General features: G+C 42.1%; 2 protein-coding genes across 2 annotated transcripts; one reads left to right on the plus strand and one right to left on the minus strand.

The window, feature by feature from the left end:
• Positions 1-672: 672 nt before the first annotated feature.
• TMEM186 (transmembrane protein 186) lies at positions 673-1,377 on the plus strand. The gene has a single exon (XM_010288545.1). The coding sequence runs from the start codon at positions 673-675 to the stop codon at positions 1,375-1,377; it is 705 nt and encodes a 234-aa protein (XP_010286847.1).
• A 3,609-nt stretch (positions 1,378-4,986) lies between these two features.
• Positions 4,987-39,170, minus strand: ABAT (4-aminobutyrate aminotransferase). The gene is made up of 15 exons (XM_010288544.1): positions 39,071-39,170; positions 28,157-28,254; positions 27,319-27,348; positions 26,635-26,752; positions 19,849-19,898; positions 15,432-15,512; positions 14,841-14,933; positions 14,395-14,457; positions 12,776-12,839; positions 11,935-12,083; positions 10,311-10,448; positions 8,779-8,946; positions 7,920-8,066; positions 6,694-6,805; positions 4,987-5,407 (listed from the first exon to the last, which is right to left on the minus strand). The coding sequence occupies exons 1-15, from the start codon at positions 39,138-39,140 to the stop codon at positions 5,286-5,288; spliced, it is 1,503 nt and encodes a 500-aa protein (XP_010286846.1). The 5' UTR covers positions 39,141-39,170; the 3' UTR covers positions 4,987-5,285.
• Between the last annotated feature and the right edge of the window lie 11,654 nt (positions 39,171-50,824).

A 50,824-nucleotide genomic window follows, 5' to 3' on the forward strand; every position in this document is an offset into this window, starting at 1 on the left:
GCCTCTGGAGGGATGGCGTCCCCGGCGTGCGTCTGTGCCCCTTGCTGTCCGCTCGTTACGCGTTCCGGTCCAGGCAGGAACGCCATCCTGTGTTTTACAGCGTGAGGGCGGCACGGTAGTTCCCTTTATCTTCTACTGTCCTGTACGCTTCTAAGAGGTAGCCCCTCGAAAGAGAGAGATACTCCTGCTCTCTCCCCTTTATGCTGCTTAACCTGCTTTTTTCCGTTTCCCTAATATTGCTATTTTAAGTGATTGTTTAACGTTTTGCCGATTTCACTGGCTAGCAGCCCCAGGCTCTCTTACCCTCTCTGCTTAGAAGCAACCCGTAGTGCTGGTGTTTTCACTTTGATGTTGCTCAAAAAAAGAGAGAGGTGGGGAATGCCATAAGGTTACGTTCAGTAAGCTAACTTTGATATCAGCTACACTACCACAAGTATTTTTCCTCTTCATCTGCAGGGAGGGATGCAAGCACCAGTGTTCCTAACGTAACGCTAGTTTTAAGTGTAAGGTGACAGAGAGCTGGGGTGGCGTGGCTTATGCTTACTGTCTTTGGGTGCCTAAGGAACAGATGCTGAGCTGAATGTGATAAGGTTATAAAAGAAGACACAAATTATGACCTGTGGGAATATTTCCTCGTAGGCTAGGCTCTGCAGAATTAGGACTAAAGTCTACATGGCACCATCTTTTGGGAGATGTCTACGAAATGAGCTCTGGACAAGGTCATGGAAAAAGGAAGATGCTCGCCCACCCTGGTTTTCTGATACATGGGAGTGTTTGCGGTCACAAAGCTGGCGAGTTAATGGTGTTAGTAATTACCTTGGAAGACAGCGAGAGCCATCTATGTGTCTGTGCCATTCGGGCCCTGCTGCTGTGGTCCGACAAAAGGCTGTGGATGAGGAAACAGGAGAGTTCAAACTCGTCTACAGGTTTCCGTGGATTAAGTACTGCAGGGTGCTGTCCAGACTGAAGCTGTTACAGACTGTCACCACCATGGTCGTGCTGCCTCCCATCTGCTACCTCTATCTGCAAGACCAGGTTTCTCACGGTATCCTCTTGTATACAACTGGCATTGCATTCTTTGCTGGTGCAATGCTGTGTGGTATGAGCTACTTTTTCAGACGAATTATCGGATTAATCTACTTAAATGAAACTGGCCGTACCGTCAAAGTGGCCCACTTGACGTTTTGGGGAAGACGGAATGACATTTACTGTCCCATAGAGACAGTGATGACTTTGGATGAAGTTGGAGATAGGAGGGGGGAGCTACTTCTCCAGTTCAAACGGTATAACAGTACAGATATTTTATATTTTACGATTAAGTTTGGCCAGATAGTAGACAAACAGAAGTTTATGCAAATATTTGGAGAATTTGAGTGATAACAGCAGCTAATTTCCAGTGATTTTCCTCATTGCATGTTTGTTCTGCTTATTCTTCTGTGAAGTTTAATTAGTTTACCAAACTGACCTACTTCTGTCATTTTCCTGTGCAAAGCCTGCTGATAAGCGCACTTGGTGTAGAAAGTAGAAATGGTAAAGAACAGCCCAAAGACTAAATCTCTTTGCAGCTTGTTTAAGGTGTGAGCAGCGTCTCTTCCGTGTGGGATGCGGTGATGTGCACGGTGTGCTGCCACCAGTTCTGTGTTTAGCCTGTCCTACTTGGAACCTGCAATAGGAGGCTGAATGACTGATGCTGATCCTGACTGTTGCACCTGGCCTCTTAAGATTGTTTTTAAACAGGGAAAACTCTTGAAGTGAAATGCAGTAACTCTGCCAGAGCATCCTCACTTTAAATTCATTGTTTCTTTTAGTGGATTTTAGGCTGACTGGGAAGCCTCTTGATATTAAACCTTGTTTCATACATACATATGATAAATAATGCTGGATGAGCATTAATGAAATTGAGATCACTGGAAGGGGTGGTATAGAATGCTCTATAGGATGCGTGGAGTCTCTTGGCATGGTCTTCCGGGATGTGACTGTAACTGGGCAGAACAAGGGTGCATGTTGCAAGATGCATTGACAATTCAGCTGTAAGGGTAAGTTAAAGACTGGGACAGTGTCTCAGGAGCCTCTCGTAGAAAATGCCTTCCAATTGGTGCAAAGGATAAACGTATGTAAAGTATGATGCTGTGGATGACAGGGACGGTCCATGATCCTGTGTTCAGTTTTGATCCCAGTGATCGTCTGAAAATTTGGAACTGCTTGTCCTTCTTTGTATATGTTCATATTTATGTTTGTTTTGTATGTATCAATGACATTTAACCAATGCTGTAACACTTGAGTTGCAAAAACTTCAGTAAATGTTACTACAAATTATCTTGGACTCTGTGAATTAAGCAGTCTTCTGTGAGTATTACCATATAGCCTAGCAAACAAGTCAGATGCACCCTTGATGTGTTTACTGATTTGGGCATATTTTAAAGTTAACAGTTCTGTTGCCGAATACCCTTTCCACTCCCTACTCCCCCAGTCTGGGCTTACTTTTCTTATTTTCATTTTAGGTAAGACACTTAAAAGCTGTGTTGAATTAAGGCTGAAAATATGTGTACTTTGTGTTCTGTTGAACTTGCAGGGTTGATCACCTCAGCACCTGTGTCTGTGAAGGATAGTGGTCTTATTCTGTGGCATTAGTGGGATCCTTCCTTTTCCAAACCTAAAACCTCAGTAGGAATGAAGAGCAGGATTTAAACCCAATAAAGAATCAAACCTGATGACTTGTAACATGTAGAACTTTTTTTTTTTAATTGTCAGAAGCAAGTTAACTCCTTGCACTGCTCTTCTAGCTGTTACTTCATTTGAAACCATGGCAAATAAATGGACCCTCGCCAGTAGAGAAGTTTGGAGCATTCTTTGCCCTGTTTCCTCCTCATGCATATGGAAACCTCTGTCTCTTAGTGGATCGGCAGATGCAGGTAAATAAAATTGCCATTGAAGTGCAGGGGCTGACCCTGATTTACTATTTATTCATGTTGAACTTTTCCTAAGGAGGGGCTCCATTATGTTATATTTTGGCTGATACTGTGTGGTAAAGCACAGGAACATCAAAAGAAAAAGAGAAATGTTCCTTGGCTTAAACACCATGGCAGCAAGATACAGCTGACTGTATGCATACAGCATGTTTTTGGGGGGGTTAACTTCATAAGCATGTATTTAATGTGCACTAATGATTTGGTTTAGGCATGTACTAGGTGCAAAATAAAACCCCCTGGAGAAGTTCAATTATAAATATTTTATTTAAGAATATTAATTACACATGAGATAATGTAATTTTTTACGAATCTGTGTACAGTTACTAGTTACACCATGAAGTGTAGTTAAGTATTTATTTAAACATTTATTTGGCACTGTCCACAGTATGCTGTAAACAATATTAACTTTATATGCTTCAGCTGCAGTGCTTTCTATGTATTCTCTAACATTTCATCAACATGTTGTACACAGTTATACAGTTACTGAGTGTCAGTAAAAATTATAAAAACACCTAGAGTATTCATAATAAAAGTGAAGATGTGGCAAGACTTCAAATTACTAGACCTTTGCTTCTGTAAAAGTACAAGACTTGCTAGAGACATTTATTAAAACTACTGCACTGATATGTTGAACAAACTAATTCCCAAAATGCTGTCAAAGACAGTTCTTGGTTTGACTTTCCTCTTGCTGTTAATATGCTTACAAGGACAGTGATGACAGTGAGGGGTTGTTGAACACCGGTTCACCAGTCCTTCCCCCAGACTTCTACAACATCTCTTCAAAAACCCGTGCAGGTTCTGACCAGCTGGTACCAGAATTCTGGTTTCTGCAGAGAGGTTTACAGAAATCCCATTATTTCTAAGCTAGCAGAAGTGAGTGTACTTGAGTTTCCCAATACCAGCACTCAAAAAATAAAATGGGAAAACCACAATTAATGCTTCTCTAAGCAGGTAAGAAACCGTTCACATTTTGGTAGCTGTGCTAAACATGTAAATCTGTAGCTGCTCTGTCTCTTAATTATGAACTTAGAAAGTGTGGTCAAGTCCTAATAGGGTAACTCTGAAGTCTGCTGTGGTCCCTGTTTTTTGGTGCACAACAAAGTTAAACTTAGTAAGCAAAATCCAGATGCCTGCTAGCCAAGAAAAAGAAAAAAAAGGCACCGGACCTAGTTCATGTCAGTGTTTAGCAGACGGCAAAGTGTACATAGTAAAGAAACATCTGAAACAGTTCTCTGAAGAGAAACAAATTAATGAACTGTTGACACTTTTTGATCCTGTGGCTTTCTAGAAGATCTCTGAAGTATCAATGACTTGTAATTCTATTTTGTTCTAATAGTTAATTCTTTTGCATTAGAAATGTGCAATTAGGACTAAGCCTTCACTGCAGTGGCTCTGATGTCACGTAATGGCTAAGGTCAAGCAATTCTGCTGTAGCTGTACAAAATACCTCAAGTATTATTAATGGCTATTGTGTGTAAGGGATTATCTCATATCATTCTAGATGGCTGACAGAGGTGGAAATAATGTGCTTACACAATTCTCTAAACTTTGTCAAATTCCATACTTCAGGGTATAGTTTTCTCTGTACAAGTCTGATTGTAAGAGAAGTCAGAAGTTTTAAAATCCAGGATGAGGAAAAAGGTACAAGTACTTCAGTTTGGCTTAAGAGCACTGCGCACATGGCCGAGTGCACTAGTGCCTCTGAAGCAGAATGTGTAGGCTGGCAGCCGGGCATGGAGTAGCTGATGGCATCCTGATCCTGTTGGTGTGGCAGACAGCTGTATTCAAGGGAATAAAGCTGGAAATTACTCTGTAAAATACTGTACTTGGCAGTGGTGGAAAGCAGAGCGTTCCTTGAAACACCCATTTTTATCCCAGCTACCACTAGAGAATGGCACTTTCCATATGGCAGGCATGTGGCTTTAAGTACTATTAGGCCATACTTGTTGCTGCTTCTGGGCACTAGAGGAAATCTGCTGGGATGACCTGTACAAACAGACTGTACCAGGTCATATTTAGACAATCAAATAGTCAGGGCCATGAATGTAGAGAGGACTCTGCAATTCATATGACCCAAGCCAGAAGATGGAGGGCCATAGCTTTCACAAACACGTAGTGTGGGACAGCCGCGTGTACCTGCTGGTGACCAGTACCCTGCCTGGGTGGAGTTTGCATGGAGCAGCTTGCCTTGGGCAGGATTACAGACAGAACACAAACCTTAGTTTATGACTTGACACTTATCTTTGTAAGTAGAGAAGACATGAATTAATGCAAACTAATTTAATAATCGTCTGTTCAGTGCAAGGGAACTGCTTTTTACTTGAAGTTTGCTAAAATGTCGCTGAAAATGTTCAGAAAGAGGTGTGCATGATGATCCTTGAAGATCAGCGTTGGACGAAAACGGATCGATCTGTCGCCACAGCCTCCCAGCACAACACCTAAAACAAGAACAGAATAGGTCCTCTGGTCACTGCCATCTTTGCCAAATCTCCCGAAAATGCAGGCCTCCAAATGAGGTTCACCTCACTGGGGGGGCCCACAGAAGCTCCTCAAATCACTGCTACCACACGACAATACAGCATGTGTTCAGTGGTGCAAAGGGGCCTCAAGGTCCACAGCAACTTGGAAGAACACTGTGGATACCTGTACTGTTCTGTGGAACACTTGGAATGCTGGGACTAATCCCAACGTCGATGGAAAGACTCCATCCACTGCAGAGCTCAAAGAACAGCTGAGACTTCAAAGCTGCAATACTCCAGTGGTCAAGTACCTCAATGCCAGAACAAGACACGGTGGGTTCCTTTGCAATTCTGTTTTTAAACTACTTTGGTTTTAATTCCAAAAACTTAAAATAGCTCAGTGATGGCAAACTTATTCCTGCAGTACTTTAAGTGCATAGCTTTTTTTTTTACCTCAACATCAATTCTTTGAAATGTTTGTGGCCAATGAAAATCTGTACCATTGAGCTGAAGCTTACCTTGCCTCTAAGCATAGCCTTGGCTTACCATGAAGCAAACCACTTGCCTTCTCTCCCTGCTGGCTTAGTTTCCAAGGAAAAAAAAAAAAAATCTTTTACACTCTAAAATTTGGGTTTCACAATAGTTCAGATGTGTCCTGCCTGCTGCTTTCAAGAGCTAGGAGTAACAGCAGAAACTGACCGCAGCAACCCCAGGGCCCCACACAGTTAAATTCCAAGAGAATGTTGGGCTTCAGATCACAAGGTTCCCCTCCTGAGACCTGGGCTTGCCTCTACAGCTGGGTAAGAGTTCTGTAGTAAAAGAGGGATGTGGTTGTAGGTCTGTGCCCATTTTAGGCACCTCATTATATTTTCATTATTAGACTTGCCATAAAATTCACAGTTTTTCTCCCTGTGTTCTCCTGAGTGACAGTTACATTAACTTTCTTCTCATTTTCCTGATCTGCTTCTAGAAGTTAAGCCATGCCTAGGTGCACCAAAGGGCACTGCGGAGGAATACGAAAGTGATGTCACAAAAACTCTTGCCCTACATAGATTTCTTCCAGCAACACTGCACCTATAGAAAAAGGCAGACATACATACCCTGCAATAGACTGACGTCTCTGAAAATACAAGTATTTCTAGAAAAGTCTAAATACAGCTTCATTCATAATTAGTACAAATACACCATGCAAAAAAGGAAAATTTAAAGCATTATATATGCTACTGCTTGTCAGTTGAAGCTAATCCACACACAAACCTTCTTACCTTTGTTTCTGGCTATGGTAATTAACTTGTTTCTAGTTGCATCATTTGGAGTGTCAAATGAACAGAATGTTCCTCTTCCTCTCACTCTGCTGATGAGATGAGGGTAACGAGCCTGCAAAAAGAGGTGAGGAAGCGTGCATGGCAGCTGCTGCAACAGAGGGCACCTGGTGGCCAGCTCTGCCCTGCCAGGCCTTCTGCTGCCTCCCTCCTCCCTTCTGGGGGAGTGGAGCTACCGCACTTCTCACATAGCCTTGTCTCCTGTTCACCCCTTTCTGACAGGGGACTGCAGAGCCCAGCAGCAGGCAGATAAACATCTGAGCAGGAAGGAAGAATGAATTTGCAGCCCTGGGCTGGGCCAAGTACAATCTTACGTGGAGCCTCCTGAAGCAAGTATAAAACGCCTTTCATCCAAAATGCACTCCAGGAAAACCTGAGCACCAGTAATGTGGAAGGGGGCTAGAAACCAGCCCCTTCTTGCACTGCACTAAGACACTTGCTAGTATTACCTGCTTCACTCCCCATCAGTTACAAACCTCATCTTTTATGAGAGCAACCTTTTTTGGATAGTACCAGTTGTATTCTGGCTCTCCAAAGTAGGAAGATTGTAATTTGTGTTCTCCTGCCTGCTATGCCTTGAAGTTGTGGAGAGAGCAGAGACTGTATTTGTCCTTACCCTGCACTGCTGGTGCACAAAGTGCCTTTGAGAGGTGAGCATCTGCAAGCTTGCCCTTAAATGCTTGGCTCATTTTCCTTCTCATGTGGGGCGCTGTAGCTGAAGCTGTGAATGATTTTCTCTTGGTCAAAAGGGGGAAAGACACAATTTTCTTGTTTCAACAGCCCAGCAGAATTGTAACAAAATACAAAGGCACTTTCCTTTAAAAAGAACTTCTGGGACAATAAAATGCTAGCTGGTTGTGGTAACAGAAGCTTCTAGCAAAATAATTTAACTAGCTGCAGTTCATACCTTCAGATATTTTGGGGGGGGGTCACCCTTTATTTTGGATTAAGCTATATAAACACAGCATTCTTAAGTCAGGAAAAGAAAGTTTACTTCAAAGTGGGACACAGTTATTCAGGCTTATATTGAAGTACCTAAACCAGGAAGTTATGACTATGGTCTAGTCCTCAACTGGAGTTCCTCAATCTAAGTGTTTGAACAGATTAGGTCACATTCTACCAGGTCAGCAAATTTCTCCTCCTTATCTGTAATCCTTCTAGATGTTTACCTGTAAATCCAGCAGCCCAGTCAGCAGTGCTTTCCCGGCATGCGTCGCGTTGTTTAGAAGGTCTTCTGTTTTAATAACCTTAATGACTTCAGCAAGCATAAGGTTCTTGGATGGATCTCCAAGCCAGGTATTAAAAATGCGATAGGGCTTGGGAAAGGGTGGAAAGAGAATTGTGGAACATGTTAACAGGCAAATCACTACAATACAGAACAGCAAGCCATCAAACTGATAATGCAAACATCTGGTGCATGAAAAATCATGCACTAATGCATGCACTAATCTCACCAACCCCCTTTTTTTGTTACAAGAGCAAAATACAGCTGCCTTGCTCAGCAGAAACAAAAAGAGCAACTACTTCATGCTACAAATTTAGTGCCTTCTGTCTTGCTGTGCTGACATCTCATTGAAACATGGCTATAGATGACACTGAAATCAGCATCATCTATATGTGTTTACATTCAAGTTTTATGTTATCCCCCTTAATTTTTTTTTAATTTATTACATCTAAAATGTCATCAATGCAAAGAAGAAATCTTACTGACAGAAGCTGTAACAGACAGAATCTGTAATGCTGACATACAAGCTCTGAAGACACCAACTTGCCCTGCGGAACAATGTGTCAGTTTGTGGTTGATTTTGTATTGAAGGTTAGTTCATTAGGCTAAAGCCAGTTCTCCGTTCCCTCCCACCACCATTATGACCTTTGTGACTGACAGCAACTGGAATAAGAGTGAAGAAGTGACAACAACTTTTGCATCAGCACAAAGCAAGTGTCTATGAAATAGCACCTCCATTCAGGTGAGCCTGCATTACTGAAGGAAAGCTTTTGTCTTCCATGCGTTCCATTGAAAAATCTTACAGCATTTGGCCTGAACTCCTCTTTGTGGAAGAATCCTCCTGTCATCATCTTCTTACTGAATGTTACCACATCAGCTGGGTCATCCAGGCCCCAGTGTTCATGTGCCCAGAATTTTCCTGTGCAGCCACCTCCTGTCTGCACCTCGTCCACCAAGAACGCACAGCCATGCTGTGGAGATGGATGTAAAAGAGCAGGGAATGTGAGTCCACATTTCCGACACTCCGTTACTGAATAGAGAAATACTAGCCAATTACATGCAACATCCCCCCATGCCACTGTCACCCACTGTGCATTAGATTTTACAATTAGAGATTCAGCTATTTTTCAGAAAGGCACTAGAAACATATTTTCTACCGGATTTCACAAACAAAGTACATGTTTTTATATAGTCTTGAACATTCCTAGAGGACACCTGAAAACATCTGGGAGGAGGCTGGGCGGCACTTTCAAAGCCTCTGAGGGAAGCAGAACATAATTTCTACTTTTGTTTAAGTAAGAAGTCTCTGCCTGGGCGGCACTTTGAAAGCCTCTGAGGGAAGCAGAACATCATTTCTACTTTTGTTTAAGTAAGAAGTCTCTGCCTCCAGTCTGAGTCAGGCATTTGTGGCACAAAGGCAATATGAGCAGCACATTCCGCTCAGCTAGGGACCTAAATGATCCTGGAAGAGCTGCCTTTTCAGATGAATGCTTACAGCACTACTCGTTTTAGGTGGCAACATGGTGATGGTGGGGGTATACAAAGGACTAGTTTGTTGAAACTTTGGGACAGGGAGATCAAGCTATGTCATGATGTTGTAATTAAAAACGATCAGCAAGTACTTTTGGCAGCATCTCATTTTAGCCAAGGCAAATGTTTTCATTTCACCTTATTTACTACATCACCCATGCAGGAGCAGCTGTTAACAGCAATGGGAAAAGCTGCTTTTTCTCATGTCGGAACAGAATTTTCGATGTCACCTATGCTCTTCTCTGTAAACACAAATGTTTTGAGGGTGAAAAAAGCATGGAGTAGGTTTTGTTGAGGGACGTCACTTCAAAACAGGTAACTGCACATTCCAAGTGTCAAGACATATGTCCTTTTCATTGTTTTACTGGAACATCAGCACTTACGCTTGGACTCCATTTGTGTTTCAGGTTCTTTTTCAATTAAAAGTAAGTATGTCAACAAAAAACTACCCTTTTCCAAACCCTCCTCTTCTGAAATGGTTTGAACCCTCTCAACAAATGGGCATTATCATTTAAAGAACACTACTGCAAAATCCATAGTTAATGAATCAGAGTAATTTCTCTCTCACTTAGTAGAAAATTTATTTGGCTGAGGAAACCTCTAGGTGTGCATCAAATGGAAGAGAAAACACTGTGCTGACAAGGGGTTGCTTGTATCCGAATGCATGTACGTAACGACTCCAGCTGCTACGCAGGAGGTCTGGGAAGCTCTTCAGGTGCCTGGGGCAGGGGGGAAGGCCTTTGGCCACCCTGACCAGTAGCTGTATGTTTAGCTACTACTGAGGGAACAGTGAATACTTGATTACCTTTCTGGCAATATCTCGTAGCTTTCTGAAGAAGTCATCTGAAGCATGATTGTCCCCACCCTCTGACTGTATCGGCTCTACAATGATTCCAGCCACAATCTTCTTCTTTTTCCTGTACTTTACAATCAGGTCTTCCACCTGTAAATCACACATTTATGATACATTCTCCTTTCAGCACAATCACACATTTCCTCCCAGAAAGATTAAATCTCAGCAACTGAACTTCAACCTTGCATAGACATTCCTGGCTATAAAGGTGTCAGGAAGCATAAGGAATTAACAAGTAGTTCCTCCAGGATTTAACACTGCCCTCTTGTTCCTGAATAATGCTTAAGTTTAAATCCTGTCCTAAACACATTGTAACTAGTTGCACATTTATCTACAAATGTGTGAAAGCTTTAGCAAATTTCAGCTGAAAGTATGGTGGAAACCACTGTAGCTCGCTACGCCATTGCTATCATTCCACCTAAGCAATACAGAAGGAAACAGATTTTGTATCAGAAAACAAAACTCGGGTAATGTATCAGAGAAGGTAATCTGGTAAATGTGCTGCTTCTTGTCTTGCACTTCAGATACTTTAAAATTAATCAGATGAAATAGTGCAGAAGTCCTGTTGCTGATAAGAGGCTTACAGAGAAGCTTGAATTAACCTTGTAATGCTAGCTGCTGCAATTAGTAGTGTCACTTGTACATGAAATACCACTTACGGCTGTCAGGGCCCACAGCCTCTGTAGGCTGCATAAAGCAATGGTTTCCAAAGGGTGCCAGTAAGCCAACTCACAGACTTTCAAAGAAAGCGTTTGGCTTGCCTTTTTTTTTCCCCAAAGTAACAGCTACAAGTCTATGGATCAATTTTTTGCATCACAATCCTCCCCCCAGCTCTTCTGGAGCAAAGACTGGGAAGCAATATGCTGTGCTTTCTGTTCTCTCTGAAGTTAGGTGGGTTTGAATAAGACATCTCTTTGATCCAGCACGGCACAGTGCTGCTCTGCTCCTTCCTCTGTCAGCTGTGATTGTACACTGTTTCAGTTCCAGTCACAGGGCATGCTACGCCTTGCTCCCCACCACTGGCTCTCAAGAGCGAGCCTTCGCGTGTGACACATCCCAGATACCGGTGAGCCCAACAGGGAATCCCATGGAGATGGTTTGCCTCCCTCAAGACTCTGCTCTGCCCACCTTCCCTTTCTCCCGGGCTAGGGAAGGCAGAGTGCCCCTGCAGCCATAGGCAGGATCAGAGCTTTATGCCAGAAGGCTACCACAGAAAAGCTGAAAAACATTAAATACTGCTACAGTTTCTCTTTGCAGAGGATTATACACACTGTGCTCTCTCTTAGTCCATGTCCCTTTGCAGGATCTGGCAGACACGTTCACTGTGATGTAACAAACTTCTGCGTGTGAAATTTCACCTTGGTATGACTCATGTAGACCTCTAATTCACAGTAAACTGGTTGTTCTTCTGAAAGGCAGGGACAAACTTTTGCCCGTAAACAACAGTGAATACTGTTTTAATCACATGCTGTTCCAATCCCTGAAAACATTCTTTTCATGAAAGGCAGCTAATCCTACTAACACTATTTGTTACTTCAAAACAAAACCAACAGAAAGCTGCCAGTGAATTTTTTACCTCCTCTAAACAACGAGCTTCTTCCTGTTGATTCTCTTTCACAAAGTCTTCCAGAGGATACTTTAGCCTTGGAAATGGAGCAATAGGCCAGTCCAGTGATGGAATGTCCAATTTGTGAATTGCTTTAGAGTGAGTGGTAGCCAAGCAACCTAAACCCAGAAAAGCAAAAATTAAAATAATACCTGTTGAGGAACAATACAGGAAAAAAGCTACCAAGAGGTGAAAAATTGCCTAACACCAAGACTCTAGAATTGTCTTCATGGCTCTCTGTTTCTACTTTATTTTCTGAAATACTGGGTTATTGGACTTAGTCAAGCTTAAGTAGATTGCTCTTGCTTTTAAGCACCAGTTTCCACATGCACTGCTCCAGGGAACCTCTGTCAGTTTGAACAGGTGGTTCAGACAAGATGGGTTTCACCTGTCCAAAGCCAACTGCTTGCCAAGCTCAGAATTGCAGCACTCCTGGGTAACGTGTTTAGAACAGGGATTGAGCTGATATTAAACGGTAAAAATGAGTGACGTCCCATTTGTATATTGTGGTGATTTTACCCAGGAGTTACATTTTTACTAGTATAGACAGGAAACCTTGGATTCAGAATGAAAATAAGAAACCGCCTGAAAATACATTTTCAAAAAATATAAAATTAATTCCTGCTGTTACTCAAATATTCTGTTTCAGTACTGGTGGGGCTTCCAAGGCAAACCTTCAATAACCCTACAGCTTCCCCACTGGTACTATTTGGCTAAGGAAAAAAACAACCCACTTTTCAGAAACTACAGTGAGATAGCGGCTGAGAGGAGGAAAAGGAAAGGGAGGTGCTGCTGGCAGTGTTTTGCTTACCCAGGGTCCTTCCGTGGAAGCCGCCCATGAAGGAGAGCATGGCGTAGTCGGGGCAGCCGGGGGGCTGCAAGCAGAGCAGACAGGTGGGCCGTCAGCGTGCGGTGCCGCGGGCAGGTGGCCCTGCCGCCCGTGCAGCTGTGGGCGCCTGACGCAACCCAGACGCAGCCCCTCAGCCAGAGCACAGCGGGATGGCTGGATCCAAGCTGCTGCCTCTCACAGCACGCTGATCGGTCTCCTCTTCAACCATCAGGCACCGCAAATTGTTATATTTACCCATTTAAGCAAATACATTTGTCGTCCCCTAAAACTGCCTGAACTCCTAAAATACATCATTAATACTAACGAATACTTGGCAATTTGTACTGTATCACATCACTTCACAGATGAGCTCACACAAGGGCCAAACAGTCAACCCCGTTCTGCACAAGCTACGAGCACATGCATACAGGGTGGCTTTAATAGAAGGGCTAATACTTGGGCTAACCCCCCCCAGACCCCTCTGAAAACACAAATTCTCTTTCTTTATGCCTCTCTTATCCTGCAAGTGATTGTCACTGCTTACACACTCCATTTACACGTGCAGTCTTGTATCCCACACTCAGCTACATGGTCAAGGCTCCAAATATTTGTAACTGGATTCTGGAGGATCCCACCCCAAAAGGGGGATGGAGTTGCCCTCTCAAATCTGTCCCCTCCCTCAACTGTAAAGAGAACTCAGATAGTTAGCTCAAAGTGGAATCCTAATGTTTAGATAGCTAAACGTGGACAAAAAGTGACCATCAGTTTTACAAGTCTTTGGTCATCTTATAAAATTCCTGCTCCTTCAGGTCACGATGTGCCATCCTCTTACTTGTATCGGCACAGCCATCTGTCTGACTGTCCTGGAAGCAACATCACAGAACTTAAAAAAAAATTCTGAAGACAAACAAAACAACAACAAACCCCTATAAGAACCCCGCTCCTTTTTAAAACCAAATGAGTTCCCTAGTCCCATGTGAATGAACTGAATGCTTGTCCCTATAGAAGTGCTAAAGATCAGGCTGGGACCAGCAGGTTATGCATTTCTAACATATTTATCTTGAAGGAGAGATTAAATACTGTTTTTTGCTATTGATGCAAGTTAAGATTTGTGACTGGCAAAAGCAAGTCCACCTCAGTTAAAGGTGAATAGAATTTCAGAGGTTTATCAGCTGCATCTCAGTTTCCCCATCCTGCCTGTTAACATTTAGTCAGTCAACTTTTAACCAACACCTTGATCAGTTCTAAGCTATAAAATCACAACTTCTGAAAAACAAATAGAAGCTTTGTTGTTGTCATTTGTAAACTCTTCCATGCATTAATGATCTCCATGGACCCATCCATCACGTGGGCCTCTCTCTAGCAAATGATATGTCATAAAAAAGGGAGATCTTCCCAAGATTCACAACTGGAAAGGCTGCAACAGAATACAAGCAGTGGGTCTTGATATTTGTTGGGAGACGTTTGTATTTCACTGTTTCCTAGATTTACAAAAACAAGATTCCACTTCAGCAATAGTAAAGCAAATTTTTGCTCCCAGTCTTCCCATAAAAACCCAAGCCAATGGTACATCTGTAGGTGTGGTAAAGAACAACTGTTACCTGGTTAATCATGCACGATTCCAGTTCCTCTTTGGTGACATTATTGTGGCCCCTCTCCTTGTTCTGGAAGAAAAACACCACAGAACAAAACAAACAACAAATAGTTTTCCTGTAGTTTTAACCAATGCATTTAGGGCTGAACCACAGATTAGTAATGATGGCATTCCAAACTAGAGCCATTGAAGTCACTGACTGTGGCTCTTACATACTGACTGCAATCTGCATTGTCTTTATAATTTCTAAAGACAAGGAAATAAAGTTGTGTCAAAATGAAGTGAAAGCTTAGATGAAGACTTTTTAGTAAAGACTTTATGCTAGGTTGAATGTATGTAACATCATGAACAAGACAACATCCAAGTCTTTGTTTTACTGTAACAGTTCTAATGATGAATAAAGACTCACTTCTACATCTAAACCCACAAAGAACATTTTAATATTTTACTCACTCTGTACCACATAAATATTGCTTTAAAGGCATTTTCATTAGAGCAGGATCCACAAGACATGGTGATCACCTGTGGCAGGCCCTTAGGAGCCACCTGTCAATGAAGACAGAAAGTTACTCCAAAATATTAAGCACAAGTGTAGTGCAAAGTGATGGTAATACTGATCAGTCCTTAACATCGTGAGCTTCAGTATAAGGGGAGACCAACTGTGCCTACGATAAGGAAGGCCAGTATCAACTGCAGCTGAGAGGGCCTGACTCCATTTCAGTCCCAAGGATCTTCAAATTTAAATCAAGACAAACAGAAGGCACTGATTCCACTATCTCTTATGAAAGGAAGTGAAAATGTGTTTTCTCATCAGTTCCTGAATCCAGAATGGAAGAGGCAGTACCTGTGCAGGGCAGGCACGTCACTCTCTCACATTCAGCTGTCAAGTTGAAGAAAAAGGTTCAATGGGTTACTTGCAGTGAGAAGGCAGGTGGACAAACAGATAATCTGTAATGTTCCCTATTAAAATCCCTAACGTCCCTTGATATGCCCATGTCCTTGAACACAGAACACAGTAACTCATCACTGCTGTCTCCAACTTACTGATAACAAAGATTCCTTCAGTCTTTCTGCAAAGTTCTCTGGAGGTAAAATCCCTAGGGCAGGTCTGTTGATAAAAGTGCTCTACGAAGAGGAAGAAAAATTGTTAGGTTTTACCATTGCATGAAAATATCATGTTGATATCAAGGCAGTTATATTTTATTCTAAATACAAATACTGGCCAGAAATTTGTAGTCATGGCACAAGGAGTTTTAAAACCAGGGAGTAATATTAATGTCTTAGAATATGTTTTTCTGTCTAATATTTTATTCTTGCAGGACACTTTAGAAAAAGTGCATCCTAACTGATACTGACATTTCCTCTTCAATATTGCCATTTTAGTTGTTCAATCTCAATTTTCCTTATATACAGGAAATACACTTTAAAATCTTAATTATTTGCCTTCAGTTTGAGTAGCGAAATCTAAATTCAGTGAGGATAGCAGCACTTTCTTCCTTACTGAGATTCAAGATAGACCATTTCAGAATGCTGCATGAGGATAAACATCCTCCGGATACTATTACAATGGGATTTGGGGGAACAAGACAATGGTAAACTTAAAAGGATTGGGGCTGTATCTGATAAAGATAACACACATGTAAGGATCAGCAACACAATACTATAGTAAAACAGATTCCTGCCAAAAAACTCGTGCACACGGGCATGCTGCCTCCCTTCTAGACTGCTCTGGCATGTATGGTAATGGGCAGTGCAGCGAGGAAATCGGCGAGAAGCTACCCTCCATGTTGTTACCTCACTACTCAGCAACACATGTTTAATCAAGCTCAAGAACACTGGCCATGATCTATCCAGACATGTTGGTGAAATTCCTTTTCAACCATGTACTGTTTTCATGAAGCTGGCTGATCTGCAGGTAAATATTTCCTGTTCTAGGCCTTCAGTTTGCACAGTCACCCCTTGGTGCCTCAGCCTGAATTGCAGGTACGTTCTTTATTGTGCATTACAACGGCAGATTTCTAGCTTCCCCGTTTTCTCCTTTCCATTTCCTGATTGAGGTCTGACAGGGACCAGGAGCCACTCATGCTGAAATAGTCTTCATGGATACAATGCAATCTCTCCTGACAGTGGAATTCCATAGCCTACTGGGAAACTATCTGGTTGAACTCACGTCTGCTTCCCAGAATTCTTTTCTCCAACCATTCCCTTTCCCTGTCTGTCAGCAGAACTGAATCTGTGTTGCTGCAAGAGCCTTGGTAATCCCAGGAGTGACTACAGGAACGCAACTGTCCCATACCTACATGGAGGTTACTGAGAAGGTGGAGGCAGGCTCCACGCTGCTCAATGGGAAGACAAGAAGCAACGGGCATAAATCAAAACACGAGAGGTACTGATTTGCGTATAAGGAAAAGCTTTTTCACCGAGAGAACAGTGAAGCAGTGGAATAGGTTGCCCAAAGAGGCTGTGCAGTCTCCCTCCTTGGAGCTTTCCAAGACCCCAGATAAAACCTGGTCTGATCTCACCGCCAATGCTCTTTGAGCAGGAGGCTGGGCAAATGCCACCTGAAGTCCCTTCCAACTTGAATTGTCCCACTGGGCCTATGAACTGGCCACATCAGGACTCACACCTTTGAGAAAGGTAACTTTGGTGTCAGTGAACAGCAGCTGGTGGGAAAGCTGAGCCTGCTGCCCACACAGGTGTTTCTAAAGAGCTGCTCTGGAAAAACACCCTCAGTCTCCCCAGTCCACTAATAGAGGTAAATTTCCCATATTTATGCAGTTAATTTAAATTAGGTGTCATGGATTAAAATTGATTCATCATTGCTCTTAGTCTTTGGAGGTAATCTTATTTGATTCACAATGTGCTACCTTTTTAAAAAATTAAATTTGCTCAGGAAAGGGCAAGCTCCATAAATTTGCCAACTGCAAAGGAGCATTATTTGCCCTTTTTTGTTTATCGTTTTTCTTGTTGACATTAAAGGCTGAGATTCATTTGGTGACTTAAGTCTTTATGGGTCTCCAGAGAGGGCAGACGGCCTCCGCCAAAACATTCCTGTTTTCAGTGAAACTCAAGCTTGTACATTTATCAGCATCCTTCATTCTTTTTCCTCAGTACAAGTACTCATTTATTCAGACATGTGGACAACAGCAAGAGATATAAGTGGCCACACTGTCCCTCTAAGAACACTTCATCAGAATTCTTAGGGAAAACCAAGTATCACACAAGATATAACAGAGTACGAGCTAGGACTTTGTAACTTGTACAAGTGTGTTATTTCCAAAACAATGTTTGTTTCAACAGACTCAAGCTTAAAAAAAACCTAAGCAAGGATGTTAGTGACAGATTAACACGAAGTTTTTGTTGAGTACGTATGAGAAATCTTACTTGACTTTTTATCTCAGTTTAGAAGTAAATTTTCGCATAAAATTAGAGGTAGGAGACCATAAATTTGTTGTGAATTTGATTATGGGCTGTCACAGTCAACTGACAACATCAAGCAGAAAAGTGTATTTTTCTTTTGTTGCTAATGAGGTACTCAGTACTGAGAAAAACAGAACATCAACATCAAGCTGCTGTGGTCTCAAATGAACAGATGCATATTCTGTTCTTTGTAGCTGGCTATAAAGAGGGGACATGGAGCATTACAAACAAACCAAACAAAAAATCCCTACAAGAAAACACCGATCCTATCGTTAACATTAAACACGGGCCCTATCTCAGTGCGTATTACTCGAAAGAAGCACTTTCACAGGAAAGCTGGCGCTTTATCTGCAGTCAGACCCCAGCACGCACGCCTGTCTGCAGCGAGGTTTGCACAAGTTCTGGCTCATCACAGCTCTCTGGCCTTGGCACTGCAAAGCTCCACTGCACAACTGACATGCTGCACACACTGTGCCCAGGCTCAAGCCTGCCAGAAATCCTAGGTGTGCAGTTGGGCGCAGACTAATAGCTTTAGTGCTGCCCCCTCCACTGAATTAGCGCAGATGTCAGAAATCGGAACAGGTATCAACAGCATCTTCGATGCTCCTATGTGGGAGAGGGGGGTCCTGGTTGCACCACTCATTTTGGACTTCGGAGACAGTTGCTTTTACTGCAGGCTTCTAGCTGGCAGCCCGTTAACTTCCCTGTTCCAGTGGACAAACTAGCAACTGCCACCAGACAAGTTTTTTTTGTTGTTGTTTTTTTTGTTGGTGGTGGTTTTGGTTTTTTGGGGTTTTTTTTAAATCTGACTTTTCCTAGTGCTGCATTATAATCAAGGTATTCTTATCTCCTCAGAAATAATTTTTACAAGTTAATGTAAGGATTTAGAAATACTAGTGCTCTGCCTTTGATTACTCCAGCATTTCTTGCCCTGGTGGTTTTTTTTTTTTAAAACTTGACTTATTTTAGTTCTGGGGAAGGCAGAATTTCTCATCCTGAAGAAATGAGAACTCCATAAAGCAAATTAGCTCAGGGAACTCAAGCGTCTGCACTTCTTTGACACGCTGCCGCAGGATTTACTGCAGTGAGCCAGCAGGCTCTTTAGGAAGGGAAATGCAGGTATGAGAGGGAACTGGCCCACACTTGAGCAGGCAGCCTGGACACCCGTCACCAGTTTGCAGAACCGGGGGCTCAATCACTAAAGTCAGTACAACCAACAAGGATCTACCGACATGCAGTCAACAGCTGGTGAGATCAGTTTATCCAAGTACTATATACATAAGCTATTGTGCCAAAAAAAGTTGCAATTTAAAAACCTGCACAAAATCATTATGAAATCAAAAACTTCTGTCCAAACAGTGAAAAATGAAGCTTGAAATAGAATGCAACTTCATTTCAACAACTTCCATCATTTAATCCAGGTCATTCCCAATCACTATCAGTATACTGTTAGGGAAATCAGGAAGATACTTTATTTAAGAAGCAGTTACTCTGTTTTGAAATAATCCTCTTGCTCTAGTCTAATAGTTTTAATTTTCCAAGAACATGTCAGTGGTTTAGTCAACTTAGTACTCAGGAGATGGGAAGCAGCCACTACCTGCCCCCCTTCCCCACTCCCTCCAACCCAACCAACCAACCACTCACAGCATTCCAGATTTAGGGCACCATTTTCATATTCAAAATACTATATTCTCTCTCAAGGACTTGTGCTTGCTTTCAGGCTCAAAAATCTTCACTCAAGAACATTGCTAAAACGATTAATTGGAAACACTATGCTTGAACTATGGTGTAAAACTGGCTGCAGACATATCAAGTGCTTGCATCACCCAAATGTTTACTTCCTGTAAAGCTTCACAGGAGTTTTGGGGTCGTCTTAAACACTACCAAGCTCTTTTCATCTAGTGAGAAATAAAGCAAGCAGATCCTACCATACTTTAAATTGAGTCATTAAGCATTCATTATCCATTCAATAAAAAATAAGAAAGACCGCCACAAGGAGGGAGAAGACTCTTTAAAGTACTTAATGTTTTAATTCACTTACCAAGTTCTGTGGCTGCTGTAGAAGCTTTATCAGAGACGGATGGCTGTAACCTTATTAAAAAGAACAAAAGAAAGGGAACAGTTGTTTCTATCTGGTTTCAATAAACTAATGTAAAGCGTAACCTAGAGAAAAACCTTAACTTAATGCCTAATTGTTTCTGTGTAACTTGTGTATGTTTTAACTATTATTAATAGAATTTCTTTTGAAATAGGACAAACCTCTCTTCTTTTACAAAATACATTATCTGGAACTTTGGTGCCAATTTTGTGTCAGACAATAGCAAACGTATTTTAGTACTGAAAGTTAAAAATTCAAAATGAAAATAAATGAATGTGACATCGATCTTTTGCCTGACACGGCCTGATTGAAACATCACAGTTTTTACCAAGTACCGTGGGACCAACATTATTAAATGCTTGCTCGCTCTCCTTTCTAGGTTTCCCATGTATATTTGGTTTCTCTACAGTACAACACTTGAACCTCTCCCTCAGTTCAGAGCAGAAATCACTTTCTGCCAATGCAGCCCACGAGCTGTTGTTCATGTTAGTCACCATTCAGCTGTGGTATAGAAGCGTCTCTGGTTTCTCCTGCCCGAGCAGGCTGCTTGCCGTTCTCACCCACCATAACCCCCATCTGCTTGACTCGCGTGGCTCTCGCCGAGCTCCGACCACCCCACACGCATTTCAGAAACGGCTTCTGACACTGAACCACAGAGGGAAGCTCCCCGTCCAGCTGTGTCCATTTAGAGTAGCTGGTGCTACACTTCCAGTCTCATGGCAATTTCTACCCTCCTTGAATATCAGACTGATTATTCCTAGCACAGTAACACAGCTTTTCTCCCCACACTGTGCTTTTTAACTGATTGGATCTTTCCTCATTGTAAAATCAACTTAGAAAGATGTATTCCCCCCTTTATCTTTTCCTTCCATGCAGTCCCCCAGTCTTTGGCAGCTGACAGTAAGAAATAGACAAGCAAAAATCCACATATTTACCAGTTTCCCAAAGAAAGCTCATTTAGCAATTGCAATCTCAGTGCATTATAACATACTAACAAAATATCTGCAAGGGCTTTTTGTCCCTCAGCAGATGCAGCCGGATGGCGCAGGGTAATCTTACTAGCAGAGCAGTGCTGTTCTCGGAGATGGTTTTGCACTGCTGATGCGTGCAATGAGCACACGTTACAGCAGACCCCGCAGGGATAAGCCCCGGGACTCCAGCAGAATTTTGCCAAGGGCTTGACAGCGTTCCTCGACCTCTGTTGCAGTTGGATGGCACTCATCACCACTGTCCTCTACAATGCTATCTAAACACTCTCTCTGTGCAAGACTCTGCCAAACTTGTTTTGAGAGGTGCACGTACTGGCCTCCACATTGTCTAAGCTTTCGCTTATAACACACACTCACGTTTATTTGCATGCACGAAGATGCATCACTAACACTCCTACCAGAAGGAAGAGGCTGGCTATTCAGACAGCCATACACTTGAAACTCACGGACTAATAAGCACCCAAATCTCTAACCCGCCACAACCCATTAGCTATTGCAAGACATCTGTCTGGAAATCTTTCCTTCTCAGTCATAGATTTACATACCTCAGCTGTGCATCACCATAAAAAAACCCTGTTTGATAAATTGCTGTGTCTGTTAACAGAAATCTGTTTTCCTTACTTTGACAAACTTTTAGTTGGAAAAAGATGCAACAATTTGTCCTTTTTACTCAGAAACATCAAGATATGAAGGACGCTTCAGGTTTAACACAACAAAGGTGCTTTATACCCATTGACGTTCTATGGGATAATTTGCTTCCTTATAGGTAAACCAATGTATCTGACGTTTAAAAAAAAAAAAAAAAAAAAGGGAAAAATCTTCACCAAAGGAGCCCAGAAAACTTCATTTTAAGCCTGATCTCTAATGTATGAAATGCCAAAGCCAGAGATTAACATCATCTTTTATACTGCCTTGTAGAAACAGTTGGAAACCTCATCTTCCCTACTGCTCAGTAAGTCAGACCGCTTTAATTTTATTACAAAAGCTTATCATGTCTCTGAACTCCTCATTCTAGTTGAATGACAATAGCCCTGATTATCCTGTCTGAGCAATGGAGCATTAGGCTACTGTGTTAACAAATAAATTATAAATTCCATTATGAATATTTTAGTTCAAAACAAGGAAACATCCAGATTGTTTTCACAGAATCACTAGGTTGGAAAGGACCTTCAAGATCATCAAGTCCAACCATTAATCCAGCGCCACTGTGCCCCCTAAGCCATGTCCTGAAGCGCCACATCCACACGTTTTTTGAACACTTCCAGAGATCCCACCACCTCCCTGGGCAGCCTGTTCCAATGCCTGACCACTCTCTCAGTGAAGAAATTTTTCCTAATATCCAATCTAAACCTCCCCTGGCGCAACTTGAGGCCATTTCCTCTCGTCCTATTGCTGGTTACTTGGGAGAAGAGACCAACACCCTCGTCGCCACAACCCCCTTTCAGGTAGTTGTAGAGAGCGATAAGGTCTCCCCTCAGACTCCTCTTCTCCAGACTAAACAACCCCAGTTCCCTCAGCCGCTCCTCATAAGACTTGTGCTCCAGACCCCTCACCAGCTTTGTTGCCCTTCTCTGGACAAGCTCCAGCACCTCAACGTCCTTCTTGTAGTGAGGGGCCCAACACTGAACACAGGATTCGAGGTGCGGCCTCACCAGTGCCGAGTACAGGGGCACAATCACTTCCCTACTCCTGCTGGCCACACTATTCCTGATACAGGCCAGGACACTGTTGGCCTTCTTGGCCACCTGAACTGCATGTCATGCTGCAAAGAATCTGTTAAAATTATTATGAAGATAATACAAGTGGTTATTTGAGGCACAGACAACTAAATCTGCATTGCACCTGCTGTCATGGGAAGAATTGTTGTTAGGCTCGAGGGAATGACACAGCTGAAAGCTATGTCACTGAGAGCTGTAGCTGTAGCTACCGCTGAGAGCACCTTTGAGAGTTTATGTTGCTTTTAGAAGTCTCCAAACTAAACCTTACAGAAGTTTTTTTTTTAAATAGTTTAAGGAAGCATAACCATTAACTCTGGTATTGCTCATAAAAACATGTAATTCTGTTGCTGATATTACAATGCCTGAAGAATGCAGAGATCTTTGCAGTTTCTCTTATGTAACACAAATTCCAGGCTTTTATCACCCATAAAACTTATCCTTTCCCACCCACATAAGATGTCTCTCATTTCAGCCCAAGTGGCCTGGTCTTCCTCCTGACATCCCCTGTTCTGCTGGTGCATCCTCAAACAGACTTAAGTCCTTAAAGCCTGTCTGTTTCTGAGAGAGCAGGTCTGTGTGTGGAAAGATGCTGAACTGGTACGTGGGTTCATAGTCATAAAACTAACACCAGGAAAAACTAAATGGTTAAATAACTATGGCAGACAAAGTCAAAAAGCTCTAGGCCGAGAAGGCAACCAGACTTGTTTCATTGCCATGACCAATGCAAGGGTTTGTAGCTTTGCGAATCCACTCTCAAATACATTCATCTAAGAAATGACGGAGCTGGCTCTTTAACAGAAGGGCACCTGCTTCATCACTCTTGCTGTGTGTCCAGATCAGTGCGACAGGAAAGTACATGTCCTCCAGGCTCACAAATGTGCTTGTCTGCAAAAGGAGAAAAAACCTGGAGGCTGCTAAAATGATGAGATGGAGAGAGCCCAAAGAATCCATTTGGACTGAGCGGCAGCCTGCTGTCAATAATACCAAGCTACACCTCTCCGCATCTCCCCAAAGGAAAACAGACCTTCCCAGTGCTGAAAAACAGATTGTTCCATTCGCTGTTCCAGGATGTTTGCTAGTAAACATGTCGATAGAGTGCTCCCTTGCATTTGGCTCCACGGGGTTTCTAACTCCATTAGATTAAAGGAGTATGTCATGCTACGACTTCCCAAAAACCATGTGGTAAAAAACTGTTTTAATTTTTATTTTTCAGCAAGAAACAGCCCAAAACGTCTTTGCCTAGAGGGTTTTTTATACTTTTAATTCTTATCTCTCCACACAGGCACTTCCCATCTCTCAGCCTCTGCTGATAAATATATTCTCGTGTAGTCGATCATTATTAAATCTCGGGGAGTCCTGACAGATTCATAAAAGGTTTTATTAGATTTACTTGCAGAGAGATAAGCACAGATGACTAGCAAGCACCTTGTGATCTTGTTTTGGTGTCCCAGTCTAGAACCTAACTCTGTCACCAAGAGGGACATTATTAGCAACGTCTGCAGCTTCAGATAGTCTTGTCATTCAGTACAACTTAAAAAATAAATTAGTACTGTGTGTTCAGTTAGATTTAGGTCAGCCTGTAAGTATTAAACTTCCATTTCTTCTTGTTGCTACACATCACAGAGCCATTATCTGAGAAACTGTATGAAGCACTGCCCTACAGTTCCTTCGTGACTGAGGAACACGTCCTCTAGGACAAAAAAAACCCATCTTATCCTCAAGAAAGCATTGCCATGCACGAAGGAGAAACTAGATGGCTTAGCTGAGGACCGGTTATAGGTACTGGAGTCTTATAACTATCTCACCAGTTTCAATCAACCAGATAGAGTAAACTGCAGAAGCCCCTACTACTATATCCCATGACTAGTATATAGGCATATAGATACATCTCAAGAGAGTTAATAGCTCTTGGTTCAGTTACGGTCATGTATGACATTATGAGCATATCTAATAGTGCTACAGATATGAACAGTCAGGTTTTTAGACAGTTTTAACCTAATCAGGCATTATTACAGATGGTTCCAAGAAACTAAGTGATCTCTTAGACCAATTGGAATTGATTGCAGGTTCAATTTAAATATGTAAGGGTTGGGTTACCTATCTTTCAGGCAATATATTCATATGCTTTTGAAACTCACTCCCCCTGAATTCAGGATTATAAGCTAAGAGCTGCATTCTCATTTCCGTGGCTTGGGAAGAGCTGTCTGGGAATCAATGTATGCAGACAGTCCAAATTCAGACCCTCTGATTCACAGCTGAAGCAAATGTTATCAGGAATTGCAATTTTGCTGCCTATGCTGCACTTATGCTGTAAGCAGAGGTTGCAAGTCTCCCAACAACTAGCATAAAGCAGCATAAAGCATCTTTTTACCAGAGGTGTCTGTGAAAGAGTCAGTCCTTACTCCGATTCTGGTCATAACAGAGATCCTGTTAACAGAAAACTGCAGTATATGTGAACTGTTGTTTAGACAACAGGAGAAAAATGGGGAAAAAAACCCACAAGGTTAGCCTAGCTCCTTTAACTTACCATTATGGCTAAAAAAAGGTCAGAAAAAGCTATATGGCATTTCAGATGCATAAACACTGATGTTGTTCAGCTGTTGATAAATAGCTGACCATATATTTTAAGAATTTCTCCCCATTAAGAAACTATTTCCCCCCAATACTTAGATATTTTATACCCAAAAGACATTTTAAAAGAGGTATGCTTGCACCATCAAGCACTAGGAGGTCAGAATGTCTCAGTGCACTGTCTGTACAATCTTAATTTCATTCTTTTGGAGTATGCACTGACTTTCCCTTGACTACGTGATCACACACTAGTTTCTCCAAATCAGCATTTATTGTGTGAAGAATGAATGAACACTGAATGCATTTCCTTTCCTAGAAAACTAAAATCCAATCCCATTTAAGTTAGATGAACACTGGCATACAAGCATTGCGCTCCTTTGTCTCACCCCTATTTCCACATTAGCGGTGACAAAGTTATCTCAGTGCAGCCTCTGAAAGATAAAAGCTATCTAGAGCTTGTGTTGATGAAAATAAGCCACAAACATCGAAGAGTTCTGGAATGCTTACACATTTATTGAGGCTACATGAGAGCAAAAATATTAACTGTCTGCAAAGAAGACTGGGATAACTGAAAATCCATTGCAGTCACAAGATCTTAGATGCCAAAAATTTGGTTATGACCCTGAACATCACTAAATTCTGTTTCCCAATAAAGGAGGCCTGTAGGGATTATTTTGAGTCATCACTGTTTCTATACATAGCACAACATCTACCTTTTAAATTACCCCAGGACTTCTGTTCATTTTGCTTCTGCAGAAATGTATTTTTAAGCAACTGTAACAAAAAACAAACTAAACACCTACTGAAACCTATATTCCTTGCAGTTGGGGCCTACATCTCTGCCTTGCTGTTTTTCCTTCTTGAAATGCTGCACAGAAAGATCAGCTCACTTTCCCAAGCACTTGGCAAGTCCATTGTTTGGTCCCTCAGCCTAACTGACCTGACACCTTTGCTTTCACTAAGCACCACCGTTGAGCGTTTGGTCTTGTTTCACCCTGCTGGAATCCACACAACCAACTGCTTTTTTCAGTTCTTTCGAGACAGAAATGTTAACTAAAGCACGTAATGTAATGTTAAAATGTTTAACTTATGCTTGTTAATGGTTACAACAGTAACATACCGTTACAGAATCACAAAGTACACAAATCCAAGCAAGCAAAGACAACCTAAATTGTGGAATTTGCATATTCAAATTAAGATTAATACCAGAGCTGCTTCCAGGTACCACTATGTGCTTCAAGTGAGCTCTAAGTATTGAATGTGTAGTTTCTTCAGGTATTAAAACACACCAGTACATAATACACAGCAGTGAGGTGTACCCTGAACACAACAAGGCATACGTTATGCCAGCTTCGGTTTTTTTAGTTAATCAACTTCTCTGGTGGTGGCAGAGATAAAAAAACATGACAGCTTGAGGACAAAGCAAAAAATGTGGTACAACTGTCTCCTACCTATTGGGATGGATGAAATCTGAGAGTAGAGATCCAGCATGCGATTGCCATCTACATCTACTAGGTAGTTCCCTCGGCTCTCTTCATAATTGCAAAAAAAGTGTACAGCTTCTGCATTCTTAAAAGAAAAAACAATTAATGCTTTAAAAAGTAGCAGCGTGTAGGGAGATGCAACTACTGGTTATACAGCAAAATCTGATAAAAATATCTAATGATAAGCTACAAAAACACATTTTATTCATTCTATGGGAAATAACTGTAGAGCTATTTTTATAAAAAGGGACTGTTAAAAGGGCAAGCATGCACTTTTTCTACAGAAATGAAGCACAGTCTTTGAGGAATTGCTCATCTTGGGAAGGCAAAATGTACTTGGGTTTACATACTTTTAAGCTCAAATATACCTGTGTTTTCACCAGCCACTTCATAACAACTTGAAGGGCATATAAAGTGTTTGAAGAAAAATCACTGATCCTAGCAAAAGAATACTACAGTATTCAAAAATACTAAAAAATATTTTATTCAAATGCACATATATGCCATACATAATACACTCAACATGCAAACCCAGAGTCAGTGTTTCACCTTTTTTTTGGTATGGAAATAAACACACAGAACAGGATTTTAGAACAAGTTCTGAAATCACAGCATTAATACACCCCAAACTCAGAGAACTTGACAAATTACCTGAATTCCATTCAGCTGCTTCATTAATTCCTGTAGAAAAACAAACATCAAAGAATCTCAGGTATGTAATTACCGAATACTGAAGAATGTATGTTTCTTTTTTATGATCACATAAATTGTATGCAAAAGATGCAGTCCTATGTGCTCACCAGGCCATCCCACTTGCCACACAAACTATCATAGTGCATCTTGAAACCGCAACAGTCAAAACTGCTAACTGTGGCATGCAAAGCTACATGGGCTGCATATGCAGTTTAACTGTAAATCTCCAAAAAGGGAAAGCTGCCTCTTCTGTATTGATCAACTGAACTGAGAAAACAAGACAGAAGTCAGAAAAAAAGGGAAGCCAGGGACTGACAGAAGGGATACTGGCACATCGGTTCTAGAAAGACAGCTCCTTTAAAAAAAAAAACAAAAAAAACCCAGAAACAGCCACAAAACACTACACATACAAATACTGACTCTGCTGCCAGGGTAAAACAATGTCCAGCAAATTGAAACTCTTGTTTATTTAAAAAACAAGGCATTATTTCACATCATAAAAAGCCAACTAAGTTTCTGTTTCAGCAGAAGCACAAGTAACCAAGCCCAATGAGATGTTTCATCAAACTGATGCTCTTTTGCTTTCTATTACTTCATAGAGGAAGTTGGTAGTTGAGATTCAGATCTCTCAAAGAGGGGCATTTCATTCACTCACGCCTCTTGATAAAAGTGGGCCTAGACTGTTGTGAAATTATGTTTATTCATATCAGATTTAAGGTTTGGAATGGAATTTGCTTTCTAGCAAGTTAAACACAACTAAAGAAAAAAAAACCAACATTGTACTTTGGGAACTTACTCTAGATCGTGGTCCAGGAACTTCTGTCTTCATTAGAGGTCCGTCATAATCAAAATCCACATCAATTTTAGCTGCAGCTTGACTGATATATCTGTGTCCTGTAAAAAATAATGAAAACCTGAGTACAGACCATATTTTTTGTGCTCTTCTCTCAGAATAAATATCCATACCTTTCCTGAGAACACTTGACAGATGAGACCAATTACACTGTACTGTCTGAAGTTAACGAAATATCTCATCTTTGACAAGTGTTAAAATAAAACTAATACCAGTGAGGTGGCTTTAGGAAAAATTCAAGTGAAATGACAAGGCAGCCCCAGAAAAACAGGCAAATCCTGCTGTAAAGGACAGGAGGACTAAGAGCACATCCATTTCTCCCTCTGTTGTTGAGTCTGCCCATTACGCCTTGAGCAAGCCTTTGCCATGAATTCCCCACTTCTATGCAGAGGTGGTTTTGTTTGCTATCAGTAATAACTGAAAAACCTGATGGAGACCACAGGTAAAAAACATTGCCATGTTCTGCAATAGTTCAAAGAACACTGTTTGGGAAAGATTTGTGTCTCAATGGTAAATGGCTGTGTTTAAAATAAATTCAGAATCTCACATGAATCCAGCATCTTGCACCGCAGCTCTGAAATCTGGGTCAAAAATAGCGACAGTTTTTCCTCTGGTCTTGCCTCTGACCTTCCTTATCAATGTGTGTAATTGAGGATGCATAATAAATTCGACACCTTAATGAAACCAAAAGGCAAAAATTTCCTGTGTTTCATCGGTAATAGGCTCTACTCCCATTTCTAAAGTGACTGTTTCAGAGTATAGGGTTTAGGCATAGCTGATACAACAGAAACAGTTCTGGTAAGCATATATTCCAAATAAGTATATATTCCATTAAGGGAATTACAGGACAATATGGGAATTGTACATTTGCAACAAAGTAAGCACATACTCAAGAGCTACATTAAGGTGAACAGTACGAGCTTGCTCTGTACACTGTGGTTAAGTGTTGACCTAAACTAATGTTCTCAACCATTACATTTTTGTCATGAAGCACCTGCAAGCCTTTACCCAGTATGATATCATCAACAAATTAGTCTTAATAAGCTTAACTTAGGGGTATCACACTTGTACAAGATCAACATCCAAAAGACAAGGGCATAACTTCTTTTAGTCTGTGATAGGCATTTTAAGTTGGTGCAATTTGGAACACCCAAAATGAAGAGTGCCTTGCGCACCACTGGAAGGCAGGTGCTATCAGCTCTTGCCCGGGGCGATTTGGAGCAGCACAGCCTGAAGTTACTGTTCACCAGCATCGCACTGCACGGGGCGGCACTGCCAAACATTAATAGGATACAACACCCTCCAATCTGTCAGAGGTGCAGAAAGGGAGACGCATGGGGAGGCCCACCGGAAGCACCGGCTGCAGCGCTGCTGCCGGGAACGCTGGGCAGCACCGGCCCCTCCGCGCTTCCATCCATAGCCACCTCTCTCTGCCAGAGCTTTGTTTCAGAAACGTACTAAAAACAGTTTTTGTTTGGAAACAACATTTGTCAAATAAAACAAATATTTATCAAGGAAAATAGAAGGTATACTATGATACTGCTCAGATACTACAGTAGTAGCAGATACTACACAGCCACTTGGCCAAAATGTCCAACGGAGATTAGAGATTTTTACCTCAGTTTGTGTCAGACTTGCTTGAGATGCCTCAAGCAAGCCTGATTTTGAGAAATTTTACTGAAAAATCACACCCCTTTGAAAATATCTCTGAGCACTTAAATTCACTGCTCATTTTGGGAAAACTTAGTCTGCAAAGATGATCATTCTCCTCAGCCTTAATTCCAAGCGTTATATCTGGGATGCGTCAGTGCCTCTCCGCAAAGCTATTAATAGGTTTCGCTACGGCAACACCACTTCATTTTTGTGTCATTCTGTTTAGCGTTCATGTAAATTGGGGACCGCATGGTAACTGCTTCACTGAGGAAAAGCTACTGCATATAAAAGATCAAAAGCAACACAATTCATAGCCAATGAAGCTGCAGATTTAAAAGACATGCTATGAAGTCTCGAAGGGGGAAAGAGACCAAACTAACGCTTCCGTACCCCTGCTCCTTCCCCGATGGAGATCACAGCAAAGCAGTGGCAGACAGCAAACAGCACCTGCCTGGTGCTCTGCTGCCAGAAACCCTGTGCTGCCGCGTCCCCTCCGTCCATCTCCCAGGGTCCTCCCGTCCGGAGCAGCAGCTTACGCCAGCACACTGCCTTCTTTAGTCAAATTTAACTGAGTTCTCATAAAAATGCACTTGTTTGGACAGTGATTAAAGATTTCTTCTTCTGTTCACAACCAAGCCAGTCCTGCAAACATGCAAGATGCCTGATCTCCAGCCTCTAAAGCTGAGACCAAGAGTCAAAGATTTCCTGGCCATCACCTGTGAGGCATGGGTAACATTTTCTCTCTTCCACTTCCCTAAAGGACAATCTAAGGAGTATTTTAACAGATGAGGATTCTAAATTAAACACAAACTTAATTATTTCTCTAAGAAAGTTCTGTTGTGGATATTGCAAAGGGCATAGTCTCCTCTATGAAAACACAGGTATTTAGAGAGCTGTACAACAGGGAATTCACTTGGAGAATATTTTACTGTTGTCCTAACTTATTTAACACCACAAGTCAAGAGGGGGTTGCTTTCATCAGCCAGGCTGTGTAACAAAGACCAAAACCGGTCAGCCTGCTTCGTAGATCATCATCAGCTTTTTGCTTCTGATTATGCCACAGCCTCTTCTGCACAGGTATGCTGAACTAGCTATCTGCTAAGGGCACATATAAGCGATTAAAAAGGAACAGTACTTTGCTGTGCAGTGCTGCACTCATTCATAGTGGCACAGCTCGTGTGTGTCGACAGGTTTTCATATACAGCAAAAATTGGTCAACTGAAACTAAAACATACAGCTCTTCCCAGAAGAACAGCTGCTTTAAAGATAATTTTTATCAAACTATGTTGTTGACCAAGTTATGTTGTCAATTTGTGAGACTTTTTTTTTTTAAACAGCTTCAGAAGCAGCTTATCCAAACCACAATCATTTCCAGTAAGTCAGTGAATCAGACCCATCTAAAAACATAAAGTGAGAGGTCTCCCTTCATGTGCTTGTTATCTCCTAAAGCACGCTACATGCCATCATGCGCTAAAAGCAAGTGGTTTCTAGGCTGATTCACTGATACAAAGTTAATTTTATATACTTGTTTTCAGGAGCCCAGAGAGTATCTCATTTTATTAACACCAGTATAATGGCAGCTGTATCGATTTACTGGTCCTTACACTTGCCGAAGAGTTGTTCCACCCCCTCGCTCAGGCAAATGCTATGGTTTGAATTTGAAGGAACAGCTTGCCATAAATAAAATGAAAATGCCCTATGTTACCAGATCAAAGGATGTTGAAAAGTGGTTTTCTTCTTCCCTTTAAGTAGAGGATGAAGAATACTGCCTAGAACAAAACCCTCAAAAAACCAAAACCTCAACATACTAACAAAGCCTTTGATAGCAAAAGCTAAAACCAAAGTGGACTTAATCCTCAAACTTTCTATTTTTTAATGAAGCTCTTCTCTCTTTTAGACTATAACATAAATGACTGGCACAAAGCCACACAATTTCTAGCAAGGTCAACCGATTTATTCTAAATAGCCCACTTCACTACTCATCATATATGCATACTTGTTCACAGGGTTGGTTAAAAATAAACAAAACAACACATTTTAAGAACACAAAAACATGGTTCCCCTGCTTCCTCTCTTTTAACTCTTTTTTTCTTCCCCTACTCTTATTAAAGTACACTGTGACTCCGATCAGGAATTTTTCTGATAGTCTGAATGGCCAGCTCCTGCAGAGCATAAGTCTCCGTGTGACTTGTACTGGCCCACACAGGTTGTGCAAGTCACTGGCACTCACATGTAAAGCGCTCCCCTCATCTAAAAGCATCTTAAGAGCAAGAAAACAAACTTATTGCCACATGGCTGAAGACTTTTGAAGCCTAATGCTCCCTCAGCGCTCAGGGACCTGCCCAAATGCTCATGAAAATGAAATGAAAGGAAGCACTGCAGTTTTCAGTAGCGGATTCCCGCTCAGCTTAACGCTGCAGAGTTTAACGATCAGAGGGATATTGCCACAGCACTGCTCCCCTTCATCACAGCCTCGCAGGCTGCCCTTGTTGTACAGGCAAAACTTGGAGCTCAGACTGCTCTCAAAGGCACAGATGTCAGAGCCCTGGTTAAAGATGGTCTGGCATCAACCCCTGCATGAAGACTCATCAGCTTTTTGGCATCCCTCTCTCTGGGCACTCTGCAACACTTTGTCCTCCAGGCCCCAAATCACTGCAGGGCATGGGTGCTGCCTCTTCTTTCCAGGCGCCCGAGGCCCTGCACACAGACCACAGCTCCGGGAGGCAGCTCGCTCTTCTGCAAAGGCTTTTTCCGAGCGCTTGGACACCATGTGACAAACAGCCTCATCAATACTTGCTTGGTTTTGCCTCGAGGAGGATTTCAGCCCAGAGGCCATGCTCTGCCTCTCTTCTTTCCCCCACCCCAAGTATCAGTATCACATTCTCCTAGTGAAGCAAGTAAATCAGATCACTCACTCACTGTAGTGTTTCATCCCTTAGTAAACTGCAGTGTGCTCTGCTTAGCTGGCATCTCTGTCTTGAAGGTACACAATGTACTTTACAACTTCTCCCAAATTATTCCCGTTTCACTTTTTAATATCAACTTACTCTGCAACAGAAACCCTGAAGTCACCCTGTGACTCAGGCTACTCCAATTTGATACTGATGAGTTTAGGCATGTGCACTTCAGATCTTGGTTTTGAACACTGCGGCCTCTCCAAAAGACAGTAGAGATGGGACAGATAAAAACTGACATTGTTATTATGTCCAAGAAAGGTATTTTCAAGAATTAAGAATCCCTGGTGGCCGGTCCTTCAGTGAACTAATAGCATTACCTTTGTAATAAAAGATCTAGAATACAGAAAATGCCACAAGGGTCAAGTGAGACCTGTGTTTCTCCAAACGGGGAGCTGAAACTCTCCAACAAATCTCCACAGTGTCTATGTTTACTTTGACTTTGTCACTGATGGACTGACTATGCACACAATAACCTGTCACTGTTGATACTGATGTACCCGTACTGCTTGAACTCCTCCGTGCAGACAGCCTGATGGCTGTGTGGCTTATTTTAAACTTTCTTCAAAAGAAAAGGTGGAAGCTCAGCAAAAATATATTGTTGGCCTAAACATCCTCACAGATTTCTTTTAAATACAATTTTATGTTAATATTCTTAAATTCATATTACACTATTCATGTAAATCAGCACCTAGACGGTTAATTAAAGTTATGCTCCTGAGTCAATGGACAAAGTCAATCCACTGACTTTCTGTTGAGGTCTATGATCAAACTGCAACAGAAAAAAGATTTCTTGTTTTATATTATCTTATCTTAAGAACAGGACCATATGACAAGACCTCAGCTCTCATCTTAGAAGTGTGTAGAGGTAATGGGCTACAGCAGAGTGTCCATCTCTGAAGAAGCATTAGGAAAGCTCTTAAATTACATTTAGCTAGTATGACTGCAAACAGCACCCTCTTTTCCCTGGTAAACAAAGCTATCTCATCACATCATAGCAAAAATATAAAAAAACCAAATGTATGTACTATTAATGAGCCTAATTATCAGAGAGCACATCAGTTGAACTATTTGCAGAGAATTTTCTACCTATGCCTTTTAAAGAGGGTGGGTACAGTAAGTTCAATTCTACTTGTCTTGCTTCTTGCAGACTTCTCAAAGGTCTATGCAACACATATCATCTTTCTAAACACTTGAGTAACATCAGCAAATTATCGCATCTTTCCTTTTCATCTCACGGGATGTCGTCATTTGCTAGCAGACAGAAAAGCTCATTTTCCAACTTCTCTTTTGTATGCTACCCTCATCACTCACCAGGTGTCTCAGCAATTTTTAACAAAGTACCACATTGCTATAGCAACATAATTAATGTAAGTACACTCTTCTGACATTTTGTGATGTTGGTAGTTGCAAAGAGCACTACTGTTAGCAGGTCTCTGGGCTAAGTAGTGATCTCTGCTAGGTTCAGCACAGGCCTAGAAAGTGCTTAAACCTCTGATACGTTTGACCACAAATAATGCGCATATAATCACACTTCCTGAGTGTACAACAGCTGGATATTACCTGGGAGAAACTCCAGTGGAGGCACCGAAATTACATCAGTGTAATTAAGAGAAGGAACTACCCCAAGGAAAAAAAAAAAAAAAAGAAAAGAAGATAGGTGAAAATAAATGCTGGCATACCAGATCTCTCAAATGCAAGTGTTTTATCACTCTGTGAGAGTGTAAAGTGACAGCTCCCCAGTCCCCAAGGAGGCACATCACATGTGCCATAGGACTTCTGGCCTTTGGAAGTGCAGAAGGGCAATCTCCCATGCATGTCTGCAACTTCCACTCCACAGTGTCTATCAAACCACCTTCAAGACAGAATTTTTAGAGCATGGAGGCCCTGACAGCCAAAAGTAGGAGGACTGAGATTTCCCAAGTCCTCTTTTAGGTGTTGCAAGTAGAATCTGTTACTAACAGATCTTGAAACGGAATGGCAAAAGGCCAGACTAGCTAGAGATGTTTGGAAAACGAACGTCGCTACTGCATAATGTTGTGAAAACTGAGACTGCTATTTACAGAGTGCTTACACCGTAAGATCAGAAGCTGTTCCACATACACACTGGAGATTTTATTGGAACAGGATTCTCCAAAGACAAAGGAAAAATCCTATACCAAACAGGCCATACAGAAGTGAAAACTCCCATAAGCGAGTAAGAACAGTTCCCCCGCCGCATCATAGCATAATCCAAAATCAACTGTTCAGCAGAGTTACAGGGGCATTCAACTTGTGATCTGAGTCAGTCAACATCCTTCCGTATTTACAGCACAACGGGCCAGAGTAACAGCTATGAGAGCTCTTCAGGACACGTCTACAGACAAACAGCCACAAGGAATGCCCAGGGAAAACACAGACAACATTGCCACAGTCACCCTTTGTGGCACAGAAAGAACAAGAAAATTAGATACAAACATCAAAGGCCTTAGTTCCTTGAGTGAATGTGAGAACTGAAGTCCAAACTTAGCCTTGTAGCAGAGCCTCCTTCTAACAACAGGTTTTTATATGAACATTTTTATACATCTCAGCTTTTTGTGGGAACATTTGATCAGGCAGAAGAGTAAAGGTTCCTCAGTCCAGTGGGAGAGGTCACGCTCCAGAGTCATCAACAGCCAGTTCCCAGGGCATCAGCTGAAGCTGACCTCAAGTCCATGTTCTCTACAGTCCCATGAAGGGAACTGATCCTTGCTTCTCCCACGCATCCCTCACACAGGCCGTTCTCTGTGATTTCCTAGAGAAGCTCCTAATGTACAAACTGAATTAAAAAAGTAGAAAGTCTTAGCAAGGATTAATACCAGAAACAAAAGTAGGACTGAGAGGATATCTTTCTCATGGCTTTCCAACCTCTTGCTGGAAACTCTGATGGGGACAAGTCAATAATTAATATGTAAAAGGCTGCTGCAAAGAAAAACCAAACATTCCAGTTTCCAAGCCCTTTGAGGGCAGGACAAATAGTAAGGATTTGAATTTTTTTCCTGTTTGGAAACGTCAGCTAAATATTAGAAAATTTTTTTTAAAGGCAAAGTCAGTTCAGCAATACTGCAGATTGCCTGGGGAGGCTGCAGAAGCTGCACTGCTGGGGGCCTTTAAGAACAGGTCAGTATCCTAGAAGGGTGTGGGCATGCACTAATTAATGCAAATTGATGTTACCTTAAGGCAGAAGACTGACCTTTTGGCATGCTTTCCAGTTCAAGATTCAAGGACAAATTCAACCCCTTGGGGTATTCAGTAGGAAACGGAACCTACATCTCTGGAGTCCCAGCCTGCCCTAATTATGGTACTACCCTACCAGCGAACAACCGACTGCATCTTCATCTGCCTCCAAAGCATGGAAATGGAACAGCTTACTACAGTGGCACAGCTGATAAAATCAGAGCCGGCACAAAGTGGAATAAGTACTTACACTCAGACTATTAGGTGTGATCACTGGGTTGACAGTAGCAAGAGAACTCAATTTGGGTAACACACAACGCGGAGGTTATGTCGTCATTTCTCCAACAACAGCCGCCTCTCCCAGATTTGCCTGGCTGTTACCGTACTGCCAGCACTATAGCATCTTTGTAAAAAAAGATTAGTCTAGCTACTCAGTCTATTGTTGTTCTTCTGTCATCCTTCAAATTTTAGTGCGAGGTCAAACCATCAAGTAGATAGAATACATAAGGAAAATAAAACCACACCTGATTAAGACTTATTTTTAAGGAAGGCATAAGGACTCCAAATACTTACAGGCTTCACATTTTTGGGGAAGATTTAAGTTGCATATTACTTTTATATGTTTTGCTTGGCTTTTGCATTTTGATCAACTTAAATGATTTTGATTTCTTTTGTCAAGTTAGCTTGCCATGGGCTAGCACTGTGGTAGTAATGCGAACACTACAAGTAATGGTTAAGTAAAAAAGATTCTCCAACCAGATGCTTACCTCTTGTCCCATGGTCCTTAAAAGATTGAGAGCTTGAAAGCCATCTTAATTAGAATTAAACACTATCCCCCACATACAACTGGAGAAAATGTTCCTAGAAATATTTTAATATAAGGCTTAGTTATCTTTGTTCCCACATGTTTTACAACAGTGAATGGGCATATAATGCTTTGCTGCAGTGAATGCAAACTTGCCAGCATCCTCCTTTTTCACATGCCCCTTTTTTGTCAGCAACCAGTTTATTTCATACCCAGGGTCAGCACAAGGCTGATTCCCATGTTTGCGTTAAAAATCAGAAATAATCAAGGATGAAAAAATCTCTTTCTGTAAATAAATTTATCATGGATTCAAGCTGAACAGGATTATTGCACTTAATGCACACACACAACTGAAACATGACAGCCCACAGACGTAGACACTTCTACAAAGAGGCAGTCTATTCTCTCCTTCCCTCCACATCCACCCCCCCCTTTGCAAACCCTGTCATTTCACTATCCACATAAAGAAAATGAGCAGACCAAATGGCACCGCAGGATTTTTGTGGGAGTAATGTATAAGTCTCTTTTTTAGTCTGTAAAGCTCTGAACTTGAGTGCTCAAAAATACCTTGGAAGAGAGCACTTCGGAGCAGAGAAGTCCTGGACATTGCCCTTAGCATCTCCCTGAAAGCCAGCAGAGACAAGCAGCAGTGCAACCTTAGCTGGGGCTCACCAGAAAAATGGCCTGAAGGTCCGATTTTTGCTACAAGCATCAGAGCCTCCTGATTATTCTGTCAGCCAGGAATGTTGCAGGCTAAAAAACTGCCAGGATATAGTTCTTTCTGGTGAGGGGTTCTCCTCTTGCTCCATTCTTTGTAATCTCTGGACACACACAAAGCATGGGTCTGTTACACAACCTGCAGCCAAGGCCCTCTATTCTTTGCTTCAATATTTTGGCAGGCTTTTCCACTTAAAAGTTTCCTGAAAGCAAGGATGGATTAACAGAGCTCAGAGTTGCTTTCCTTTCCTATTGAAGATCTACACCCCCTCACTGCAATGGTGAGAAAGGAAGAGTGAGTTAGTGCATGTGCCCTCCGGTGACCTCAAGTTTATCTTGCACAACTGCAATATATTTGTGGCTGGGAAGCAGCATGTGAGTGTGCAAGACACTGGGAGGACAGGGAGCATTAAGTGATAGTGAGATGACAATTAGCTCAAAGGACTGACAACTAATGAAGGCCTGGTTGCTGCAAGCACTTTCCACTGTCCACTATTGACCGAACGATCACTGCTCTTGCACAGCGCAGATCATCAGTGCGTCACTCCCATAAATAGAAGCATACCCTGTACTGAAACAGTGACCTAATACTTTTCCAATAGTAACAAGACCAGACTTTGTGGTCTTTAGCCAAAGGTCAGTTGCTCCCCAAAGTGTATTATTTAAAAGGAGATCAATCATGTTTAAGTTTCTGAGCAAAATGGAAGGATGGTAGTAGCAGAAGGAGCACAGTGGCACTGCAGAGGAAGGGCGGGACGACAGAAGAAACATTATATTTACTCAGTCACAGAAACAGCCATTCAGCCATACTGTATTGAGTACAAGAGCACATGAAATGGATGCTAGATCTTGCATTCTACACTGCTTTGTCCAACGAAGTCAACAGAAATTTAGTTTTTAAATCTATTTCGTTGTTTGCAGGCTTAACATACACATACACATGCTAAATCACAAGGCTGGGACAAGCAAAAACTTGTCATTATTCACTTAGGAGAAAGTAGCTTGATGCTGTGTGGTAGGTTTTCATTTCACGCTAAAACTAACGACAAGCAGAAACACATATCCGCAGTGAGGGCCACCTCTAAGTCAGTCACACAAAACCTCCCCACAGTGGAAGGTGGGTAGGGTCACACGACACAGTGAAAGACAAAAAGAGCTAATTTTGATGGGTGGTTGTTCCATCTCAGCACCATGTAGAATCAGAAAGTAGCTCTGTAAGAGCAGAGTTCCGAGAGCTGAAGAGCTTTGTTTCAGCACAAACTGAATTCTTGTTTGCAGAATAACTAATAAAAAAAAAAACAAACCACAAAAACACACACAACAACAAAACCCCACAGCACCTTTGTGGGCCACTTTTGGACTACAAATGCATCATTATCTAAGATGCAGAACACCGTATTCTTCAAGTTTTGAAAGATTCAACACCACCAGACAAACCCCAGCAATGCTCACACTGGAATTTTCTCCACCAGCATAAAGTGAACACTTCCCAAATACAAACCAAGAAAATATAAACCAAAAAAGGCCACTTACCAAACACAAGCAGCCTGGAGTTTTGCTGCAGGCAACAGGTCAGCTGTCGACTAAGCAACATTGACGCCATTTTGTCTCTTCTTTACTCAAAAAGACTCAATACTGAGAGATTTCTTTCTGGTTGACGTTCTGAAAAAAAGAAAAGCAGACACTTATTCGTGTCCCCGGGGATGCAGCCACTATTGCTGTGCCATTGATTTCAATTTCCTCTTTCACTAATTTCAATCCAAAGAAACTGAAAGCATGCTTTGATGGATTCCTGCTGGTGTTCAGAGCAGCTGCAGGATTGAGACCCAAGTCTAACGCTAGGCCTTGTTGAGGCAAATGATTTCTAGGCTAAATCTGTATCTCCCAGCTTTAGCAGGACCAGGGGCTAAAAATCATTATCTATTTCCCCTTGCTCTTCTTCTCTACTTTCTCTATGTATGTGGACTACGTTGAACTTTAAAAAAATTGTTTCCAGTCAGTTTCTCAAGCCCATCTGTTATTTTGATTTGACCTAAGTTTATGAGAAAGATCTCATCTAATACAAAGAGACAGGAGGACAAGCATTAGGAAATAAAAAAGAATCAATCCCCTGAAAAAACAGTTTCTACCAATTAATCACATCTCTACGAAAAGAGACTGTGAGAGCTGGGATTGTTCAGCCTGAAGAAGGCTCAGGTTGCAGTCCATCAATGTGTAAGAAACACCTGACGGGAGGGAGTAAAGAAGGAGCCAGGGTCTTCTCAGTGGTGTCCAGTGACTGAGTAAGAGGCAAGGGGCACAAACTGAAACACAGTAAGCTCCATCTAAACATCGAAAAATCTGGACAGAGAGGGTGTGCAGTCACCATGCTTGGAGATATTCAAAACCCAACTGAACATGGTCTTGAGCAGCCTGCTTCAGGTGATGCTGCTCGAGTAGATGGTTGGACCAGATGACCTCCAGAGGTCCCTTCCAACCTCAACTGTTCTGTGATTCTACCTCAGCTAGTTGAATATAAATGACCTTGTAAAGTCAAGTAGCATGTAGTATGACTCCTTTTTCACTCTGGATCACCTGTGCAGAAAGCCTGGCTTGAAGTCATAAAACAGGTCATTGAATTATTATCCAGAACACAAGTTAAATTCAAACTTTACACACATAAGTGTGGTACCCTGTGCTCTGAGTAGGACACTAAAGGGCCTTTTCGTCTGTACAGAGACCATGATGGCATTTTTCACCTCACTGGGTGTCCCTCTACCCCACCATGGGTGTAGAACATCTAGTAGCAATGGACCGAGGCTTGCAGTCCAAATGAAATGTCACTGTTACCTGTAAACCACCTGGGGAGAACTCTGTTTAACAAACATGGTCTGAGAATGGAGCCGATCGTCCAGCAGAAAGAGATCACAGCTTACTGCTTACATCATTTCTATACCATCAATAAAATATGCAAACAGATGTTGATGACTAGATGCAGGGAAGCAGTTGATCTATTGCTACCGTGATAGGAAGTCTCTCTTCCCCAACATTAACATATCAAAAATTTAAATTTCTGTATTGTCTTTAGACAAGATACCATTTGCTTTCCTTCACACTTGAGCTTGTTCAAAATTGGCAAAAGAAAACAAAACCCCCCCTGCCAACAGAGATCTATTAATTCTTGGACCTATTAATACTCAGGTACAAAGAAAATGCCCTGTGCCTTCCCGGACAATTGACATAGCACTTGGTTTCACTTAGTTTGCTCTGAGTTCAGTGTAAAAGTCAAGGTATTTTGAAATCTGCCAAGGTGAGCAAACACTTGCACAACATTTGTGTGCACGCTGGAAAAAGCTAGATTAGTTTTGTAAGGTTTTTGGGTCAGAAGCGTAGAGGGAACTAGTTAATTTTTTTTCAGAAAAGAGTAACTTCACTTATAAGACAACAGTAAATTAATTAATTCATTAGTTTTTCACTCTGAGTTTTCTTTAGTTGCGCTAACCTTTGCATCATCAACGTGTAAAGAAATATCCCAATACCATAGATTTCTTATCTCATGACCATCCTCTAGAAAAAAAATGAGTCAGTGAGTCTAAGTGAGACTATCACTGTGGAAAAAACCTGTTAAAGGGTGAATCAGCCCAGCACCTCTCACAATGATTAACCACCTTGACTGATGTCCTCTGCTGAGAGCTATTTATCTGGTCTGTACTTCTGCAATCTACAATTCCCTCCTTAAGTCTGCTCTCCAAAGTATTTTTTTAAAAGTCTCGAGGAGCCTGTTAAAAGCCAACGTGAACATAGCTTTGCAGGAACTAACAAATGGAGCCATGCAAACGTACCTATGACAGAAGGCTAAAACAACGCACTGAGGCTTGCTTCGTCATTCCAGTCCCCTTCAGCCATCTCCCATGGGTGTTTTGCTACAAGCTGACACATCTACCTTTCCCACAATGATGAGATGCCTCTTCACATACAAATCAAACTTGCCTTCAAGTCATGCCACATGGTTGTACCCACCAGTGTCCAGGTTTCCCTGCAGTGGTACCTACTCTTCCTTCCCTAGGTGAACCACTTCTATGTCTCAGAGAATGTTATTTTATCTTTTACTTATATTTACTGTTTATCTTGAGTCCTTTAACGGTTAAAATACAATATTCATGAAAGGCTCAAAAATATGTTGGGAGATGGTACTGGCTTTCTGAAATACTCATAGAAAAAATTACTGCAAGAGGTTTAAAAATAAAATAGCTTAGCCCTAATTTTCCTTGACAGTTGTTATATAAAAAGTTTTACCATTTTTCAGTCCAGAGTCAGAATAAATCATGTAATATCGTATTTGAGTACAACTAAAATCAACTTCTTTTCCATCTCCATTACAAACACAAATTCTCACAGGAGATAGGCTGATGCGATTGGTGTACTTGTCTAAGCACAAGTTTATTTGGTTATCACAATAACCAACTGAGTTTTGCCTCCATAATCCATCTCTTGATCAATTCCCACAGACCCAGCTTGTTCTAGCACTGCAAGCAGCAGCGGCACAGTTTGCAAGCCAGCAGAAATCAGCTCTCGTGCACATGTCAAAACCACCGCAAAGCCACACTCCATCACCACTGGTGCTTCGGAGCAACTGCGTACAGCTCCAGATTCTTTAAAATCTAGGCAAAATACATCAACCAATTTCAGCTATCAGACTGTAAAGGGGGTGTGAAGGACGATGTTTGGATTAGATTTGTGATTAAATGCTAGCCACCTTAGACCTCGAAGAAGTGAGGCTTTTCCAGAAAAAGAGATTCATAAGTCTTCTCTAAACATTTTTCCTCAAATGGCAGCTATCTGAGCTGGTGAAGGCCATTGTTACATGGCCTGTACAGTTAACTGTAAAAGCAGCTATATTGCATATACTTTTGTATGCAATTTTGCATTACGTAAACACACGAATTGGCAAATACAATTTAAGTCAGTGACACTCTTTTAGTAAGAAAAATTATTTTCAAAGAGAAACCTCAGTACAGTTTATTGAGTACATGAAACATAAGGATACATGGATTTTTTTAAACACACACAATGTGAAATTGGATGTATTTTTTTTTCAACAGCAGCTCTTAAAATTCTGTACTGAGTGATTATTTCAGACAGGCAAAATTAATTACTAGGAACGACAACAGTCATTCAGCAGCAGTAGCCTATTGTGAACATATAAAGATGCATTGTTTCCATGAGGTAACGGGATTATGTTTCTCAGGGTGAACCCTGGAAAAATAAAAAAAAAAATTAGAGAGGAACCCCAACATTCAGGGGGCCTTGATGCAAATACAACAGTGAAAATATACAAATTAGGGGTTCGTATAACATTCTCGCTTGCTGGCAGAGAAGCTAATGCAGCATGATGTCCACATTTCAGACTGCAGCTTGCAAAAACCTGCCTCTGAAAGCATCCTTGGGATAGATGCAAAGGTAAGACACGAAACAGAGACACTGCAAGATATGGATGAGAAGTCAGCACTGCAGATTTGCATCTATTTCTTGCAACTCATGCTGAAGACACAGAAGCCTGTTTTAAATTCATGAGGGCACATTCATCTGTCCCTCAGCTGCTCCAAACCCATTTAACCAGAATAATTAAGTGGTTTAGAAACAGCAGCACAAGCTGCACACTGCAATTACTCAACAAGTCTTCACAATATGTATTTAGGGGGGCAGAAGGAGCAGGGAGGTAAAGGCAAATTAATTCCTTCTTTGCTGTTTTCTTTCGCTTGGCTTTTCTATGACGCGCAGCAGCAAGGGTATCATCCTGCTACGTGTTAATTGTTGTGAAATTTAAAACATCTCAAACTATCTTTTACTCCTGTTTGCTTGGATCCATCTCAATGAGAAAACAGAGCAAGGCTGCTTCTTTTTGTAAGCTGCGCAGGGTCTGCTGGCGGGCGCAGGGGCGGCAGCCCAAAGTCCTGCAGCTCTGCCATCCCACAGACGACCCGACCCTTCCCCTCCCTGTCGGGACCCCACAGGCAGCACTAACATTACTCCTGAAATCAAAACCACCCTTTCCACAGCCCAGCCTGCCCTGGCATCCTGGAGGTGAGCTGCTGCAGATGGTTTGCAAGGAGGGTGTTTCTCAAAGCGGTGAGAAGACTCTTCAGTACGCAGCTCGGCATGCTTTGACGCTGCGTTTTCTGCATCTGTTTTTTAACAGTGGAAGAAACTGCAAATTGAGAGGCCAAGTCACAGCACCTGTGACTAAAACGAAAGAACAACATTGAAAAACCTGGCAAGTAGCCGTGCTGAAAGTAGGAAGACACTGCAAAGCTGATTTTCCTTTGGAATTAGAAGTTATTTCCCTGGCTTCACAGGACAGTGAGTCCAACTACTGTTACAAAGACCCACAACGCGATCAAGTGTTAGTGGTCAGGTTTTTGTGTTATCTTCCCTGAGATCTTGCTTCTCCTTCTCTAACCTCCACATTGCTACAACACCTGCACATCAGGGCTCTTCAAACAGCTTTTCTGGAATCAGACTGGAATATATCACAGACAAGCTGGGAAGAGTTTGGATAATGGGGCCAAGACATGGGGACTAAGAAGAGGGAGTCACAGACCCTGTCACATCAGCAGTGACTACCATATGGTAAGTCAGGCATGAGATAAGCAGTTCTGAGACAGGAAAAGATAGCAAGGCTGCCAAAACCAGAGCTGGATGGGACCGCAGCTTCTGAGCTGAACAAGGACATGCTTTCCAGCCTCATTCATGCTGCCCCAGCCCCGATCATCTCTTACTCTGCAACAGCATGATAAGTTAGAAGGAAAAATCTTAACTAGTCCTTCTATATTCTGCACTCCAACCTCCTGAAAATCCCTTGTTACCAATTTTTTATAATTTTCACCAACTTCTGGCAGATAGTGTTCTGTGTCTGGGGCCCACAGTACAGACAGTTGAAGGGTCCTCTCTTAAAAAAGTAACAACAAACAGCCCCTTGGGTTTTTAAAATGGGGCAAGTCTCCTGGTTTGCAGTGTTCATAAACAAGCATCTTTCATGACTTACGTTATGATGCAGCTCAAGTGTTTTACTTCTAAAAACAGCTCAAGGAGATCCCAGAGTCTGGAATATCCCCGCAATTTCACAAAGAAATGTAAGTATGGGTGAGGTGGAAGACAGTTGAATCTCATCCATTAAATATAACCATGTCCTTCCTTAGTCTGCATTTGAGGAAGAATGGAGCAACCTAATAGCATTGTGGTATGTACATAAAAAGATTCTATGTACACAGCACTTGCTGTTTGAAAATGCACTGCAGTCGTTAAGCACTGCCCCACACTCCCTTGAGGAGACAGGGAATGTCCACAGCCAACAGATCATCAAAGGAAGAAAAAATTGAATGACTTAACCACTTGTTATTGACAGAGCGCAGGGTGACATTAGAAATCCTGACTTACTGCTTTAGCCACTAAATAAAGAAGCCTGCCAGCATGTTGATGTGTTTAACTGCAACTCACTTGGTCCCAGAAGCAGAGTTAAGAGTTCAATATAGACTATCTAGTTACGAAAGCCTGAGTGCACAAAATTAAAAGGACCTGTTGTGTTTAGTTCAACAGATTTCTTTTAAAGGTATATTTCTGAAAAAAATTTGAATTCACTTACAACGGCATTTGCAAGAGACGTTTGTTAGAGTAACACCAAGAATTTCTAGGGATAGCTAGACTTAAGGCTATCTCAAGTCATCACAGGAATAGGAAAGTCCTGTTAAGAGGCAGTTGCAAGAAAAATTACATCTAGTGTTCATATAAGGCCAGCATTAGATTTTCTATCCAGCGTCTATATAAACCCAGCACAAAACAGAGCTGAAACCCTTGACTTCAGGAAGAACAGTACCTAGCACCATCATCATGAGACAGCACAGAAAAGAGAAACAAGCTGCTCCTCACCCAACTTGGTCAACCAAAGGCCACAAACTCATACTTCAAAAGCAAAGGTGGTTACAAGCACCCCACAACACCAAGGCCACGTATCAGGATCACTACAGTGACTGAGACACTCTGTGGAAGAGGTCTGCTGGGTCTACAGGACAACCGACACATCAGAAAAGAGACACCTGAGCACTCTGAAGCTCAACACTTACCTGGCAAAATTTCACAGGCAGCAGCTGAAAAAGTCGGCGCAAAGATTGACTCTCGCCAATGAATGGCAAGTTTGTCCTTGGGAAGCGCAGCTCACCAAGGCATTTACCACCAAGCAACACTGACAACAAAGCAAGCAACAGCTATCTGCAAGTGGAAACATGCACCTACCACCAAGATGGATTTTGCCAGAAAACACTTCACAAGCTGACAGTTGCTTTTGCTGTTTATTCCTCTAATAACTTTAATGGCTTTGTGTAGAACAGGATGTAATTGGAAACTCCATGATTGTACTTAAGTTGTCAAGGACACAGTTGTCATAGTTACAAGGAAAGCTCAAGTGTCTGTTATTCATGGTTGCGTATTTATTTATTGACACCAACAGGATGAAACACTCCCACTACTATTCAGAAGAACAGAAATTGGGAGACTGGTTTTGTCTTTCAAGTCTTGACAAAACAGTAAATATTGCACACAGCAGCATAAGTCTTCCCTAATAAACTGTTTTTTTGCACAGCTACGTTATCTCACTCCACATTCAGCTGACATTCATCAGCCTGTCCTGAAAACTGCAGCAAAAGACCAAACCAAAATGCAACACACGAGACAAAATCCTTAGGTCTACAGCTTGAAAGTACTGTACAGTACCCATCATGGCGTGGCAATACCCACATGCCTAATGAGACCAACAACTGAGTCATAGCTGAACCAGCAGCGAAGCTAGAACAGAAACCTTCACAACTTCCATCAAGTTTTAAAACTCATCTACGGTCAGAAGTGTCATTACACTTATGTGTCCACGTTCTTCTCTTTAGATGTCTTGCAAGCAGGGCTTGGTGGTTGGATATGAATACGTCTGGGTTTTTTGTTTTTAAATCTTTCTGCCCTTGTATCTCTTTTTTTTCCCCCGTCTCTCCAACAAATATCAAATGAAGAAAAGACGCCTAGCCTTTTGAATAAGACCAACACCCCTAGATCCAATGACTAAGAACAGGTGGGAATGTTGCAATTATGGCACACTAGGATTCAGGTAACCCAAACTTTTGTGCACCTCATTTTTGAATCAAGAACTATTGGAACAGCTAAGCTGGGATGAGATGTGTCTACACCTTCCCTGTGAAAGAAATACATTGTCTCAGGAAAAGAAAAAATGGAGACTAAAAAGCATCTGTGGCATCTGTTAGAAACTGGGCAAGTTCCAGATCCACAGCTAAAAATACCTACATAAATGGCATAACTGTACATAAAAGTTGGTAAAAAACAAGCACAGCTAAACTAATGTTAGCTGAAAATTTTTTTTTTTTTAGTTTGTCATTCCTGAATAGTTCCCACTGAAAAAAATTGCACTTTGATATTCAGTGAACTTTACTAGTGAGCTACCTATAAGAATCCCTCTTTAAGCCTGCATGTTTTGAATCCACGATTTTAACTGCAGATAGCAACAACATATCCAAACCATGCCTGTTAATGCATTAATACCCATTTCCCATACTACAACAGTCCAGCTCTCAATGGGTTAAACAGCTTAAATTATGACACAGCCACACCTTTCAGATTAGTTGCTCCACAAAGGATGTCTAGTTTTGGAAAAAATAAAGTACTGCAAAATACCCTCAAGGGTATTTTGAGGATATCTCCTCCAAGAAAATTCAGTCATATTCCTTGTAAGATATTATTCCTCAACATCCCACCACTACCTTCTTAGAGGTCATGAAAATGGATAAATAGCATCAAATAAAATGTACTGTAAAAGCAAAATTTATTCTTCTGCTTCCTGAAGTCATAAAATAGCTCACTTGGAGGCAGCCTGCACCAAACCAAGGGAAACGTCTTAAATGGGAGCGAGTGCTCTGGTTTCTCAAGGTGACCCCCATTTCAGCTGAAAACACAGAAAAGCAGACACATGCAAGAGATTTCTTTTAGAAGGGGTCCAGCAAACAAACCAGGGAACAGCTAACCACACGCATCCATGAGAGGGACATTTTAACATCACACATGCCTGCACATACAGAGACACACATTCACTCTGAACAGAAAGCAGAGCGCAGCCCTTGCAGGCTCGGCCGGGGTCTGCACTAACCCCTACCACACGCAGGCACAAGGCAAAGGCACTTACACGACTTGGATGAAAACTCCCTGCAGCCAGCTTGCTGGTTGAAAATGCCGCTCTCTCCTTCACTTCAGGGTAGGCTGCTGCCGGCTGCATCCGTGCGAAATGCCACCGCAGTCAGCTCCCTCCAGCAGCCGCCTGCGACTGCTGGCAGTGAGGACAAGCATCACCCAGAGGAAACCCTGAGCTGCGACCCTGCTGCTTAGCTGGGGGGAATGCCCTAGTTAACGCAGGTTAATGAAACCAGCTCCTGCAAGCTATACCCCGTGCTCAGCCAAACCCAGCAAAGTCATACCCAGCTTGCCTCAAACAGAGATCCTCTGGCTCTGCCTGTTGCTACTCTAGTACCTCTGGCATGTGGGTGTAGCCCATCAGCTCAGACCCCTGGGAGTCCGAGTTCACCTGAATGCCTTCTTGGCAGGTTTCTGAAAACAAATTCCTGAGATCCACAGCCAGACTGTATTAACATCTGAAATGACCCCTTAGTTTTCAAGAACTGTGGAAGCTGAAGAACGCGTTTTGTCCTTAAAACCCTTAATTTTGCTCTGGTTTGCAAATATCCTGAGGGTGACTCCCGGGCACACAACTGTCATAAAATGACATTGGATCGGTTCAGTTCCTTCATATGGTACACAGGCGCAAGCAGTACGACAGCCAGCACGCATCCTAATGCCACCTCCCACCGTGCGCTGCTCGAGACAGGGAATGGGAGAGACGCAGATACGCACAGAGAATAACAGCAGCATCCCTTCAGGCCCATGGATGCCGGGAAAGCGAGTGCAGGGTGTCATCATGAGGCAGGGGTGCCATCACCAGGTTGCCATGGTGCTGGGGGGCAAGAGGGGAGATGCGCCAGAGCACAGGATGAGGCTGAGCCGCTTCAGATTTAAAACCCTGTGACAGCGTTTTGGCAGAGCCACTGCATGGTTGCTATGGCAACGGACGACTGAAAAATCACAGAGGAAATCTGTAATTATTACAAGCGCGATGGTGACTTACCCACTCCAGTAATCAGGGCATTAAACCGACTCGAAGCAGCGGGGGTGCTCTGCGCCCCGCGACACGCAGGGCGGCACTGCAGCAGGGAGCTGGATCCTAGCTGTGGGACCTGCTTGACACCCTATCTCCCGTAGCCCACAGCCGTGGGATGTGACATTTCGGCACGGTGCCTTCCTAAGTGCAGGGTTTGAAGCCTGCCCAAGGAGCTGCAACCAAAGCGATGGCACCCACGTGCTGCAAGGAGGCAGAGGAGGGAGCAGTGTGGCCCTCGGGGAACCAGAGCAAGGCCGGGACTTGCGCTGACTTGGCTCAGCACAAGCACAGCGTGGCATAAGGAAGAGTCTAAGACAGAGGGAAGGACAGACACTGGAAGCAAGTGACAAAGAAGATGCAATGCTTATAGGAAGCAGCTAAGGCCCCTGGCAATCTAGTGACTCCAGTTCGTGCTGCCATTACAGCACCACACTTTCTTCTTCCACCTTCTCTCAGTGCAATAACAGCAGCAGTATTTATTGGGTTGGGGTGGATGTTGTGATGACGACCATGCTAACACAGAACGACAAGGGACAGAAAGTTGTTCAGGTAGACCAGACACACTCTGCAGTCTCGCTCCATTACTCCATTATAGCGTTATCCTGACACAGATAATTTACACACCAACAAATGTGATCCACAACCAATTTATATGCACTGCAAGAGTACATGGTTTAAAGTCACCATGTTGCCCTCCAGAGCCCTTATACATGAAATGGACAACTGAACACCATCCAGACAAACTGCTAATGAAAATGCCATTAACGCCAACAAGGAAAAGGATCAGATGTGGCTGACCCTGTTTCGGTTCCCTTCTCCTTTGCCATAACACTGTGGTCTGGGATCCCACGTGAGTACTAGCAGCTGTCAAGAAAGGAGCCCAGACTGCAATGTGTAAGACAGACACCATCCTACTCCTAAGTAACAAGCTGTTACTTAGGCCTCACCTTCTTCATACTTTAAAATCTGCTATTAATTACATATGCAGAATGTAAATAACATATTTAAACTGGCCTGTACTAGTCACCAGACAGTAAACAAACTACTGACTTTAAATTCAACTTGTTAACTAGCTACTCTACCACAGAAAGTGCAATAATCCTATTCAGACAGATGGTTAGAGCAGGGGCACATCACAAAGTAGAGGGAGAAGGACTGAGAAAAGTTGAAAAATTCATGCTCACCGCATATAAAACATTGGCTTCAAAGGCAATGCTTTGTATCAGTGATTTATTACTACACTTATTCAGCAAATAATCACAATTACAGCTCCTAAGGATGCACTCCGGGGAGATCACGGTTATGACAACGAAATTCTTGTGCCTCTGCTGAGTGCTACCTTACATGATGTGAGGCTAAAACTCACAAAACAAAATTATCTTTGATGAAAGTACTTCTTATTGTGAAGTGCTACAGTGGTGCTAACAATTTATATGACAACATCATTTAGAAACTCCAGCCAACATTGTGCCCCATCAAGCTAAGCCATGTTGTGTCCAACTGCTTGGAAACTCACCCTCCACAGAGAGAGTAATTCAGTAGTAGACTTTTATTTGTAGTGGATTTTTTTTGTTGTTGTTTTAACCCTTTGCATCAAATGGCTCGACACTGAACTGTAACTTCCTAGGTAGGATGCAAATTCTTGCTGTTACATATGGCTGCTTTCAGCGCCTTCACTCACCGCACAGTCCCCCATATTCATAATTACCCTGCCTGGCAGGCTGGATGTACAAAGAGGATGACAATGACTTCTATAAATCCTGTTGCAGGGCAGAGAACGCAGAAGTCCCAGCCTTTCTTATGTCAATGATTTGGAGCAACTGTAACTGCTAAACACTCATTTGAGATGTATTAAAAATGTGCAGTTCACAAAAATCTGGATTGTAACAAGCAAGCCACAGACTTCCACTTGATTTAATCAAGAGAACATTGGTAATGAGATTTAGTTGAATAGTCTGTCATTGGAAAGGATATTACCAACCACCCACAGTAAGTATACAGTCTGCACTGATGCACAGTCTTCCAAGGAAGACTTGTTCCACACTCTT

Source organism: Phaethon lepturus, unplaced genomic scaffold, assembly GCF_000687285.1.
Source record: "Phaethon lepturus isolate BGI_N335 unplaced genomic scaffold, ASM68728v1 scaffold9536, whole genome shotgun sequence".
Taxonomy (NCBI): Eukaryota; Metazoa; Chordata; class Aves; order Phaethontiformes; family Phaethontidae; genus Phaethon; species Phaethon lepturus.

Coding starts and splice junctions, on each gene's coding strand:
- TMEM186 (XM_010288545.1), top strand. CDS start 673: ATGGCACCATCTTTTGGGAGATGTCTACGAAATGAGCTCTGGACAAGG.
- ABAT (XM_010288544.1), bottom strand. CDS start 39,140: ATGGCGTCAATGTTGCTTAGTCGACAGCTGACCTGTTGCCTGCAGCAA. Junction 12,840..14,394: donor AATCGTGCATGATTAACCAG/GTAACAGTTGTT, acceptor CTCTGCTTGCAG/CCCCCCGGCTGCCCCGACTA. Junction 6,806..7,919: donor CTGGGCTGCTGGATTTACAG/GTAAACATCTAG, acceptor CTCTTTTTGCAG/GCTCGTTACCCTCATCTCAT.